Source organism: Nothobranchius furzeri, chromosome 3 (genome assembly GCF_043380555.1).
Source record: "Nothobranchius furzeri strain GRZ-AD chromosome 3, NfurGRZ-RIMD1, whole genome shotgun sequence".
In the NCBI taxonomy this organism is placed as follows: domain Eukaryota; kingdom Metazoa; phylum Chordata; class Actinopteri; order Cyprinodontiformes; family Nothobranchiidae; genus Nothobranchius; species Nothobranchius furzeri.
Window position 1 is genome coordinate 69,328,306 of NC_091743.1, and position 70,706 is coordinate 69,399,011.

The following is a 70,706-nucleotide window of genomic DNA, read 5'->3' on the forward strand; positions in this document are numbered from 1 at the left end:
AGGTGCTGCCCCACCAGTGTGGATTTGATGTTTTACGGCCTCTGTCCGCCCAAAGTCTTCATCATGCTTCGCAAAAACTTTTTCCCACTTCTGCAGCAAGGCACACAGCTCCTCCTGTTGAGCTTCAGACAAATCTGGCCGGTTAGTTAGATCTCTCACCTTTTGTGGAAGCTCACTTTGTTCTGTAGGCACTGCTGCATCCACCAATGCCACTTCAACCGCTCCGTCCTCCTCCAGGGACAGGCTCAGATCACGAGGTCCATGAACATCCGTCTCATCCATGTGGTACAGCTTTCCCAGCTTCTCGTACCGGCCAATAGACAGGCTGTAAGGGTGGGGGTTGCAAACACGCACCGGAATTCTGCCATTTCTTACAATGGCCAGTGTCCTGGCCACGCCCACCTTACTGGTCTCTGATGTCGGGTCTAACAGGGCACAGTAGTCTGCTCCTCGCGGGCCCCTCCGCACCCGGCCAAAAACCAACATCTCACTTCTCGGTGGGACCCTTATAGGGCCCCGACGGGCCAGCCGCACAAATCCAAGCAGCCCTTCCTCGGCCACAGTAGCTTCAATACGCCTGCAGGTTGCAAAGGCATCCTTCCAGGCCTTCTGATGCTTTATCGGTGATGGGCATGGGGCAGCCGCTGCAGAACTCTTAAACAGGGCCTTCCAGCAAGCAGTCACAATGTTCATGCCTATAATGAGCGGGTGTGTACAATGTTCATCCTTAACAATAATAACGCCCCGCCCAGGTATGCTAATGCCCTCCACTTCAAAGTCCAACACTGCATAGCCAGTATAGGGCATCTCTAATCTATTGGCTGCTCTCAATTGGAAGAATACAGGGGTCTTCTCAGGTTTAATTCCAGTAAAATATTTTTCTAGGAGACTCTGTTGCATTAAAGTTACTTGGGAACCCGTATCCAGCAACCCCTGGAGCTGGACTCCCTCAATGGTCACCCCTATGGTAGGACTTTGTCCAACAAACGTCTCAGTGGCCCCTTTTCCCTCTGGTGGTGAATCAGCCACCCCTGCCCCCCGGACCTCAGCAGCAGGGATGGTTAGTTTAAAGGAGGCGGTGAAGCATTTGGCTCCCTACAGAACCTGGCTATGTGGCCTGGACATCTACATATGTGGCAGATTGGTCGACCTTGTGCATCCCGGTTGTTGGCATAGGACGTGGACCGCCGCCTCTCCCTCTCAAACCTTGAGGGTTGTGGAGCAACTGCTGCGGGTTGGAGAAGTGATTTAACCTCCCTCACCAATTCCTGGGTAAGCTCTCCCATCTGCGCCTTCACGTCCTCCATAATCTCCCTCTTTAGGGCCTCCTTCCAGCCAGGTCCCTGTGTTGATTTGGGGGAAGCACATGGGTTACTCACAGCTGAACATGTCGCCTCAGTCGGCGTGTTTCCGTACTCTGCATCAAGTAATAGTGCCTCCTGACGGATAGCAGCAAAATCCCCCTCAGGGTTACGGCGAGCATAAACCTTTAAGGCCTGGGCCAGGGGACCCTCCTGTAACCCCAACAACAGCTGGTCCCGTAAGGCTACATCTGAGGGGGAGTCGTCGGGGTCATGTCGCCGCAACCTACAATGTAGCTCGCGCAACCTCAAAATAAAAGAAGATACAGTCTCACTTGGCTTCTGGGTGCAACCGAAAAACTGAGACCTTAACACCGCGGTTGGAGTGCGGTCTCCATACAAGGAATCTAAATAGTTAAGGATTTTACGGACTTGATCTTTTTCCTTCTCTTCCAAAACACTGACCTGACGTTTGGCTTCCCCAGCCAGCGCCCCCAATACAATATCAACCTTCCTGGGTTCTGCCAACTCCTGTGTCCCTAGCAACCCGGTTATCTGTTCCTTCCAGTCACAGTATTTTAAGTCCTCCCCATGTCCTTTAAATTTTGGAAGCCAAGGGGCCCCTGGGTAAACAGGCATCATCATGGCTAATTTATTTGGCTCCAACAGCCGCTCCCAAAGCCTGGATCCTGCCAACAACGCCAAATGTGGCACCTTCCTACCGGGTGGGTGGGCTATATTATATATCTACCAAATACAAAATCCCACCCAAGGATTACACCAGGTAAATTGAGAGCGTCTGCCAGAGATCAAAGGAATCAGCCATTAACCACCGCACCGGGGTTTATTGAAAATTCTAATTAAAACATCATTTAAGAAAACCAGGTTAGGACAGTCACTATAAACGGTTGTCAGAACTGGGCCGGAGAGTCTGCAGCCTTATCTGGACGCTGCGGGGCAGATTCCTCCTCCTTGGGGACGCTTGTCTGCCGCGCTGCCGGTTTCCTCTTCCCTCGATAGCTCGCCTCCTCCTTCAAGACGCGCGTCTGCCGCACCGCCGTTTCCCTCGATCGGCCGCTTCCTCTTGCAGATCAGTCACTGGCTCGGCCGCGTCACCGCGCCACGCTGTCGTCCTCCTCTGTCGCGGGTCCACCTGTCAGTGAATTTAACGGCAGTCACTGCTCGATCACACACCGCGGGTCACACCTTGTCACAGGGCCGCTACTCACATGCCAGGGCAGAGGAATACCCTGCCCACATCTCCATGAAGCCTCGTCACAGACGATCGGTGTCCTTTCACCCGGCGATTCTCTGCTTGCTGCCACCGTCTCCACCAAAAAACAGACGCTCCTTATCTGCCACCGGTGCAGATAATTGCTCCGGTCCGGATGTCATCTGTCCAAGCTCATCAAAGTAAAATCACACACCCTCCCAGTTTCCTGGGTTCCCCAAAATAAACGCATTCCATGCACTAAACTAAATAAAAAAGAATACACACTAAAAACACACCACACTAGAAGGAAAACCACAATAAAACAGACTTTGCCCGTATGACATGAACATCTGAGCTGGACACCGCTCAGCGCAGCTCACTGTCAGCGTGTACATAAGGTGCACTGCGAGCTGAATATGTGGAGAGGGGCTTGGAGCGCGTCGCAGAACCAGAGCGCATGCGGGAAGATTCCTTCCACTGAAGCGAGAGTTTTCCAAACCCGGTCTCTCAGAGAGACTTGTCACTTAGAAAATGTTCCCTGATGATGAAACTTTGGCTGAATTGTGCTTGTTCCTGTCTCCAATGTGGCATCTGAGGAGAGTCCCAGAATCTCACATCGTCTTCAGCTCAGAAAGCGCCTATGATTACGCACAAGCGTGATGCGTCAACCCGGTCACACAGTAGACCGGGTTGGACCTGTTAGGTTTACGCAGACAATCTTTACATTTAGAATTAGCTTACAGATGTAAAGTTTATGCAGTAAAATATAAAGCATTTTATTTAAATATCCATTCATTATTTTACAAGCACAGAGAGCCGCATCAGATGGATGGAAGAGCCGCGGATTGCCGACCCCTGAGCTAGGGCATGTGCGGAGGACACACACACACACACAAGCAAAATATACTTGTTTTCAATTACGTTTATTGGGCCCACTTATATTTTCTTAGGCCCACCCACACATGAGTTTCTGGCTACGCTAATGGTGTAACGTTATGAAGTTCATTATTTTCAGCTCCACACAGCTGCCCCTGTACACAGTAACACCCGTGTAGAAAACGCCAAGGTCGGGTGTTCCTCAGACTGTTTACATTCCAGGAGAAGAGCCAGAAGGAGAAGAAGAACGCTTTTCAATAATCAAAGTACTTAATTTGTGATTAAAGATAGTCGAAACAGATGTTGATCAATAATATTCAAGTGAATGATCTGTGGAATAAAGATGTCATGATTTATGTGTTTAATGAAAACAGGACTACTGCACAGACAGACTGACCCTCATCTCCATAGAAACGCATGACAAATTGTTCCACCCAATCCGAGCTTTCGGCTGCCGCAAGAGAATCTGGCTTGTTGACTTAAAGTGTCCAATCCGCTTTACTAAAACTTATCAACAATTCAGAGATATAAAACAAGGCAACGCCATTTTAAGCTCAGTTCCATTTTGACTTCAGTTCTATTCACCGTCATCCCAAAGAGAAGCACAGCCTGGCCAGATGTGTTTTCTTCTTTAAACTAAGAACTGTGAAGTTGGAGATTTTCGTCGTTTAACAACCAGACAACATCCTTTCAAAATAAGAGCACCTGCTGACGCTGCCGATTGTTACCTGGGTCGACCCTTCAGACAGGCTTTGAAACACTGTGACCGCGGTTTCGACCAGCTCCAGCGCACATCTGAGGTCTTCAGACCTGGCATTTCCTGATCTACCTGGGAGGCCCCCACTGGGTACGTACACGGCAAAATAGCAGCTCATGTCATCACTTTATAAGCCTCGTGATATCTAGTCATAACAATCAAAGACTACCAGATTCAAAGATGTCAGCCTAAGGAGTCTGAACCAACCACACACACACACACACACACACACACACACACACACACACACACACACACACACACACACACACACACACACACACACACACACACATCGAACATCACATTCATTTCCAAACAACACAGAGTTAGTCCTGATAGATTGTAGAATTTATAATAAAATTCTTAAACGATCCCAACTCTCTCTTTTCTTGTCTCAAGGTCAATACAGAGTGTTAAATGAACTCCCTGATGATAAAAACAACCTATTCTTCTGATTATAAAAACTAGATCTACTTACAGTATATTAAAATACAACTCTAGATCGTTACATCACTCTATTTCACAACAATGGTGACTTTTGACAGACTTCTCTGAGCTCCGCAGCCATTACACTTTTCATCTCGCGCACCCCCTGGCGGCAGCTCGCGCACCCCCATGGGTGCGCGCACCACACTTTGGGAATCCCTGGCATAGAGACAATTTGTAAGACAACTGTAGATCCTGCCCCACGACGTTGCCAGACTATATATGCACATATATAGGATGGCTTGCCAAGCTAAGAGGCCACTGTTAGATGTTACAGTCCCTACTTGAATACACAACAGACCTCTTGAATTATTAGTGAATCTGAGCTTTTATAAATATGGATCAAAAACTTGTTTTTATTATTACTGAAAGATGAGTGATGATGTTTGTTCCTGTCTGTGTGCTTTTGCTTAGCAAAAATATGTCAAGGGCCTTAGGACTTCAACCAATGAAATTCAAGATGGCTGTCACTGCTAACTAGGGGTGGGCCGGTACGCCCCTGTGTATTCGAATGTGTCGGTACGCCCCTGTCGGTCCAGTACGCACTTTCGTACCGAGTTTCTACTCTAATTGCGTTGCACATTAACCTACAGCATGCTAACTAAACACATGGTGGAGCGCCGCAGAAGTTATGGCATGCGACTCGGGAGAGGAAGAGCTCGAATATCCACTGTTGTCATTAAAGTCTCCTGTTTGGGAAGACTACGGCTTCCCGGTGAGATATGTAGCAATGAACACATGTATCCCCACATTGCCAAGCTAGCAAAATGCTGCCTTGCCATACCAGCGTCCTCTGTCCCCAGCGAGAGGGTTTTTTCTACTGCTGGAGATATCGTAACAGCCAACAGATCTGCCCTTTCTGCAGACAATGTGGACTAATTTCTGGCGAAAAACATGAAGGTTGAGTGAACCTAAAAAGGCAACAAGCTGGAACTCCTAATGTTGCAGAATGTTTTTGTTAACCTATTTCAATCTGAATAATTCCGTTTGTTCCTTCATTTACACTTTAAGTTCTTCAAAAAAAAAAAAACAGCACAATAATCATATTGCAGATTCCTAAATAAATATTAAAACTTGCATATATTTATTTTTTTTATCTTATTTATATGTTAAAGAGTTTACAAGAGATTATAAGAATAGTTGCACTTTAAAAATTCTTAAAGTTTTGCTTGTGTGCACAAAATAATTCTTTATTGCAGCAGTTAAGCCAGCTCTTTCAGTTGCACTTTGTTTATTTGTAAAGAGCAAGTCAAATGTTGATTCTGCATTTTTCCAATAATAAAATATTGAAATCAGTATATATTTTTATGTTAAACATTATATACGTTAATTTTCATTTACTGGGAATATCTCGCAGAATGTAATGCAAGTAAATGTTCAACTTAAATGTAAATAAAGAATTTACTGTTTACACAAAAGAAAAGCGTTTTTAATTTTTTTACTGTACCGAAAACGTACCGAACCGTAATATTAAGCCAAGGTATGTACCGAACTGTAATATTAAGCCAACGTACGTACCGAACCGGGATGTCAGGCACACCGGCACACCCCTACTGCTAACTAAAACATAAACACAAAACTTGGTCTGTTTCACAGATATTGAGTTAGACATGGTGTTGCATGAGTCGTTTGTTTGAAAACAACCCAGAAACAACGAGACAGGTTTCAGTCACACATCTAATTAGTAAAGTCAAGGTTACTCAAGATGGCTGCCACAACACAAAACTGATGATTTTACAGACATGAACATAAGTGGGTGATCCCAAAGCATCATTTGCATCACTGAGTCCTAAGACATCATGCATTTTAAAAAAATTGAGGGGAAAGTTGAACTCTGAAGCCCTCAGGTGGCGTTTTTCCCTCCGTTGGTGGAGTCGGTGAGTTTCTGCCTCTTTTCTTTTGCCGCTGTTTGGTTTGAGATAACGGCCGGGCTGAGCACACAGCGTTTGGGTCGGTGTTTGCTGTCACCTATGCGATCATCACTGTGTTTGCTCACTCGAGTGTGTTATAGAGGAATTGCAGTCAGACAGTTCAGGAGAAAGACATTTCTACACGTCTTTGTTTATCTAATCTTGTAGTCATAACGGAAATTATTCAGGAAGTTTGAGTCTTTGATGTGAGATCAGACAGGTGGTATCAGCCTTCATAAATCAGCTGCTCTGGAAAAGCGCTGCAAAAATTAAATTAAATATTTTTAAAAGATCTGCTGTTCTGCATCCTATGAAATGTCAGGAAATGTTCAGCTCCAGGATATGAATGGGAAAATTTGCCATAACTGATCCAACTCAACCAAACAAAAGCAGTTTGTTCAGTTTCCAGAGATAAAAGGAATCCTTAAACATGTCCAGCCTGGTCTGAATGGCATCCACTTCTGATCAAACTAATGACTGAAAACAAACAATGGGTCTCTCTGTCCTTTAAGCAGCTATAAATAGAACATTTCTAATCATTTCACAATGATTCATAAACATAAGGACTAAACATCATGAATAAACCTTTTAACTTGGAAAAAAGCAAGAAAAATGTCGTTATTGCTGTTCTTGTTAATTTGGAGCAATATGTGATTTAATTTAATGTGTACTAACACTATTATAAAACCAGCTATATTAATAAAACATCATTAACCTGATAATCACAATAAATACACACAGGAACACAGGCCTCACACAGAAAAAAGAAAATTCATCAGTGTTTATTTTTGATCAGGTTTTGCTGTTTCGGTGTCTTAAACATTATTAATCCAAAATATTTTAGACTGTTTATAATTTGGTAGATGGTTTTTCTCATTTAGGGCATTTCCCCCTCAAATATGCAAATATGCCAGTCTAGAACCAACCCTGCATCTGACCCATCCCCTGGGGGAGTGGCGAGCTGCAGACACGGCCACACTCAGGAACCATTTGGTGGTTTAACCCATAGATATGAATATGTAGAAGCCTCATTGGGCACTGGAGAGCCTAACAGCATTGCCGCCATATTGAATGGGTCTCCTCACTCTCCAAGTCAACGCTGAGTCAGCAACTATGCCTGTTTTTATGCAGCCTACCGTTGCAAGAAGCAGCATGCTATTGAAAAAAGACCACTAAAGATTACTATTGACTTTTCTAGCCTACCTGTTGGGATTTGATATTTTTATATATTTTAATTTATTATATATATATATTTTAATTATCATGCCCACCCCCATTGAACCTTATAATGGCGAGTGTCAAGCTGGGAGGAATTGTGTCCCTTCATAAAAGTCTTTAGTATGACCCAACCATGGATTTGAATCCATGATCTCCCAGTCCCAAGGTCTGAGCTAATGTCGGGAAGACACACCCTGTTAACTCTCAGCTGCTAATATGGCTAATTTGAGCTCAGCTTTTTAAAACCAACTGAATTAGAAATAATTATGAAACAAAACTTAAGTCATTAAATCACTTCCTGAAGGCAGAACGGTTTCTGATACTTGCTCTGCTGCTGTTTAACAATTCTTAAACTAAGTTTCACCAAATCTGCACCAAAACCTCTGTCATCCAACTGGGAGGAAGATGTGTGCTTCTGCAAAAGGGCTGGCCAACTTTCTACATGTTTACAGGTGATTTCATGGTGTTGTGTCATGTTTGTTCACCTGCCTGATGAATTAATCAGAATCGGAGAGTAACATGATCCCAGGCCGATTATCCAGCCAGGCCGGATGAAGTTTGATCTGTTCCCTGTTTTCACTTTGACTGAGTCATGGTGTAGGTGCTGATATCACCTCCATCCACTGTGAGCATGACTCATCAGTAAACAACAACATCAATAACCTGATGATCACAATAAACACACAGGCCTCAAACAAAAAAAGGGAAATGCTCATCAGTGTTTATTTTTCTATCAGGTTTTATTGTTTTGGTGTCTTGAACATGGAAACTTAAAATGTTAGTTTTTTCTGTCAGCTGTTTAACAAAAGCTGAATGTGTTCCATCTGAGGAGAGTGTCTGCTCTGGACTTTTCTGTCCTCCAGTGGTGCAGAGTGGAACTGCAGCTGGTGCAACACTGGTGCAACATACACACACGCGCGCGCGCGCGCACGCACGCACACACACACAGATTTGTGCAGTCACTGTGATGTGGCAGCCGAGTCACATAGTTTGTCTCCTTCTTTATGTGGGTCAGTCTGACTCACCCAAGTGACAGCTGCAGTTTTTACCTCAGCATGACTCACCCAAGGACCAGCTTAAATACTATCACAGTCATGGGTCAGGAAAAATAAATGTAATTTCTTCACTGAATTGTCATGGAAAGAAAAATAAAACAAAATGTAAAAAACTGAATTGTCACAAAATCGAACATGGAAAAATATTAAAGGTCAAGTTTTTGTTTTATTATTTGATGTGCTTGGAATGAAATGAGTAAAAAAGTAGTGTTTGATTCTGAATCAACTTTACTGGTTTAACAGCTAAAGGAAAACACCAAACGGCAGTCAGGAGACATAATGGTCCATCTGAGACTGAAGAGTCCGATTTCTATGGAACAGCCGTTTTTTTATTTTAATTTTTTTTGGTCATTTATGTGTTCTCTTTGTACCTTGTGGCCTCAGAGCATCAGACGACTCAAATAACAAGAAAAAAGGAGGAAAGAAAAAGTGTAAAATAATCTAAAAATGAGTCACCGTTCTTGTTGATCAAAGGAGAAACTCAGATGACTCGCGCTTTAATCTGAAGATTCTAGGAAACTTTTTCCAGAGATCTAATGATCTCACACCAGGGCGATGCTTTACCCGATCTTTGCTGCTCGGACTGGTCCGAGAACATTTTCCAGGTTCTGCTGAGAATTAGGAACGCTGCTTTTATTTTCAGAAATTACAAAAAGGGAAGAGAACTGAAATAAAACAGTTAAAGCTGGTGTATTAAACATTTATTCTGTTACCTCAAATTTGTGGGTGAACATCTAGAAAAAAAATACATCTCTCTCTCTCTCACACACACACACACGCACGCACACACACGAGACTCTTTAAAGTGCAACAACAGACGGACTTCAGAGACTTTAGGGCCAAGGCAGGATCATTGTAATACTGGAATGGTTGTTGGAACTTTTCTCTCTCAGATGGACAAAAAAAATCAAGTTTTCTTTTTTATTCATCAAGATAGAAAACAAAGAGCAGGAAAGGTGAGAAACTATCTGGTCTGGTTCTGGGAGTTTTCACCTGATGGAAAAACAAACCACTGAACAGACGAAACGTTCGGATTTCCATCAATTCCTGAACAATCAAAAAAAATTTAAATACAACCATGATCAATGTTAAACAGCAGTTTGAAACTAAAACCAGCTAATATTTGATCTTTTCAGTACTCATACAAACCATCTAGACACCAGACTCCATATGTTGTTAAAAATAAAACCATTTTAATCCAACATCTGAGCAAAGCTGAAGAAAATAAACTAAAATCTTCTCAGATAAACATTTTGTGGCCTCGTGGTTTAGAGCTTTCTGGCCTTCTATTAAAACAATTTTAAAAATGACCAATCTAACCAATCAAAACACCCCAAAACAGACAGCCTCATCAAATACTAAATATTCCCATGATTTTCAAATTTGTGATAGAAAATGAACTTAAATTATGAACTTCAAGTGGTTAAACATCTCCGTAAAAAAAAAAGAGTAAATAATCAGGTTTAATGAACACAGGAAGCTACAACAAAGATTTTCCTGGTAAATCTGAGATTTTCTGACTTCTGGTAGCATCACAGTCATTCTGCTGTTTAACCCACTTAACAATTGGATTTCTTTAACAATCTGGAGGTTTTCAGAAGAGTTCCTGATCCAGGAAATGCGTTATTTATTTATTTATTTTTTTAATTAAAAGCTGAACCAATCAGAGATTAGCACCTGAACCTTGGCACTGAGATGAGTCAGAGCTGGGTTCAGGTCAGAGAGGAGGATGGATAAGATGAAGAGTCACTAAAACAAATGCGACACAAGAGGAGGTGAAACAGCTCAATTCGAGCTTCTTTAACCATAAAACCACAACAGCTTTTTATTCTAAATTACCAAAACATCAAGCCTCAACGACTCACAGCATCACAGACTCATCAGTGGTGGAGCAGCTTCAATTCGTTAAAATACTGAGGTCCCCTCTTTTCAGAATTCACTTATCGTCACAGCCGAAAGACCAGAAATCAGTCAAATTCAAACAGTTTTGCTCTTAATTTGTTACAAAACAAACAAAAAAATGTGCCAAGAACTTTTAGAACACGTAGTTTGGTGTTTATGTCATCAACAAATCCCACAAAAAGACAGACATCAGGTGGATGCTTCTACAGCTGCAAGAAGGTCGAAGTTCACCTGTGTTTCAAATAAATGAATAAAGACCTCAACAAGGCTGTAAGGTGTGTTAATGTTTCTGAGCTGAAGGAAAATGTCAGCGTGGAAATAATCGGTGTTGCCGTTTCCTGGGAATTTAACAATAAAACCATCAGTGTTCAGCCAAAGCGATGATCTCACTGCGACTCATCAGTGGCTCCAAACTGTGGCTGAATGAGGTAAATGAAGGTCCTGACGCCTGCGGTTCCTCACGTCTTCTAACAAACATTCAGCGATTTGGCAGCCGACCAGAGCCGAAGCTGGCAGAAGTCAGAGTCTTCCTGTGATAAGAAGTCTGATTGAGTCTTGTTTCCTCCTGTTGGCAACAGCAGAGAAAAAAAACCCAAAAAGCTGCAGCTGCAGAGCTTTTCCAGAGGAACTCCAACATTGGCTTCTCTCTGGATTTCCATCTTAAGACAGAGCGATGGAGAGAAAGCAAAGTGCTTTCAACATCCCCCCCTCACTGTCCGTCCGTCCCTCTGTCCTCCTGTCTTGGTCAGCATCTTAGTCTGTGTTGCCAGTGGGGGGTGCTGTTAAGACGTCTTTCCCAGCTCTATCTTCTTCTGGATGGCCCTCGCTGAGTGGTAGATGAGTGAGTCGATCAGACCACCCACTGAGCAAGTCAGAGCAGCCAGTTAGCTTCATTTATTAGCCACATTCAAATAAATTCTTCTCAGGTCTAAAACATGATCACACAGAGGGACTGACCTGTAAAAATGCCTCCGATGATGGCACAAACTCCTGTTAGAAAATGTGTGAAGGATCTGAACAAACACAGAGGAGATTTAATCAACAGGGTTGGGTATCTTGTACCCTGAACTAAATCGATTAATAACACTTTTATTTATAAAACAACAAATATCTGTCTTTATCAAAAACAGAATCACCTACCTTTGCTTTTCTGTGAATTTAACCATCATAGGTGACAGCTCGTATAAAACAAACATGCCCGGCAGCCCCTGGTCTCCTATTAAGCCATTAGCAACTTTTTCATGCCTGGTGACCGAGAACTGGTTTGTTTTTACCACCTGGGGGAAAGAAAAAATACATAAAACATTAAACAGTTACTAATCCAAGTAATCTGTGCTGTAAAAAATGTACTTATTCTAATTTATGATACATAATCTGTTTATAAAATAAAACAGAAAAAAAATTCAACAGTTTAATAAATAGAATAAAAACAAGGTTATAAAAAATGAAATTACTCACCTCTCCATCAGTTTTTACATATATGGTTGGCACAATTTTCACAAAATACTGGTACATCATTGATGCTGTGAAAGGAAAAGTTTTACAATTTAAACTATTTTTGTAATATAATGTATTGTTGTACTCTAATGTAAAATATTTCAGAGAAAGCAAATACCTTTAGTCATGAATAGTTATAATTGAGCTTTTTATTGGCAGATCGAGTGTTTGGCAGTATGATGTTTTCACTATAACAAGTCATAAAAGCTGGATTTGCATTTAGATTTTTATGAACTCAATTTCCAGTGAGAACTAATAAAGTACACCACATGGTGGCGCTGTTAATTTATAGTCTGTCTATTTTCTTCTTCTACCCGGAATTAGGGGTCTGCAAAACCATCGACAACACGCTCTAAAGAAGCTGTGGCCGGAACACGTAAACTTTTAAGTCCACAGACAAATCATCGTCATCGTTATAGTCAAATAATTCAAGGTAAGTTCGGTTTTAATGCAAATTATTTTAAATTTGATGAGAAATCTGAAAACGTGAGACTTCTCAGTCAAGGCCACAGAGGACTTTAGCATGCTAAGCTAGCACAACAAAGTGCGTGGCTTAAAAGAACTGGAATGTTTTGCTCTTTGAGGTCAAACCAGACACGCAAACATGCGACTGTTCGGGTCTTAAGGCCATTAAGATGGTGCTTATCAGCTGTAAACTTTAATTGTAATCCTGCTAAAGACGTAGCTATGGTTAGCTCCTACATGATCAAGCAGTCTTCTCAAAAACAAGCCATCAGCTTTTGTACAAAACGAGGCTTTGGCTCAAATTGATTTAAATAACTTCTGATTGTCTAGTTTATCTTGTTTAAGAAATTCTAATCATTTTAATACAAACTGGCTAATCGAACATAAGATCTTCATCCAAATAATATTGAATGTTTGTGTAACACACAGAGAGACTGTTTAAAGGGTTTCTATAGAAAAACACTGGGATTCTTAATCTTAAAGCAGCAATTGGGGCTGGAAGTGTTTCATAAGTTTTACTTCATTTTGTTTTATACAGGCAGTAAGTGCTGCAGATAATCTGGCAAAAAAAAACCCAAAACAAATGGTCAACATACCAATCTTAATTTCATCAGCGTTGCATTGTGTGTGTGTGTGTGTGTGTGTGTGTGTGTGTGTGTGTGTGTGTGTGTGTGTGTGTGTGTGTGTGTGTGTGTTTCAGTGCTCTTTGAACTGTACGACCAACTTGGCTGGTCTAACTTGTTTAGCTATGTGAGGCAAACAGAACATTCCCGGAATTATAAGTTATACGCCTTTCAAAGCTTCTTTTTATAAACTGTGCCACACAACACCACACATGCAGACCCCATCAGACACCGTAGAAACCGATCTTAATGACCATGATAATTAAGGCACAATGAAAAGGCTTATTAGGTATAGTTTTACACGTTAAAACTATTTAAGCACAAACTGGACAAGTGGAAATCAAATTATGTTTTTACATGAATCACTTTGTGTTAAAGTCCTATAGGACCTGACTGGATTCAAACCCTGATCCACTGCTGTGGAGGAAGTTTGCTACACAATGATGTTAGTTGAAGACTTGGACATTTGGTTTCTAAGAATACATTTAGAGTTTGGTCTTTTTTTCTGATATTAGATAAAGTTGAAGCTTCTGAACACTTGATTGAAAACTGTAAAGTTACAGGACTTCTCCTTGATGATTTATCTCAACACAAAGCTCAGTTAATTTTAATTTGCCAGTCAAAACAGAGTCTGTTTCAGTGACTTTTTTTATTTGAATTAATTGACCAGGAGGTAATCACTTTCAGTGCAAATAGCTTCAAAAGTTGCTTTCTTTTCTCCTCAGATGCCAGTCGCTGTAGGTCCGTACGGCCAGACACAGCCAAGCTGCTTTGATCGGGTCAAGATGGGTTTCATGATGGGTTTTGCAGTAGGAATGGCAGCTGGGGCCATGTTTGGCACCTTTTCCTGCCTCAGGTAAAAAGGAAACTATATTGATCACTGTACTGCCAATCACCCACATTCAGAACCTAAAAACACCATCTGATATTTAACAGCCGGTGCTCGTCTTAAAGGAAGATCAAGTTTTCAGAACAATAGGTCACTTTTCAGCTCTGACCGTTAATCATATCCGAGTTGTTCATCTCTACGCCCGATGGGTTAAAGTTAGGAGAGGGATCAACTTTATTGTCCCCTAAGGGCGAAACATCCGATCACCCCTTATCTGTTGCTTTTGATTGATTTTGATGAATGATTTGCTGATTGACGAGTTTCCTGAAGACTAATTTTTCGACTTAATATTTGAACAAGTGAGATGAGAATGTTTTATTATGAGATGTGGAGAAATCAGGACCTGAAGTTAAATGTTATGTTTCCATTCCATCTTAAAGCAGAAGAGACCTTAGATTGACCTTTTTTTTCCTGCAGGGTGGGCATGCGAGGCAGGGAGCTGATGGGAGGAGTCGGGAAGACCATGATGCAGAGTGGAGGAACGTTTGGGACCTTCATGGCCATCGGAATGGGCATCCGCTGCTGAGGCTGGTGGAGAACAGCCGTCTCCACCCTCTGATATTGTACAGCCATGGGACTTTCCTAACTACAGCTTTGTCATCTTCCCAGATTTTCTCTAGTGCTTTTTTTTTTCTTATAAAATTTTTAATTCATCCAATTATTTTCAGAGGAGCTCAACTCTGCTGATTCAACTGGAGCAAAAATCTAACCAGCTTCAGTCCCCCCCATAAACCTGAGAATGTTGGTTTGAACATCATTTAAATTATATTAGACTAAAAAAAGAACACAAATGTATCAAAAAGATGTTTTTCCCCCAAATTACAATAAAATTTATTACATAGTAGCTCATTAAAGTTCTGGTCCCTTATTGTGGGGATTATCTCTTTAAAGGGTTTGACACCAAAAGATTTAATTCCTACAGACTTCTTTTTAAAAGGTTTGTGACTAAAGTTTTCTTTTAAGACGAGCGATCGTAGAAAACACGAGACGGACTCTACTGACCTTGTGGAGCCATGACGTTGGTTCCATCCAGAGGATTAACGATGCCGGGGTAATCTTTACCAAACGACAGGTGTTTGATCAGATGGGTCATGTTTATCTGCAGCACAACAGGAGGAGGTTAAAATGCAGCAGAGCCGTTTTATTTATGTCAGCAGGTTTTAAAATGTCCTACAGAGTTTGGTTTTAATTGTCAGAAGCCCGATTTTACAAATGGACAATTATTGTGTTAATTTATTAATATTAAAAATAAACACGAGTAACCATTCCTGATTGTTTTTTAAAACTTGATTAATGAAATTTGGCTGTTTTCTTTATCTAAATGGTTTCTATTTATTATAAAAAGTTTTGAAACAAGCTTGCTTCTGTTACTTACGTTGTCTAGGCCAAAACTCTGCAGATCGTGGACTGAAAAAACAAATATGTTTAACATTTTTATAGGGAAAATGTACATAAGTGAAGAAAATACAAAGCATAAATCCAGGAGCAGTAAATAAGTCTTCAGCAAAGAGTGAAAACTCTCTGCTCCTCCAGGATCTGGACAACAAGACGACATTTAAGCTTTAATCAGGCATTAGGCACCACGTCTTTAATCATTACAGAAAAATCTTATTCCTGCTGAGTGAAATCAAAATGCTGTTGAGTTCATAGACACTACAAAACACATTTCACCAGTAAAATCTGTATTTATCATAAAATGTCACACTTTAGGTCAGGAACAATGCACGTAAGCTCATTAAGTAACTATTTTTATCGTGGAACAAAAACTGGTCTTGAAAATAAAGATGGACTTACTTTCCACAGCGTGGACTGCAGAAGGAAGAGAGAAGAGTCACAAGAATAGTGCAGTAGACATCAAAACGTGTGATTTGTGTTAAAGAAGGCTAACAAAAGGGTTCCTGTTTTAGCAACAATCAGCTGAGTTCACCAATGTTTACGTAAAGATGTTGAAAAGGTGATTTTTGGGGTTTTTAAAGGATCAGAAGCTTAATTCTAGTTGGACTATAAAATATTTTACATCATATCAAATTCTCATCAAGTAGGATTAGATAAATCCATTTTCTGTGCCGAGAACACTGAGAACGTAGAAGCAGAAGAGAGCCTGCAGCCCCGCAGACGAGACACCGACGCGAGTCCAGGACCTGGTCCGAGTGATTCTTATCTCTTGTTTCTGCTGCTGAGCGTTAAATCTTTCACCACGTCTGGGATAGGTTCAGAGACGACCACGTTTTCAGAGCAGGAAACTAAAATCGGCTCAGGTCAGTCAGAGATTTATGCAAAAGCCTGTTTTTTTTTTTTTTGGAATTTTTAATCCTGAAGTTTCCTGAGCTTTTAACTTCCTGCTCTGATTTGATGTTACATGCTGAGTAAACATAATAGGGAGCCCAAGTCACACCCATCTACTTGCAGACCATGGGTCCCCAGAAGTCAATGGGGACATAAACGCTGTTCTCTAATTCCGTTTTTGTGCCGTGGATTTCACATCTGTGTCAGAATTTTAGAGATGCATTTTGATGCCAAGAAAGTTATTTTAGGTTTTGTGTGAAAACACGTCCAGGACTACAAATGTGCATCACTAAATTGACATCATCAAACCAGACACGAAGAAGGACAGAGGAAAAATGGCTGTAAGTTTAGTGAGCTTTGAATCCTTCATCCATGAGGAAACCATGAATCTGGCCATGTGGTAAGTGAGACATTCTGTGGTGACGTCCCCACATCTGATTTATAGTCATAAGAACTACTAATTTTTACAAGCTGATAAATGTCAAAGCATGTGACTGTTGTGGTCAAAATACCAATCATTACTCATTATTTAAGTTGAAGTACAACGTATGTGATCCAGGGCGTAAGGCAAAGCAGATTAGAAAATAGCTTTTAGTCTCATTGACTTGCATTCGTTTTTTCATTCTTCCAGGGACCCATGGGCCAACTGGAAAGGGGAGGAGGCTCGCTATAGAGAAAAACAAACAATGATGTGACAAAAAAGGCAAAAACCGGGTCCTAATTAAATCTCACCGACTCCTCCTGCAGTCGCTCTGTAAATTAGAACCCCGTTTAAAGCGATTCAGGTCAGATTCTTCCATCTTTGTACAGCAGGGGCCACACCCCTCACCGCTGAGCTGGGGCCAAACTGTTGTTTTATTTATCACACTTGTAGTGATTTTTGATTCGAAATTGAAATAAAATTTAAAAAAAGCATTAAAAGAAGTTAATTTTGCATGAAACTTAGAAAAGTTCTAGTTCAAAGATGAGGATTGGGTGCATGACAAGCACTGCTGGTCAAACTGGCTTGTGAGCCCTGCTGTACAGTATAATCTCAGGATGTGGGTGAGTGGAAACAAAACAAATGAAGATGGACACAAACACCATCCAAAAGGTTTGGAACACCCTTTATTCTCATGCCAGTAGAGAAAAAATTAACCAGGAAAAAGTCTGGAGAAGAAAAATCTGTCACTTCTCAGAGATGCTTTAGACGGCTAACGCTACTCTAAAGCAGACAGACAACCATCCAAAATGCTTTTTTTATTATTATTTATACACATTCATTTTCAGGTTTGTGAGTTAAAGCTGATTTTTCCTCAGACAAACTGACAAAAGGGTAGGGATGTCCCGATACAATGTTTTCATATCCAGTACGATACCAATATTACAGCCTTCAGTGTTGACCGATACCGATATCAATCCCATACGATATCAGCAATAATCAGGCATACTTTTACCTATTTCACTGTGTGGAATGTATGAAAGGCATGATCAAGTGCTATTCCTCAATCGGAGAACAAGAGGGGGGTGATGTGTATTTGTTTAGTCATGTGACAGTGGTTGTAATCATCTCAGAAGCATATGTGTGTGGTGTGTGTGTGTACATAATAATGTAAATTCTACTTTAATAAAAATTTTCCTTCTACACAAAATCTGCTTTTAGAAGGATTAATGTCAGTATATCGGAATCGGCTAATATCGGTTATCGGCCATAACAGTGATATTAATATCGGATATTGGCCCAAAAATGTCATATCAGTACATCACAAATGTTTTTTAGCCATTGGTTGCAAAAATGTGAACCTTAACTCATTCACTGCCAGCCGTTTCCTGATCGCTAATGGCCTTCGCTGCCAGCGTTTCTCATGGTTTTTACTGTTTTTTTAAGAGTTGCAGAACGTTGCGCGCTAGGATGATGTCGATGCCAAAACAACCAAAACAAAGAGGAGATTCACCTCTTACATCAGGAAGAATCCGCGTGATTCGAGCGTTATCCGTTCTTTCATAATCCGTTGTTGAATTGTGATCGGCAGACGCTTTTCCGGTTCGCGCCTCACTTTTTTTACAGGAACGGCCCAAAACGATCTCCTAACACATGGACGGTCTGCTTCCTGATCATGTGACGTGTGACGTATGCGGATGAAGATCGGCTTCAGGGCTGAGATGTTTGTTCTCTCAGCGCGGGGGCTCGTTCCGATGCTCAACCAGTAAAAAAATGCCAATGACGACTTTAGTCGTCATTGGCAGTGAACGGTTGGATCTAAAATGACGACTTTAGCCGTCAATGGCAGTGAATGAGTTAACGGAGTGCTTACATCTGAGATTTTGATGCAGTCCCACATAACCTGATGGTGTTTTTAGGCCGATATCAATATCTGAACAGGACACCCCTACTAAAAGGCGTTTAAATGTTTGGTTAAGCAGGACTGAAAGGCGGAGACGAGGAAGCAGCTGCTCTTACCGTGAACGTGAGACTGCTGGAAACTTTTTCCAGGTGCAAAGTGGAAATTTCCTGCCACCTAACAAGAGAAGAAGGTTTCACATTTGAGTATGAGTTTAAAAAAGGGCAAAGAGACTATAGATATAACGTATTTTCTAAAGAATAACAAGGTGAAAGATAAATTCTACTTTTCCATCTTTCACCTGCAGGAACAACATTTTATTCTCACAGAGCTCATTTTCAGTGGAAGCAAAAAAAAAAACAACAAAAAAAAACAATGTGGTGGATTCTGTTTTTTACTTAAAGACCAAGTTCACTCATTTTTTCCAACACATCTGCAGTGGTCTCTAGTATGAATGAATGTCCTTGTTCGAGTTGAGCAGCGCCTTGCCTGGAAAACAGACGACAGCAGGGAGAGCAGCTGAAAGCCGGCGTTTAAGTCGGACAGATTTCCCCACATGAGTAGCTCGCGAGTGACGATGGAGGAAGAAGATATCGCGTTAGCGTTCATACTTGTTTAATTATTTATTTTAATTCTGGTGCCTGTTATCAACCGAAACACATCGTCACGTGCTTGTGGATATTATATATTGTACATGGAGATATGACTGTAATAATAAGTAAAGGTTTTCAGCTGTGGGTTTAGTGTGCTCATAGGAAACGTGACAAAACAACACAAATCACATTTCTCTTTATGGCCTATATAGTTATCATCAATGTCACATGATTTACAGAATACATGTGACCAACTAACATTTCACATTCTACCAGCGGATGTTTGGATCAGAATGTTAACCAATCAGATCTTAGATTAGGTGAGTGCCAGGCGTTTCCCGTCATGCCCTAGGTTTTGCAGCCGGTGGAGAGCACCTGCCCTCTCCGTGGGCTGCCACCTTACCGTGGTGGAGGGGTTTGAGTGTCTCAATGATCCTAGGAGCTAAGATGTCTGAGGCTTTCTGCGTCTGGTAGGGTCACCCATGGCAAACAGGTCCTAGGTGAGGGATCAGACAAAGAGCAGCACGAAGACCTCTTATGATGAATTATATAAATGGAAACCATGTTCCCTCGCCCGGACGTGGGTCACGGGGGCCCCCCTCAGGAGCCAGGCCTGGAGGTGGGGCATGTTGGCGAGAGCCTGGTGGCCGGGCTTTCACCCATGGAGCCCGGCCGGGCACAGCCCGAAGAGGAAATGTGGATCCTCCTTCCCATGGGCTCACCACTCGTGGGAGGGGCCAAAGGGGTCGGGTGCAGTGTGTGACGGGTGGTAGTCGAGGGCGGGGACTTTGGCAGTCTGATCCTCGGCTACAGAAGCTGGCTCTTGGCACATGGAATGTCACCTCTCTGGTGGGGAAGGAGCCTGAGTTGGTGTGTGAGGTTGAGAGGTTCCAACTAGATATAGTCGGACTCACCTCTAACAAATGGCTCTGGAACCAGTTTCCTTGAGAGGGGTTGGACTTTCTACCGCTCTGGAGTTGCTCCTACTGAGAGGTGCTGAGCAGGGGTGGGCATACTAGTTTCTGAGACCATGGTCTTGGTTCAGAAAAGGGTAGAATGCCTTCTCCGGGTCAGGGATGAGGTCCTGCCCCAAGAGGAGGAGTTTAAGTATCTTGGGGTCTTGTTCACGAGTGAGGGAAAACTGGAGCGTGAGATCGATAGGCGGATTGGTGCTGTATCTGCAGTGATGCGGGCGTTGTACCGGTCTGTCGTGGTGAAGAGAGAGTTGAGTCAGAAGGCGAAGCTCTCGATTTACCGGTCGATCTACGTTCCTACCCTCACCTATGGTCATGAGCTTTGGGTTTGACAGAAAGAACGAGATCACGGATACAAGCGGCTGAAATGAGCTTTGTCCGAAGAGTGGCTGGGCTCTCCCTTAGAGATAGGGTGAGAAGCTCGGTCATCCGGGAGGGGCTCTGAGTAGATCCGCTGCTCCTCCACATCGAGAGAAGCCAGTTGAGGTGGCTCGGGCATCTGGTCAGGATGCCTCCCTGATGAGGTTTTCCGGGCACGTCCAACCGGGAGGAGACCTAAAGGTAGACCCAGGACACGGTGGAGGGACTATGTCTCTCATCTGGCCGGGGAATACCTTGGGATTCCCCTGGAGGAGCTGGCCAAAGTGGCTGGGGAGAGGGAAGTCTGGGCCTCTCGCCTTAGGTTACTGCCCCTGCGACCCAACTCCGGATAAGCAGATGAAAATGGATGGATGGATGGATGGATGGATGGATGGATGGATGGAGAGCAACTGCAGTGCCTTGCTCCAAAATCTGCAGCCACCTTGATCTCATTAGGTTATCGTTGCCTACGTATGCATGACGTCGGAGCAAGTTGGCGTAAAGCCGGACACAAATCTAACCGGCATGCACTGCGTGCTGATCTAATCTGCGCAGAACTGGCTCATCTCGAACAAGGCCAATGCTTTGAGTCGATCACTGTAGAAAAAAAAAAGCTGTGGCGCTCCTGTTTCAGGAACTAGAGGTTAGCCTGAGCAGAACACAACAGTATTTGGAGTCTTTTTTCCTGATATTTGATTGGCTAACAGCAACGTGACTCTACCACTGACTGTTTGCTCTGCAGCGTTGATTCTTTATTTTCACAAATAACACAAGCCTGGAGGAGTTCTGCTGTGTGGTGGAGATGCTAATGCTAATAGTTAGCTTCTACTAGCTGAGACATGCGCTGCGGTTTCCTGCACGTTAAACCAACAAAAACCTTCCCGTCGTGAGCCAAGATGGGCGAGTCCATGGATGTTAAGTGACAGTGTGACATAGATCTGTCAGGATAGTTTCATCGTCTATTATCTATAAGAAGCTAACGCAGGAGATAGGTGTAGGAGACTATTTCATGTTCAGCCTGCATGAAACACTTAAGCCGGGTGGACACTGTGCGACATTTTCACTTTTTTTCCCCTTGTGCGAGAATCTACAAGATTGGGGCGAGTTTTGCACTGAGCGTTGTGTAGTATACAGGGCAAGAGGCGATTAACCCAGGGTATCTGCAGGTTTAAGGGAGCCAAATTTAAGACTTTTTAAGACCTTTTTTTAAGGCCACTTTGACCAAATTTAAGCTATTTTTAAAATTAAATTTAAGCTATAATTTGGGGATTAGTTAGCATTAAACTTGCACTTCCCCATGGCACAAGCTCCCACTAGCTTAACCAGCTAATGTGCTCATCTAAAAATAGCCCCCTTTCACAACCAACTGAATGTGTAAGGTTTCGCTTACGCCAACATTGTACACAAAAAATGCTGAACACTAACTAGAAATTCACGAAAATTTTTATAGAAATAAAATAATCTTGTTTATTGGGTCTTTGGTAATTTAAGACGTTTGGAAACTGGATTTAAGGATTATTTGTCATTTTTAAGGATTTTCAAGGCCTTAAATTTGGAAAAGCAAATTTAAGACTTTTTAAGGACCCGCGGATACCCTGTAACCAGAACCGCGCACAGCGCATGCGCAAAGTTGCGTGAACACGGCTCATAGCCATTTCCCTATTAACACACTTTGTTTGTTTCTATTTCTACACTTTTTTACTCACACAATGACAAGGAATGTCAAGAAAGAGTGTTTGCTGTGTTTGTCAAATTAAACAGACAAAATATTGATCAACTTTCTTTCGTTTTCCTCCTCCAACCCCCATAATTCCCTGTTCTCCTACAGCATTCCCGAAGGACAACTGACATCACCAAAAAAGTCTGAAGTGTTGTGTACAAACAGCTATTTTTAGGTTTGACACGTTGCTACCAGACGTACAGTGTGAGCAGGTTTCATCTGAGAACTGGGTCGTACAGTGTGAGCACATGACGCGTGAGATTTGCTCTAAGAGGAAGTCGTACAGTTTGAGCTGAAGCTGGCTGCTATGAGTGAAAAAGTCGCACAATGTCCGCCTGGCTTAAGAGTGACTGACCATCTTTCAAAAATAACAAAATCCTGATGAGGCATGGCAGAGAGGAGCAGGATCACCTTGTTGACCTCCAGGAAACCGTAAACCTGACAGCCTTCGTTCTTCTGCTCCATCATCTTCTGCGTGAAACCTTCTCTCTTGCACTGCACAATGGTGTCGGCGTTTTTGAATGCCCAGCCTCGCCGCCGGTACGCTTCCCGTACGTCATCGCAGGTGTTACAACACCTGGACACGCCGAAGGGGGATGGGTTAAATGGGTTAAGCAGCAGAGCCTGAGTGTGTTTTTGAGTGTGTCGGAGTTTACCGGAGGTCCTCGGTCTCTGCACCGTAGCAGCTCTCACATCTGTTCGGGTCCAGAGTGCTGGGATCAAAAGCTTCACCGTCCTCAGCTTGACCAAGTTCTGCAACACAAAAAATCATCAAAATCGTATCTGAAAGTAAAAAAATACACAACAGAATCAAAGTTTACCGTGCTTTTCTGCTTCATGGGTGACAGGTTTGAGGTCCTTATCCAGCCGCTGTTTGAAGAGATTGTGTTCGACGTCCAGCTGCTGCTCACCAGCCACGTCCATCGCATCGATACTGAGATCTGAGAAACAGAATCAGTACCAATTAGCCAGTTAGCTTCACCAGCAGTGGGTCTACTCTAGCAGCAGCAGCACTTACAGGCACAGGGCATGTGAGGGAAAACCACGTCGATGTTGATCTTAAGTTTGTCTCCTCGCGACGTGTCCACGTAAAGCTCAGGGTGGACCTGTGGGAATAACCAAAACTGTAATCAACACACAGAAATGTCAAAACGGATACAAGAATCGTAGAAATAATCCCTGATGTGAAAAAAAAATCTCCCATTTGAATATATCTCTACTTTTAAAAGCACTGCAGAAACCTGAAGTTTTCATTGCATCATATAAGGTGGAACCTGAATTCTATCGGACAACTTTTAATTTAAAACAAATAGTTTGCTGGAAAAGATGCCAGCTTCTAATGTTCATTTATTTATTTCACCAATAAATGAATTTTATAAAGCTTCCAAATGATGTTCTAGTACTAATAACCTGTCTGCTGCTGGTTTCCTCCAGCCAGCCAGGGCCCATATCCCAGATATGGACCTAAAAGCAGATTTATACAGAAAGAAATGAGAAAGCGTTTTCTACCATTTCAGACCAGTCTGACAAGAAGGAAACATGAAAACACAAAAGGTTGCATCGGTGACCTAAAACATCTGAGTTTATTTGTCTGAAACGGAAAATTACTCCAAAAATATCTGAATTTTAAATAATTGACCAAATTTGTCCAATCAGACATTAAGATTTCAAATGTTTAGACATGTTTGTGCTGACAGACTTAAAACAGGAGTTTAGGAGTAAAACCTGTCTGAATGCTGCTGCCGACGGAGGACAATCTGAGAGTGATGGAAGATGCTCCAACTATATGGATGAGCTCACCTCTTTGGTAAGGTAATACTGCAGCTCTGAGACAAACAGGATTAACATGATGACACCACTGATGATGGTCACTATGGAAACAGAGAGGAAGTACAGATGTTAGAAATCCCAGCACCCTTTAAAGCCTGCCTCAGATTATTATTTTAGACAGAAACGTTTGCTTTTAGGTCACTTTTATGACCTTTTGTGTTTTGTAGATAAGACTAAATAACTATTTCATTAAAATATTAATAATAAACAATCTACATTAGTCACCAACAGTATAGAGGATTACACAAGTTTCGGGCTACATTTGTCAGGTTGTCTAGTCTACTTTACATGTTGTCTAGTAACAGAAAGGATGCAGATGCGATCCCGGCTTTGGACAGAGAATTCTGCTGTTGTGTTCTTGGGCAAGGCACTTAACCCACATTGCCTGCTGGTGATTGTCGGAGGGACCAGTGGCGCCAGTGTATGACAACCTTGCCTCTGTCAGTGCGCCCTAGGGCAGCTGTGGCTACATCGTAGCTCATCACCATCAGTGTGTGTGAATGGGTGATTGGTGCATTGTAGTGTAAAGTGCTTTGGAGTCCTCTGACTCTGAAAGGTGCTATACAAGTGCGGGTCATCATCATTTTGAAGGAGCAAACCAAAAAGACTCAGTTTGGATGCAGATTGTTTGGTCAATTTTTCTGGGAAAATGAGGAGTTCAGTGTAGATGGAGCTGGTGGGCCCTCGTTTACTCTAATATGTCACAGAGACAATCTGAGACTCATGCGGACAATAAATGGTCACATTTCAAACAGAGAGTTGCCTTTATTGTGCATTTTGATTTGTAGGATTAAATCAAATGATTAAGAGAAAGAAGAATTAAAGTATCACCAAATTGAATGAAGGCTAGAATAGCTTTAATTCAGTTTGCTCTTAAATTTAAAAAAATGTATTAAAAACACAATCCTGTTTATAGAAATTATATTTGTTTCCAACATCTGGTTAGTGAAAAAAATCTAAATATTCCGAAAAGACTAACGTATTTATTTTAATCTTTAACATCTAAAACAAGCAATTCTCAATTTATTCTGAAAATGAGCTATTAATCCCCACAGTGTTCTTTTTAATCTATCAACTCGGTTCTTCAACCCCATTCAACAAAATCAAAATCATATTTTAACCCAATAAATAAAAGTTCAGAACAATAATCAAATAAAAAAAAACAGCCCAAAGAAAATAAAACCTAACAGGACAAGTTTCTCCTTGTGTCCAGATTAAAATGTAAATCTTCCGCACACAATCAAACTAAGAAAACATTCTGTGAATGAAAAACAATCATTTTTAATCATCAAAAAGTTTCATCTATATTAACTGAAGATTTGTGTGTTAAATGTACATTAGCTAAGTTATGACTAGGCTAGCAGTAAATCTGCTTCACAGCAGCATTATAGGTGTTAAACAAGACGACCTAATTCTATTTCACTGTTTGGTCATCGCCTTAAGAGATATGTCGCTAATTTATTCAGATAATTATCAAAAGTTTGTAATCGTTTAAAATAAAAAAGAATGATTTAGCCATGCTAGCAGATTGCTTTCTGATGAATTAAAGCCGTTTTACCAGCCGCTCCGCCCCACGTCTTCACACGAAAATCCTCCAAAGTTTTGGGATAAGCGTCGAACTGCTTCAGTTTGTTAAACGTGTCCATTTTTCTATAAAAAGTCACCGATATACAGAAATATTAGCGGCATATGCCTGCACTACAGATACACATCGGTCCTTCGCGTTCGCTTCCGGGTCAGGTGGGACACAGATGCACCAATCAGTGTCGGCCGCGTCATTTTCAGCTCTCCTTTTCTTCTTTAGTCAAAAAACAAGAATGGTGGACTCAATTTTTTTTATTTTAATATTTTAAACAACACATTCAAAATTAATTGGATTAAACATTATTTAAAAGACCCAATGTCTATGTGGAATATCATTTCCCATCAAATCTTCTCTAAGCTGGGTGGACTAAAATTTCTCTTAATGTGCAACTACAATATTGAACGTATACCTGTCTCTCTCTCAAATTTTCATAAACAAATGTTATTGGCTTGGTCTCTAATTTATAAGCATAACTTTTCTCCTAATAATTACCTTATATGGAACAATAAAGACGTCTGTTACAAAAGGAAATCCTTATTCTTTGACAATTGGTTTAGGAATGGCATTATAAAGATCAATCAGCTCTTTAATAAGGAAGGAAATTTATTTACTTATCAAGAATTTCTTTCTCATTATAAAACTCCTGTAACCCCTAAAGAATTTGCTATTGTTTTCGACGCTATTCCATCTGGTGTTATCATGCTTTTCAAAAGTTATACCACCCCACCATCTAACATGACCCCTTTGCCTGATCCAAGTGACACATTTATAGGGAAACTTTGTTTTCTATCGAGATTACGGCCAAATAAGCAGATTCGCTCCCTTTTTCTAGCTGATTGTGTTTCTGTACCACATGTTCTCCCTAAATGGAATTCACTTGTTCAATATGTGTCGTGGGAAAAAGTATGGACTCTTCCTAACAGATACTTGCTTACAAACAAAGTCAAAGAAGTCACATTCAAACTCCTTCATCGCTATTATCCTGTTAAAACATTCCTGAGGAGATTCATTAAAGACTTTGATGTATCCTGTACTTTCTGCAAGGAGCACCCAGAAACTATCGACCACTTGTTCTGGACTTGTGAACACACTCGGAAACTATGGCAAGGCGTCTGTAGATTTATATTGGACCATATCCATGAGACCTTTGTATTACATTTTCATAATGTTCTGTTTGGATTTCTAGACTATCAGAGGGATTTGGAAAATGAACTGTTCATATCTAATCTCATCATATTGCTGACCAAGTTTTACATCCATAAATGTAAAGTGTTAAAGATAAGACCTTCCTTTTGTGTCTTGAAAAAAGAGCTTAAGCTTTATTTGAAAACAATCTCCACCTCGAACAATAACAAAGCCATTAAGACACTAAGTCTCTGCTCGAAATTTCAAATCTTTCCATAATTCATACTCTGTTGCATGTCTCGTATTGTTTCCTGTTTCGATCATCATTCTCATGTTTCATAATTTGTATGCAGTAACCCCTGGCGTTGAATCTGTTGGTATGTTTTTGTTATGTTTATACTGTTTCCATGTACTTCATAGTGGATATTGAGTCACTTATGTATATTGACTGTATTGTTAACGAACCAATATCCTAAATAAAGAATTCAAAAAAAAAAAAGTCAAAAAACAAGAGCCCAAAGGTCAACAAGTGTCATAGTGGACTGTCTACAGTAACTGAGAGGCTGTTGAGATGAAAATATACTTAAAAATGTTCTGGTTTCAGCAGAAAAATGAAACAAAATCCTTGAAATTAAAGTAAATACAATTTTTTGGCAAGTCCAAAGAAAGAAATAGGAACATATACTTCCTTTATTCAACTGATGTGTTTTTATTATCTGTATTTTTAAAAGAGCTTAAAACTATGGGAGCCCATTGCTATGGAAGCCCATTCCCGCCACTCAGATAAAAAAAAATTATTATCTCATAATTATGACTTAGCTATCTCATAATAATGAGATACTAAGTCATAATAATGAGATACTATCTCATTATTATGAGATAGCTAAGTCATAATTATGAGATAATAATTTTTTTTATCTGAGTGGCGGGAATGGGCTTCCATATAAAACTTTTGCAAAGAGATTATGTTATTTATTCTGATGCCTGTGGATTTCTATACAATCCCTGCAGAAATTTTTTATGATCACTAATACAAAAATGAAATGAAGATTATATCAGAATTCTAATGCTAAGTGTGTGCATATGTAATATATTGATGCAGTACCATTTCTGCAAGCTATATTTTAAGAAAACATAAAAAAAATACAAACTCACCTTCATCAATACATATTTGATAATTGCATTCATCATTTGATGAACTTTGAAAATGTCTAAGCTTTAAACAAGTGAAGTGACATTTTATGAATGAAGACACACAAAAGCAGACCCAAGCTGTAATAACCTAAATAGTTTTATTCAAATCTGAAACAGCTCAAAATATAAAAATCTACTCACACACAGAGATTTGAAATGACACATAAAGTCTAGGTGGCTCATTAGAACACTTTGCCTTTATTTAACATTCGTTTTCCACCTTGATTTGTTTTGAAATCAGACCTTCATCTACATCACTCCTCCTCTTCCTCCACTTTAATCTGGTGATGAGAGGCATGCTCATGGGTGAGCTCATCATCTCCACCTTTCTGCTTAAAGGTCCTCAGGTGACCTATGACCTCTGGCTGCACCCACAGGTCAGTCACAGCAGTCTGAACCAGCTGCAGTCGGGTCTCTCGGAGAGAACGTCTCAGTTTAGCCCGACGGTTCTGAAACCAGATCTGAGAACGACAGAGAGAGAGAGAGAGAGAGAGAGAGATGCTTTAACATAGTCACATCTGCTGAAGTGCAACTTCAGAAACTAAAATCAAGATCTAATCTGTTTAATTCATTTGTTTCTTTGCTGAAATTGAATTTCTTTAAAATAATTTCCAAGCATCCATGATCTCTTTGACTCCATCACAACCTTCTGTATAATATTTAGATATTTTATGAATCTTGAACCTGGACTCTGTCCTCATCCAGGTCCAGTTTTTCTGCCAGCTGCTCCCTCAGCTCGATTCCTGGGTAGCAGTTCACCTGGAACACCGTCTCCAGAGCGTTCACCTGGAGCAGAGGGAGGGTCACTTAGATCCTCTTTAGGCTGACACACTGGTTTGCTGACTGTCTACCTGGCTGTTGCTGAAGGCCGTGCGAGGACGCCGTCCCATGTACCAGCTTGATGTGGTTCTGGGTGGGTTCTGTTGTTCATCTTGATGCTGTTTAAAGCAAAAACTGTTTCCTCTCTTCCTCCCTACTCCACCATCTGAACAAATTAAACAAAAGCAAAATATCACAGCTTATGGACTCACTCTCCCAAAAAGTAGATTGTTTTAGATTTAGAATGAAGCCTTCAGAGTTAATCATCTACAACAGAGTACAACATCAGTCTGTGTGTGTGTGTGTGTGTGTGTGTGTGTGTGTGTGTGTGTGTGTGTGTGTGTGTGTGTGTGTGTGTGTGTGTGTGTGTGTGTGTGTGTGTGTGTGTGTGTGTGTGTGTGTGTGCGTGTGTGTGTGTGTGTGTTTGAGAGAATAAATTAGTTCATTTTAAAGGTGGGGAACGCTGATAAAGTCTTTTTTAATGAATATTCCTGATTCTAATCAGCCACTCTGAGGGTTTCATGTGGGTTGAACAAGAAAATAGTCTCCTACAACTATCTCCTGCATTAGCTTCTGATAAAACAGATGGTGAAACTCTAGGATTAGAAAAGCCTGCATGCATGTGTGTGAGTGTGTTTGCGTGTGTATTTCCTAACCTGCCCAAGGTCGATGAAGTTTCAGGCTCCTTTCAGGTTTTTCCAGATCCAAACTCAGAATCCGATCGATGTAAAATGCTGGCTGGCTTAGTTTCCCAGGAGGCACGGAGGATTCCATAACTGTTGATCAGGTCCACGATCATCCAACAGGAAGTAAAAGTTACTCTGATGCGGTGAGACAGAACTAGTTTGGCTTCATGGTGAGAAAACCAGATCTAAATCTGCCTCCGTTGATAATGGGACCTATGAACTCTCCACGCTGACGACAACTGAGGAAATCTGGAAGAGGTTCAGGCATATGAACCAGTAGGATGACAAACTAGTGTCTGCTGGTTTTCATGGGCGTAGAGAATTTACACCAGCCACCAATTAGAACCAAGAAGTCTTTTTCCCATTTGAATGAGATTCCCTGATGCTCCATACAACAGCTAATCTCTGCTAATTGGGTGTTCTGCTGAAAGACAGCTTATTTTAAGTTCTGCTTTCACAAACCCAACTTTTCAGAATTAATACAAGCAGAGCAGAAAAAACAGCCCATCTTAAATTGTCATAAATGCATCTGTGCGTTTTCCCACATGGCACATCCTGCAGGTGTGTGTTTGACACAAACACAAAGCAGAAACTTCCTTTTCTTCTGAATTACTAAAGTAGAAAATCTAGTTTAGTTTCCACTCTAAAAATACACCCGCCCTCCGGTTACTGCAGAATTTAAACTAATAACGATGATAATGAAGGCAATAATAAGGGCCCATGAGATCTACTAATGCTATTAGCCTAATCTGTATGTGTTGTGATGCAGATGAAGCTCATAGCACCTGGATGCAGTTTAAAGCAGCAGGGAGGAAAAGCTTTTCAGGACCAGATTAGTTCCTAATAAAAGTCTACGGCAGCTTTAAATCAACAGCACACTTGCTAATTTATCTCTCTGTGGATGGAGCTGACGACGCCACGAAGAGGAGTCCTTTTAAACTCTGACTCCAGGATCCAGCTGGAGGAAGTCATTAGAGAAAAGAAGGCTGAAGGGAGAAAAAATGCTGGTAAATCATCATGTTGTTTTACCATTTGGTATTTTAAATAAATAAATGATCAATTTTCTGTCAGTTTGATTGCTGAGCTTCAGTGTTTACCTGCTAGGCATCCATTTTATTTATGTAGAGTTAAGAAATGTGTCATTAAACCATTTTGAGAAAACAAGACACCTATTTTTGAACTCATCATCGAAAAGCAATAATAGTGTTGACTTTTGCATTTGTTTTTTTTAGTTTTTTTTAGTTTAGTTTAGTTTATTTCAAACAAAGAAAACATACATAATTTTTTAAAAAGTACCACAAACAGAAAAAATACATATCATCCCTTCTGTGTTTGAAAAGGAGTAGGCTGAAGTGGAAACTTATATATCCCTACCCCTTTATACAAGTAATTTTTACTTGTTTACTTAAATCTAACACAAAACCTACATTAAAACAAACAAAATGGTACAAGTCACCAAAAAAACCACCAAATTATATGGAAAAAAAAACAAAAAAAGAAAAAAACCCATCTTTTTACAATTGATACAATTTACTTTTCCTTGGAATAAAGGACAACCACATAAATCATTTATTTTCCACTATATACTTGTTCAGAATATGTTTTTTATAATTCATTTTAAACACATTTATATTTGTACTTACTTTGATTTCTTCTTCTAAATTGTTCCATAATTTAACCCCTATTATTGTGATACACATCTGTTTTAATGTTGTTCTAAACTTATGTATCTTTAAGTTTAGTGTCCCTCTCAGGTTATATCCTCCTTCTCTCTCTGTGAACAGTTTCTGTATTTTATCAGGCATTAATTTATTTCTTACTTTATACATTATTTGTGCTGTTTTGTATTTAACCAAGTCCTGGAACTTCATTGTCCGTGTTTTAATAAAAAGTTCATTTGTGTGATCCAAATATCCTGCATTTGTCATACAGATGGGGAAATTAATGTTAGAATATAATGTAAATAATAATAATAATAATATTATTATTATTATAATAATATAATAATAATAATAATCTTTATGTTTATTTTTATTCATTTGGCAGACACTTTTATCCAAAGCGACTTACAATTTATAACCTATAGGGCATGTTGTGATAATAATAATAATAATTATTATTATTATCAGCTGACCTCATTTTTGGAGCACTTGCTGAACTTAGACCTGACCAACTGCAGCAAGCCCAATCATAGCACTGCCCCCACAGGCTTGTACAGTAGGCACTAGGCATGATGGGTGCATCACTTCATCTCCCTCTCTTCATACCCTGATGCTCCATCAGTCTGGAACAGGGTCCAGCTGGACTCATCAGACCAGTTTTTAATAATACATTGGAAAGTTCTGAACCCAGTTTTAGTCGTTTCTGAAATCTTCTTAGATGTTTTCTTTGCTTGATGCACCTGATCCGACCCTTCTCACACATATTTTCGACTATCACCAGATGTGTCTTTCCACATGGTTGTTTAAGAAATGAGAAGCAACTCATTGCACCAGTTTGGGTTAAATACCTTTTTGCAGCTGAAAGATAATCACCCATGCAGTCATTATCCAATAGGATGCTCCTACTTGTGTGTTTATTTAAATCCAGGGTGTGCTTTTTTGGCCAGGCAGTGTAGTTTCTAAATATAATAAATGTTGAGGTTGTATTAACATCTTTGCTCATTAACACCCGTTAAATCGGAGCTCACCTAGGGTTCAGCTAGCTAAAACGTGTTAATGTCAGCTAGCTCATAAACCTGTAAATGGCTATGTTGCTATGAAAAAAAGCATGAGGCTTGTGGTTCTGCTTTGGTCTATGCTCATTTCTTTAAAGGTTTGTATAAAATCAAACCATAGAAAATAAAAAAAAATTAATCTTTTTTTCACAATAGGAAAATGTTGTCTGTATTACTCAAAGTCACTAAAACATTTTTTCTCATGCCATCTTTGTGCTCTTGGGGGCCCCCTGGTGGTATGGGCCCCCCTACTCGTGTACACTGTGGAGCAGCTCTGAGAAGAACATAAAAATTGGGTGCCTGAAAAGATCAGAGCAATGAAAAATCAATCAACTGTCCTTTTTTACTTTTATTGGATTCAACATCTGCTTAAATTTTAAGCCAAAATTAAAATATTAAAATACAAGTTTACATACTTTTAACAAGAACTCATATTTATGAAGTTGTTGCTGTTTAAATAATTTTATGAATGTGGTGGAAGCTTCTGTTTTGGGTCATCCTGAAAATAAAACATGTATACATGTTTGAATAAGAAGATGATGCCCAAACAGAGAAATTTGACATTACTGTCTTTACCTAAGAGACATGAGAGTAATAAAGATGCTGACGAAGGAATGGGAAAAATTTTTACTTCATAACTGGGACACATCATCCACACATTTTGGTGGCTCAGTTTCTAGGACACAGCAACAGTTGTGAGTTTAAACCTAAAATAAACTTCTGTAACTGCTTACAAGCAAAATGATGTTCAAAAATATGAGAATGATCTAAATAACATGAAACAACAAAACAGTACAAAAGAGGTATGAGGTCCACTGGACGGAGAACAACGTTTCATCTTTTTTTGCCTCTTTTACATGAATCTAATTTAGTGCAATGATAGAGGAAAACTCTTGAGTCTCTTTCATGTATCAATAAGGCATATGTGTGAAATTCAACAAACCTAACAGCGAGACATGGAATAGGTGCCTCCTCCTCTGCGTGCAAAAAACCAAAAAGATGTTAAACTAAAATATAAATGTTATAATTTCTTTAATGTTCAACCCACCAGTCTCTGAGCTGGGAAAAAAAGCACATTCGGTTATAACACAAAAAAGAGGATGTGCAACAATCTTCAGGTGCATCAGGTGCCGTTTTTTCATTCATCATCAACAGAAATACTGTAAACAGACCAAACATCTCCTGTGTGGGTTCAGCGCCACTAATCCATTCATCTCCTTTCTTCTGGTGATTCTTCCTTTTACTTTTCCATCCCAGCAGCAGCGTTTCTTTGGTTTCCTCACATTTTCTGTAGAAATCCCATTTTCTATGTATGATTTTGAAACTTTTGGAGGCTTTTTTTTCTTTCTGTAGAAATAGGGTCACAACATCAGCAAAACATCATAATGAATAGGTTTTTTGTGGGTAATAACAACCCAGCTTTGAACATGAACATGAAATAATATATTACAAGGATTATCTGCAGATTTGTGAGAGAAAACAAATTCACTGACTGAGTTTTTTTAAACAAAACCAGATGTGATGGGAGACTGATCCTGGGTCGAGCTATAATGAAGGAAGTGGGTCTGAAAAAGATAATTAAGGTGCTGCTTAGACCCAAATCGTCACCCCCCAAAACAAAAGACGCCTTTCTGCCTCACCGCCTCATCCTTTCAGGGTTTGGGGAGCTTGGAGTGACCTTGAGAGGGACCCTATAACATTAGTCCTGTCATAGCCATTGCTACAACAGAACCCATCAAGTCTCTGACTCGAGCCCTGCCAGGGGAACCACAAACACAGTGATGTCATCGCCAGAGCCCAGTTTATCGTTGGGGAGCCGCCAGCCACGCTCTTTCAGCACACCTCGTGACCTCATCAGAAGGTCCTGTGCCGCCAGGGTGTATCTGTGCAACACACACACACACACACACACACACACACACACACAATCACGCGCGCGCGCACACACACACACACACACACACACACACACACACACACACACACACACACACACACACACACACACACACACACACACACACACACACACACACACACACACACACACACACACACACACACACACACACACACACACACACACACACACACACACACACACACACACACACACACAATGCAAACATATTTAAGATAGATAGATAGATAGATAGATAGATAATCTTTATTGACAGACTCTTAGGTCCAGATAAAATACATATAAAACAACAGATCAATGAAACAAAATAGATAAATAGAATAAAAAGATAACAGCATAAAATTGAATAAAAATCTAAATGTAATTAAAAGCTTTACTATAAACTGTTCCACACAAGGTTAACCACACAAACACTTCAACCAGTATTTCCTTATACTGGAGAAATAGCGACAACTGCTTTAAGTCTGTGCATCATGTAGTAATGGAATACCAAATACTCTATAATAGTGTTTCATAATAAATATTGTATTTAAGATGGACAAAATTCAGGTAAATAATGTTTATTCATTTACTTCACGTTTTGTTATAAACCAATCTTTTCAGTCTCAATCTTAAACCGATCAGTAAATGTCGCCATCTAGTGGACAGAGCTGGTACTGATGTTTCAGTACATCTCATGAGCAAAAACAGCTGCAGCAAAGGCAAAAGTGACAAAGATTTTTTGGGTAAGTACACACCTCATGGGGTCAGAAGGGTCACAGCTCGCCAAGTAAGCCGACACAGCGTCTGCCACGTCCCCGTCCGTTGTTACGTCCCACAGTCCATCTGTGCCCATGACCAAGACGTCATCTGGTCCATGTTTATTTTCACCCAGGTTATAAACCTTTACCTACAAAGGACAAATAAATATGGTGACTTAGTAGTCAATTTTCTAGATCCATCAGTAACTTTGTCCAAGTGAAAATAACAAAACACACAGAAAAAGTAAAAAGCTGCAGAAACCAAAAACAATCCTGTTATGTTTTACAGAAAAGAGAAAGTGAGACAAGAAAAGGTGGACCCGCAACCACACACAATGGGCAGAATAGGTATTTGACACATCCATGGTTTTATCACCTTGGTAGGCCGTTGACACTAAATTTGCACCAGATGTTTCCATCAAGCCAACTACTGAATTCATACAAAGAAATCAGAACATTTAAGTCCACAAGCTGAGTTATAATAAATACATTTTAAATGAGACAGGGAATAAGTAATGAACACACTTTATTTAATAGTTTGAAGAAAATCCTTTGGGGGTGATTACAGCTTCTAGACACCTCATGTATGGTGAGAACAGTTGTCTACGTTGCTCGGGAGTGATTCTGGTCCATTCTTCCACACAAATGCTCTTTAATCTCGAAGATATCCCGGGCCTCTTTTATGAACTTTGATCTTCAGTTCTCTCTGTAGATTTTCTGTGGAGTTTAGGACAGGTGATTGATTCAAGCAACTTGATTTTCTTTCTTTGAAAGCAGTTGATTGTTTCCTTGTCCTTGTGTCTGGGATCATCTTTCTGCTGAAATGACCATCCTCTTTTCACTTTCAGCTGATGGCAGCAGGTTTTTGTCCAGAATGCCCCTTCTCTATTTATCCTGCCGTCAATGATATGAAGTCAGCCAGTACGCCTTGCTGAAAAGCAGCCCCACACCATAATGCTTCCACCCCCAAACTTAACTGTTATGGTGTTCTTGGGGTGGACAATGCCACTTCTTCTCCAAACATGGTGACCAAAGTACAGTCTCCCAGTAATCCACAGGCTTCTCCAAAAGCTGTTTCACAAAATTTAACCGAGCCTCAACATACTTTTTGTTCAGCGATGGAGTCTTGGTGGGCGTGCATGGTTGCCATGGCAGATCAGTGCATTGCTTATGGTTTTCTTTGAAACAACAGTACATGCTGATGCAAGGTCTTTCTAAAGTTCTGTGTGAGTGGGTCTTGGCTCTTGGAGAACTCTCCCTATTATTCTTTGGACTCCTCAGACATGGATCTTATGTGGAGCAAGAGTAATGAAGTTCAAGGTGTTGAAAGATGCTAAACAACATTGAAAACAATGGGAAAGTTTAGAAAATGCAAAAAAAAAAATATTTTTGCCACCGTTTTCTTTCTTCTATTTTTTTACTACCCAGACAGAAAGCTGCTGATAACTGTGGCTCGTGTAGCCTGGAGCATTGACCTCATGTTGGGAGGAGGAACTAGTCCCACAAGCAAGTTTGTTTCCTTCTAGCGGCGTGTGACTTTCACCGCTGTGGGATGACCACTAAGTCCTCATGCTCGAGACTTGTCATGACTAGAAGGAGTGAAACTGTTGAATAAAGGAGAGCCAATTATGAATTTGTGTTTTTATCAGCAGCAACAGAGAAACTGCTGTTATTTAACGAAAACATACTTTGATTAAACAGTTATGATAATCTGACATTTTCTTTCTTTATTTAAAAAAATCCAGACTATAAGCCATATTTAGGTTTTTCAGTGCAAACCAAAAGGCTAGATTTATGGATGAGTAAGATGGTGACAGATTCAGTAAAGTGAAAAAAAATCCCTTGAAAAAGGATTGATTACCTAATGGCTTTACTATCCAGTGGTAAAAGGGACACATTATGACTTTTTTAAAAAACAAATTATGATAGTTCTATGGTCAATAAAAAACATGTTCTTTACACCAAATCCCTCCCACATAAAGCTGTTTCAGTAGGTCTATTCTTAATATTTTTAAGTACCTTCCAGAATGTGTCATTTTAAGGCTGACCACGCCCACCCATCACTGCTCAAGCTACTTTACGCTGAGAAGCTCATATCTGGGAAGGGCTCAGTGTAGAGCTGCTGCTCCTCCAGAAGCAGATCTCTCTTGCACGTGAGAGATGTTTCCCATTTCCCCATTGATGATGTCACAAACAGGGACTTTTTGAAACAGCTCGTTTTAGACATATAATTCCTAAAACTAATAAGCACTGGTAGAAAGCAGATGGATGGTAATTTTCATGTTTGTAGTATTTATAGAGACCCTGATAACAGCACAAAGACATGCAAAAGACAAGTTTTTCATATTTCCTTTTTTAATTTGAGTAATTAGTTTGTGAGGATATAGCTCTTTTTGTCCTTTTAAGGTTCTTGACCCTCATTGATCAAACAATCATAGAAATATTCCTATATCCCAGCCTACAAATTAAGGTTGTAACGTTCTTACGAACAGCCAAAATCCAGATATATCAAATGTGCAATGACTACTCGTATGCATGTCGTACAGCAATTGACTCTTGATAAATCCCACGCGTGCGTACCCAGGCGATCGTGTCCGTTCAATCAATTACATTCAGAAATGCCCGTAATTAACCATGTCTGGTCCCACTCCATCCTCAGCTCATGAGGGAAATCCCTGCGTTCTTCCGGAGAAAAAAACCCAAACTTTATTGTCAGCGCGATCGAGGCACTGGCTGCCAAAGTAGAAGAGAACCAAACAAGTTGCAGAGGGTGTAAACGTGGATGGGACATGAGAGTTTCTTGTCAGGAATAAGGAAAAATGGTTCAACATTAAATTGCATATGATAAATCGTAGAGTAACTGGTTGTCATTTACAGTTTACATTTACGGAGTAGTATGCATTTTCTGTTTGGGGTTAGTTTTGTGATTTGGAAATGTTTGTTGCCTACACCTACACATGGAAGCTGCTTTCTCATGTCATAATCTTCACTCCAGTGTGTCAAAAGGCAACAGCCTAGAGGCCAGACCGCTTTCACTCTGTGTGACATTAAACAGAGAAGCTGAAAGCATGACAGCTATTCCACTGCATTCCAAATGCACCGAAGTATCTAAAACAGCGACCTGGAGTCCCCCCCCCCCCCGCGGTTCCCACAGTACAGACTCACCTCAGGGACACACGACAGGAAGGGCTTGATGTAAATGTTGGAGTTGTACACCTTCAGGTCGTGATCTCCAAGCCCTCGGGTCACTCCGATTGTTGCCATTACACGTGCCTATGCACATCATCACACACAGTTAGAACACACACACTCAAACAAAACACACTGCAAATTTCAGTTCCAGCATGACTTTTCTTTCCTGGTAAATCCACTTTTGAAGGATTATAAAGCAAAGACCAAGTTTTATCAGACAGTAATAAAAATAGGCATAAAAGGCAGATGTGGCTTTCATCAAATGACCTCCAGAAATCAGAATGCAATAAATGAGTAAAATCTATAGCTAAAGCTATTAAAGCTGATTACATTTCCAAAATCCTGCGAATTTGGAACTATTGTATCACTAAATCCGTTCAGGTTCTAGCTTTACATCAGCAAACGTAATAACTAGACAGGATGGGACGCTGAAAGGAGCTGAAGTCAGACAGGGTCTCAGTCAATATTCAGTTTGTAGTCATAATGTTGTGGCTGTAATGTTTGTCTTAGCCATTTCTTACCTTTTTCCCCTCTCCGTATATCAGTGGGAATTTTAGATCATCTTCTACGATTGTCTTATAGGCCCTACGGCGACACAAACAGACAATATAGTTCAGAAAATGAAAACTTTTAATTTAAACGTTTTGAGTAAACATAGCAGACATCAGAAAAAATAACTCTAATCCTAAACCCTGAACCAGGAATTGGATATTTAAAAGGTGTGGCTCACTGAACAACAACTTACCTACCCGCAGCCATAGATCACTGCTTTGGATCTAAAAGACCTTTTAGAAATCAGCCGATAGCTACAATTAGTGGACTTACATTTAAACTGGAAATTTGCCCCTGAAGTAGCTGCTGGCTACACTGCATCCTTCGTAAAACACAGTATTCTGGGAAATTTTTGACCAAGGGCAGGCTAGAAGACGCATCCCGTGTATCCTTGCTCAGCTAGCTAAATGGCTAACAACCCGAGAACAGAACCTCCTCAGTAGCACATGAACATTGGAACACGCCTTGGAGGTTGCTGATGACATATTTCCTAGGCAACTGGGGTGGGACCAAGGCTGTTGTTGGTTTAGCGTCCAGGAAACAGCAGAGAACGTCTCAGCTAGTAGAAGCTAACCATTAGCATTAGTGCCTCCGCTCCACAGCAGAACTCCTCCAGGCTTGTGTTATTTGTGGAGATAAAACATCAACGTTTCAGAGCAAACAGAGTCAGTGGTAGAGTTGTGTTGCTGTTAGCCAATCAAAGGTGAGATGTTCAAATATCTGGAAATAAGACTCCAAGTCCTGCCGTCTGAAGCTACTTTCTCCTCCAGCTGACTTGTACTTCCTGAAAAAGGCTCATATGAGATATTTTTCCACAGTACGATTTACACGGTATTTATTCTTACTAGAGACATATTTTTTAAACGAGCGATCCACACCTTTAAGATGGAAAACATTCAGTTCACCAAATTCACTTCGCAAATAACATTCTGCACTCGTTTTTTAAATAACTGCCAATTATAACAGAATTGTTTTACTTCTTCTGAACCAAAAGTAAACCATTCAACAGATGTGCAAGAGGCTTTTGTAAGAGTTGAAATGATCCTCAACTGTCAGGAATGTGATGAAGTCGGAGTTTACCAGCCAGTCATGGTGTGGTCTCTGTAGAGCATCTTCTTGCCTAATTCGCTGTGCTGGATCCTACGAGGAAACTCAATGTGAGTGAACTCATTTCCCAGGAGTTCTGGCCTCAGGAAGCCCTGAAACGTCAGACAGAATCGGAAAATTTGGATTAAACTAGAAAACACAATTCTCTAAAAAGTGAATCGTGGGCCAGCAGTGTAATAATAAACAGCTCCCTGTTATAGCAGCAGTCACAGCCAACCCACATGATGACTCAGAAACACATACAGCTGCTAAAACAGGCAGCCAGTGAGGATTAGTTTATTTTAGTATGAAAAAGGTTTATCTGGCTAATAAGGAGGATAAAAAATACCAGATATTGTAACCGCTGCCTTTCTGACTCAGGTGTGAATTCATTAGTCATTGGAATGGCTTCGTTATTTCGTATGATTATGGCCCTGCAGAGAGGAACAGGGAGAAAAGAGAGAACCAAAAGGACATGACATGTTCGTTAGCTAGAGAGATCCATGGGATAAAAAGGTTTTTTGATGCAAAGTGGAAGAAGAAGCATCCATCAGATTTGTCTAACCTGCTATCTCCAGCATTGGCTACGTAGAGTTTCCCCATTAAATGAATGACAGCTAAGGCACAGCAGCCACCGGAAATGGCATAGGAAGTCTTCTCCTTCTCAATGAGGTCATCCTGAGAAGACAGCAAGCGAGAGAGAGAGCAAGAGAGTGAGAGAGAGCGAGAGAGTGAGAGAGAGAGAGACAGAGAGAGAGAGAGAGAGAGAGAGAGAGAGAGAGAGAGAGAGAGAGACAGAGAGAGAGAGACAGAGAGAGACTTCATCCCAAAGCATTGGCTCATCATTACAACTGAAAGCTAATGAACAGGAACAAAGAGGCTTTGAAGAGCTTTTGGCTATGGGCTGATTATAAACACCAACGACTAAAGAAAGAGGTTTGCTCCCCAGACAGAGGAAAGACTGGGTAGCAGAGTGATCGGATTCAGCCAACTTGTCAAGAAGACATCTAGACTTAGAGCGACAAATGCGGTCCTATGAGAAGGCAGAGCAGCATGTTGAGATACAGGCTACAGTGTTTGTTTACTAACAGAGCTGTTATTGACCAGCCTAGAAATCTAGACAGACTGTATCAGAAGCAAGGATTTTGTTCTGCAAGTCAGTCTCTGTGGAAAAGTTGATTTGAACAATCGGATTATAGAGAAACAAAGATAATCTCTGTCTGGAATGAGGAGTTAAGGGCTATTTCTGTGATTTGAAAGTACAAACAGCAGCTAGTTGTAGCATTTTCATGGAGTCTTGTGTACCTCCATGAGGAATATCATGTTACTGGGGAACGAGAAGTGATGTAAAGTTTTTAAAATTGGATCCACATCAATTAAAGTTTTGAGACTGGAGAGCTTGTAAATCCACAGTAATCCACTTTGCTCACAGCCCCAACCATATTAGCCATTAGCTTATTGATCCGGTCATAATTAATCTCTGTTTCTCCAAAGTGAGCCTGTTCCCAGGTCTATCAACAACAGGTCAGATGCTAGTATGATAAATAGGAACAAACCCATTAACCATGCTTAAAACTTTTCATTTGTTAGAACAAAAAACTTTAAACTTATTTTGAAACCTGCAGAAACTAAATAATGGCAAAAAAGAACAAGAAGATGTGAGATCTTTCTGGTGTTTTTCTTTTATGTCCCTGTACAACCTGTGTGTTTTATCAAAAGTAGGTTCTGCTACTTCCCAATCATTCCAAGTGTCCGGTAAAATTCCTCACCATCTGTTTGAAGGCGGTCTCGATGACCCCCATGATCAGGCTCTCCAAACTAACAACTTTCTCCATGTGGAAGCGTACTGAGGAGTCGCAGACAGCATCTGGGTCTTCGGATTCCTGCGTGGCTCCCTTCTTCGCCTCCGCTTGGTATGGGCTCCCATTTTTGGCCAAGCAAATAGGAGGTGGACTGCTGGGATTCTCCAGGAGGTGGCAGATCTCCCCAAGTCCATCTCTGATGAGACGGTGCAGCAGCTTGGAGGCCATGATGGCGGCGCCGGAGCCTGCATGTCCATCAAACACCCCCCAGAATTGGAGAGGGATTCCTGTGCCGTCCTGAAATGGAAACAAAGAGATAAAACGTCAGAAATAACAACTTTGTTCCCGTTTGTGAATAACATTCCTCTTGGGTATTTTTCAAAGCATGCACTCTGATATTTAGATCCTGAGTGACGTAAAGAGCAAAGGGAAAATCTCAGTGTCTCTGTTGCATCCATATGAAGCAACAGTGGGAAGATTTTCCCACCTGTGTGTTTGGAGCCTGACTGGCTGATAAATAAACAGGCTCAAGATTTCTGATGCTGAAATAACGGAGGAAGGGCAATTTGAGAGACGGCAGGAAAATAATTTCTAAAACCAGTCACAAAACAGATAAACGGGATTTAATTCCAGTTTGGAGAGTTTATAGAAGCAGTAGAGACCAGCACGGCTGCACAAAGTGATGCCAACAGTGACAACAGTAACAGTAAATGTTCTCTTTGACTAAACGTTTCTGAAGTCCGCTCACCCCGCTGTCGTCTACCATTGTGGAGTTTCTGTGTTTGCCGCTCGGCTTCCTCACAAATAGTTTCTCACACGAGGCCTGGTCCTCATTCAGCATGCTCTTTCCCGCATTGATCACCCTGATGGAGAAGAACAAAAGGAGTGAAAATAAGCCTGCAGTTTGGCGACTTATTAAGTTTGCTCCGGCTTCTCCGACTGCACGGAAGCAACAGCAGCAGCTAGAACACTGGAGGTGAGAAAGAAAGCGAGGCAAAATAAAAAGTAGGGCAGGATGCAACAGAGTCCCAGAGGGAAGTGCAGAAAGAATGAAGTGTTTTTATTATGAGATGATGACCGTGGAGGGATAACGGCTTTAGAGTGTGGTTTCACACTCAAGCAGCTTCATCTTTACTGGTTTGCATTACAGCATCCACTGTTGCTGTTTTGTGTCCGGGCTGCAGAAGAAAGAGCCGCAGATACGCATCACATGTAAACCTACTGTTGCTTAATTACACACCCAGCAGACATCATGCATATATGGAATGATTTAGACTCAGGTTTCTAGTCTCCTGATGAATGTGGGCCCAATAATCTCCCATCTCAAATTCCCCGTTTCCACCGGATCCTGAGGGAAATTTCCAGGTCTTTAACTGAAATGAGCTGAAAGTTATTTAATTTAAGCATCATTATACGCTGTTATTTCTGATTCTGCCCACATATAAAAAACATGATATAATTCAGTGAAACGTTAAGTAACAAGACAGAAGCCACATCCCATAATACTGATTATCTAAACACGGTCAGCTGTATGTTGTACTGGCAGCGGAATAAAAATATCCATTAGCGTGGTAAAGCTGCCACATGAGACTGACTTGGAAAGGTTGCAGTTTGGACATCACGCTGGTCTGTTATGCAACATTTTCAGTTTCTATTTTAGATAAATGCCACATTAGCTGAAAAACACAGCACAAAAGGCACAACTCAAACCATTTAAGTAATGTCTTAAAAGAAAATCTCTGCAGCCTGGAAACTTATCAGCTCTGGCCAGAAACCCCTCCATGGGGAGTGAGAGCAGAAACAAAAAGCTGATTTTAGAAACAAATAAATAAATAAAGATAATCTGATGCTTGCTAGTCAGTGACTTTAATATCAGACTGGAAACTACTGTATGATGTCAAATAAATGAGTGCAGCATTGTCCAAATCCTGATTATAAAACGCTCCTTGATGTTCTGATCATTTGAAAGCAGAGGACAGACACCACAGTGTCCTGCACTCGACCAATGATGGGGAGGAACTTCAAACAGCCAGATTGTCAACATCTGCACTTTCTGCCAAGACTAAAACACTTTCGCATTTTTGTCCGCAGGACCGGGATAGAAAGAAAAAACAACTCCTCATCTGTTCTGCAGTATGATCACAGCAGTTCCAAGCATTTTTACTCATTTATTTTCAGCTCTGCATTGCAGACTGCTTGCTTTTCTATAGCTTCAGTCTAGCTTAGAAAAGCAGTTTGGACTTTTTTTTTTGCTTTGGTCAAGGTCATGAGCTGTGTGGAGTGGTCGGCTGCAGTCAAGCGGAAAATTATCCTGAAGCTTAGAGCTTTGAAGAAAGCCCAGAACAAATACAGAACACACACCTTTTTACAGGCTGAGATCTCATTCATCTGTTCTGTGAAACAGTTTATTAATGCTCTGAGAATCGATGGCTGTTAGATTTCCATATTCACCATAAGAGAGTGAGTGGTAACCAGTCGCAAGAGCTCACTGAGCTATAAGTGAACATCATCTGCTGAATGTGAGACTTTTTTTTTTTTTTGCTAAAGTAGGAGCTGAGGTCATCCTTTATTGTGACTTAAACTCCTCATTTCTGTCATATGTTTGCAAAACGCGTGAAATAAAAATAAGTCCGCTCATATTTGGTGAATCAGTATCTTTCAGGCCTGAAACCTGCTTCTGAAAAATTACACAAGAGGAAGTGGAGATTTCCTGTGAATGTTCTTTGTACGGTGCATTTTACCATCAAATGTGTGGTGAAATGATCCCTGTGAGGTCATCATCTGTGAGACAACACTCAGTGTGAGATGTGGATGTGAAACCTGTAACACACCCCTACTAGTCTGAAGAGAGAAAAATGAAGGTCCGCTTAAAAGCTGCTATCTGGAGATTCCTCCCATTCAGTAATTATGTATGATTTTTCAGAAATACATGAATGTCTTTTACGTCCTGCGATATAATGTAGAAAATCCATTTTTTTCTGCTAAGCCTGCACCCGTCCCATAGAGCTCCATGCAATATGAATGGAGCGCCTGTCAGCACTAACCAATAACATTAGACCATCCCTTACGTACAGACGTCAATAACGGAGTGCACTCGAGCGTTTAATAATAATAATAATAATGCATTGAACTTATATAGTGCTTTTCAAGACCCCCAAAGACGCTTTCACACACTCTCACATTCACACACTGCTAGTGATGGTAAGCTACTTGTAGCCACAGCCGCCCTGGGGCGGTCTGACAGAGGCGAGGCTGCCATTTGGCGCCGTCGGCCCCTCTGACCACCACTAAGGTGGTACCTCGGTTCCTCGGTTCAGGCAGAGTTGGCGAACTTTCTCGTGGACTAGCAAGTCTTTAAAATACAAATATATGAATACACAACATAATGTGAGCATAATAATGAAGAATAGCTATTTTAAGAATTTTGTCATTTCTAAAGGTCCATGAAGTAAGAATGACACCCTGTGGACAAATGTGTGTACTGCAGTCCATGTTTCAAAACAAACTATTCTCTCAGTCCGTAGCTTGAGATATTTCTAGAGCAGATTATTCTTTTCTAATTCATCGTTAGTAGGGATGAGCGAGTACACCACCACTATCTGTATCTGTATCTGTTCAACCATCTAAATTATCTGTATTGGAAGTGGGTGTGGTTTTCATCAATACATTATTTTAAATCAGAAAGTGATATGGATTGATCAGAAGTTGCTATGTGTGTTGTTTATTTGAAAACTATTTACAGAGCAGCCTCAGAATTGAGATTAAATATTTTTGATCACAATAGTAAAGGAACTATTACAGAACAAGTTTTTCAATGAAATCAGAACATTATTATTTAAGTAGATGAATTAATACATCTGAACTCATGCAGTAGGATCTAGGAAATATGAAATACTAGAACCAGACACAACTTCATATATATATTTTTATTTTAATTTGATTAAATTTATTTTTTCTTAACGTTCTTGGCATTTTCCCCACACAAAGTTAAACAAAACAATGTTGATTAAGGTGTGTATGAGAGATAGAGAGGGAGAGAGAGAGAGAGTTAAAAAAAGAAAAAAAAACCCGACCGGAGCGGAGGCAGTGACTGACGCAGCACGTCAGCTCTGTCTTGTCAAATGCACCACGCAAGTTACGAAAAAAGTAACTTTAAATATTCAACCGAAAAATAGGCGAGCTGAGGAAAACCTAGGGAGTACTGAAGAAAAGTGAGCAACAGTGAAGCAAGAACAGAGAGATCCGTTAACTGTCTGTGTGTGTGCGTGGATGGGCCGGACTGACGGCTGCAGTTTTGTGTGCAGGGAGGGGCGGGCGCTCTATGTGATTGGCCAATCACAGAGCGTGAAGACAGTCAGTTACCCAATGAGGATTTTCCTTCAGCACGATTACAGATTTTTACGAGTTTTACTCGTTTCATGCTCGTATTCGTCAAAAATGGGTTATCCGTACCGGATACTCGGCTCATCCCTAATCGTTAGCGTTGTTAGCTCATTGTTAGCCAAGCAGAATGTGTCTCAGCAACGTTAGGCTCCCCTACTGTTGGATGATTTTCAACCTCAAGGTGATGACCCCAGTCATTTGATCTCTGGCTTTCTATCAGATTTTGCGAGACAATCTGTCCCACCTAAGCAGGCTGACATTGCTTGTTCTTTCCCACAGTCAGTTCCAGGCCCAAACACCCAATGATTTCATATCTCTCTTATAGAATTGAGCATAACACAGCCACATCTTCACACAGAGTTTCCACGTTTACATCAAATAGGGAGCCTAAGTCTCCTCCCTTTCCGATCGGCTTATGGGTCCCCGGAAGAACAAAAGAATGAATGCAAGTCAACGAGGCTACAAGAGCTGCTTTCTAATCTGGATCTGGATCTCTTGAGACTTGGAGCTCCTTCCATCTCCTACACATCTTTTGGGGGCAGATCTGTGGTCCCTCACACTCTCTATTGGAAGCTCCTATAGAAAAACCTTACATAAACAAGCACGGGTATGCACACAGGTGCTCACATGGTGCTCTCATAAGTATGGACTTGGGCACGTTCAACACATCTTAAAGCTGTGGTTGGCACTAAATGCACTGTGATTTATTATCGTGATTGTTCAGTAAAACAATGTTGATTTTATATTTCCTCATCAGGTTGAAGCAGTGATTGTTTGCTCCTGTTGTATTGCTGTGTCCCTTTTTTTTCTCTCCTTCTGTGGGTCTAGAAGCAGACTCTTGTTCATCATTGATTGTTTATTTTTCTTACTGCACCTTTGAGCATATTTTTCTCTTGCTGAGCTTCAGCTGAATCTATTCTCATCATTCTGCCAAGTGAAGCTTCCTCAGATGGAAGCTGACAGACAATTAAAGACAAGAAAAATCTTGATTAGGAATATTAACAAATTTAATTTCTCATAGTTTTTATTCCTTTTAAGGGAGAAGAAGCTTTTAACACATGAAGAAATGATAGTGGACAGAACGACACAGTAAACACTAAAACAGGCATTATAAGAGCTGTTCTGCAGCTGCAATGATTAGAACAGGTTGGTTGTACTTTAAGGGTGTGGACACAAAACAGCATCAGGAAAGAAACTAGGTTGGATTATGACAACAGGTAAATAGCATGTTATCTGCACCGATTCTGGCTTTCAGGGTTAAAACAAAATGTCTGATTCTGTTACAGAAATAATTCTGACAGAAAACATTTTTCCTGCTCTCTGATTATTTAAAAATTCTGATCCTGGAAGTAAAATCATTCACATTAGATCAGCAACTGATAGAGTGGATGGTGGGCTCGCAGATTAAAAACATTTTTTTAAATAACCAATTGGAAATGATCCTTTCATCAACTAAAACAAATCTGAATTTAAGAATAGAAGACTTTATTTGTATCTATAAATCATGTAGAGTTCTGGTTTCATCGATTAAACTAAGGGTGTTGATTACTGGATGATTCCAATAAATAAAAAAGGACATAAGACATTTGAAAAGGGTCAAAATTATTTATCCATTAGTCTGCTCTGGAGGTAAACCGATTAGATGTGCTGATATTTGCTAATTTTAATATAATCAGCTGGACTCGTGCATACGGTTACCGAGCAGAAAGCAGGCACTGCAACAGGCAGCTCGTGTCAGCTCCCTAATGAAATCTCTTCAGCAAGAAAACTCTTCTGTGATTCTTCTTTTTTTCTTGAGCTTCTCAGCTCTTCTCGTATCCAAGTTCAACTTCTCTGCTTGATATAAAACATTTTTACCACCAAAACAAAAACATTTTTTCCTGCTTTTGGTCATGATCTCAGTGTTTCGACCTGGAAGCACATTTCCATAATAAGCAGCATTAGCTAGTCACTTGGGGAAAGCGGTCCGAGTGGTTTTAAGGGCACTCTCGTTTTTTGGCCCCACTGGTCATCTTTGTGCTGAAACAACATATTAGACCACATATATTTTACAGCAGTTAGAGGCCAGCAGACGTACAGGTTTCCAGTTAAGTAGAAAGAGGAAAAGTCACGTTGTAGCTTTTCCTCTGTATCCTACAACATCTCAGTAGGTTCAGCTCTGCGTTGGTTTGTCTTGGATTATCTGCATAGATGTTTGTGTAAAGGAAACATACACTGCCTGGCAATATAAAGTCGCCACCTGGAATTAACTAAGCAGACACGTAAGAGCCTCCTATTGGATAATGACTGCATGGGTGATTATCTTTCAGCTGCAACAAGTTATTGAACCCCAATTGGTGCAATGCGCTTCTTCTCATTCCTGAAACAACTATGTGGAAAGGCACATCTGGTGGTGGTGGAAAAGATGTTGGTCTGTGTGAGAAGGGTCAGATCATCGGCATGCATCAAGTAGAGAAAACATCTAAGGAGATAGAAACGACTAAAACTGGATTCAGAACTGTCCAACGCTTTATTAAAAACTAGTCTGAGTCCAGATGGACCCTGTTCCAGAGTGATGGTGCATCAGGGTAAGAAGAGAGGGAGATGAAGTGATGCACCCATCATGTCTAGTGCCTACTGTACAAGTCTGAGGGGGCAGTGTTATGATCTGGGCTTGCTGCAGGCGGACAGGTCCAAGTTCAGCAACAGGATGTGCTCCAAGATTGAGGACAGCTGACTACCTGATTATCCTGAATGACCAGGTTATTCAATTTTCTCTGATGGCGCGGCCATATTCCAAGATGACAATGCCAGGATTCATCAGGCTCAGATAGTGAAAGAGTTGTTCAGGGAGCATGAGAAATCATTTTCACCTATGGGTTGGCCATTAAACCCATTGAGAATCTTTGGGATGTGCTGGAGAAGGCTTTGTGCAGTGGTCAGACTCTACCATCATCAATGCAAGATCTTGGTGACACATTAATGCAAGACTGGATGGAAATAAATCTGGTGATGTTGCAGAAGCTTATCGATACACTGGCACAGCGAATGTGTGTCGTAATCAAAGCTGAAGGTGGTCCAGCAAAATATTAGAGTGTGACCTTTCATTTGGTGGTGACTTTTTCTTGGGTAGTGTATCTATACAAGCTACAAAGAAATGTGTTTTGCTTTTGAAAGCAAAGATGCTTCTAAGGGATCCCAAACTTTTTGTGAGCAGTGTTGTTCCCTAACATCTGCAGTCATGATGACACAGAGCTATGAAAGATGTAGGCCAACAGGAAGGTCTAAGGAGACAGCAATCATCTGCTTGGACATCACTGTCCTCACTCATTACAGGTGAGGCAAACAGTGCTGGTGCACTCATCCATTACATCAGTCTAACTGGTTCTGATGTTGACCAGTTAAAACAAACCAGTAGATATCTAACAAACACAGCTCTACACCTGTGCAGCAGCGTAAAGGCCACGGCGTCAGATGCTCACCTTAATGTAACAAAATTAGGCTTCATCTGCTTTAAGTGACAGTTTAACTCTGACGGGTGCAACTTTTAACAGTCGATTACACCGTGCTGCAAACAGCACAGCTACATCTGTGTTTACAGTTTCAGTGAATTACATCAGCTCGCTGCAGAACCTAGACAGAAACGGTGCAGGTTCCCACAGAAAGCAACACCACATCCTCAGTCCTCTGATACATCACCCACCTCACTCTCTCTGCCCCCTGGAGACTTTCTGCATGACTCAGCCATTTTTAAAGTTGCACTCTTGGATCTAGGGGGGTTTAGCACCAAACACATACAGAGAAATGAATGAGAGGTTACAAATGATTCTGAGAGTATTTTTCCTCTCATGCTGGTCAACATCTTGAATTAAATTTCTGCTCTTCCAAAGCAGAAACCACTAGACAGCAAATGCATCACGGCTCAGACAGAAACAAACATTTCCTGCTTTCACTTCCGCATGGCTTGCATCTCCAGTAGTCTTCAAACTGGCAGCATTTAAAGATGTTGCATGCTTTCTGCTGCAGGAGGGCCAGCTGACCATCACCGTTGCTGCAGCAGCAACACCAAAACACCCACCAGGGCCCAGATTCTCACCAAGCGGACGGGTTATTGCTCTGCTGTGAAACGGCTTCATCCACTTACTCTGCGTATCCGGTCTGCCAGGGAAGCCTGCTGCCCCTCTTCAGCGCGAGCACTGGCCGTGACGCGTGCTCGGTGGAGTACTGCAAGAGCTCCGGGGTGAGGTCCAAGAAATCCGGCCGGCCGTAGGGGAAGCGAGGCGGGAGGCTTTCCTGGCCGCAGGTCTGTCCTCCACCTGGATGATGGTTGTGGTGGTGGTGTCCGTGCGGCATCATTCCCCCGACCAGGTTGGACATCGCGTTCTTAACTTTGCTGATCATCATCAGCGGGACCGAACCGAACCCCTCGAGCCCCCAAAATAAAACAAAAACAAAAGATCAGAAAGGAAATGAATAAAAATATCACACACGATGTTGTGATGTTACGGCTGAGATGAGAGGAGGAGGAGGTAAAAGCAGCGAGACATGCAGACAGCGACGACAATCATTTCAGGAAGCGATTGTTTCCTTCCTTGGACCCATGTGACAGCTTTCGGAACCGAGCCGAGCACATAAGTGGGCTGGGATCCTGCACGAGGCTGCCTACATCTCAGAAGGCAGGGCTTCGGGATGCACAGCAAACATTTCACTCCCTAAAATAAATACACGATGACTGCATGGGTCTCCGAACATTACCATCAGCCACGTTCAAGTCTTTAAATCCCGGTCATAATAAAATACATTAAAGGGAACGTTTAAGTCTTTTGAATTTACTTTCTATGAAATGTTGAGAACATTTATGATTTTATCTGATTGATAGATCTTTGATCAGCCTTTGTTTGAAAAAATACAGATGAACCAGAGAGGCTATGGCAGCCTGCAGGGCCGCTCCTTGCCAAAGAGCGGCCCTAGTCTGAATTGTATTGACCCCCCCCCCCAACATTCCAGACAGTAAACACCAATCATCTAAAAATGATCTTCACCTGTGTGTGCGTCAGTGACGTGTCACGTGATCAGGAAGAAGCGATCCATGAAATACGAGCTGGTTTTGGGAAGCCACTATGCCTAATTAGTAACTATAACTAATTACTTTGTTAAAGTAACTTTCCCAACACTGGACATTGATGTAAATACTAATCTAACAGTAAGTCGAGCTTGTTTCTGGTGAGAGTTGGACTCCACCCTTTGTTACCGATACTGTTCTTAACTTTTATGGACAGGATTTCTAGGCGCAGCCTCGGTACTGAGGTCATCTGTTTTGGTGGCCTGAGGATTGGGTCTCTGCTTCTTGCAGATAATGTGGTCTTGTTGGCTTCATCAGAATGTGATCTCAGTTTTCGCTGGAGTGGTTTGCAGTTGAGTGTAAAGTGGCTGGGATGAGAATCAGCCCTTCTAAATCCAAGACAATGGTCTTAAATTGGAAAATGGTAGAATGCCTTCTCCAGGTCATGGATGAAGTCCCTCCCAAAGTGTCATGTTGCAGGTGTGGAGATGATGGACCATGGAGATGTGTGGTGGAGAGTCCAGGAGGCAGGAGAGCAGGCACGGATGAAAAATAAAAATGGTTTTAATGGTGGAATGGGAACGACAGGAACAAAACAACGATGACTACAAACAATGATCTGACAAAGGACATAACGAGACGGGAGGTATAAATACACTGGGGAAAATAAGGAGCACATGGGCAGGTTAACAAGGGGCAGGTGAAATCAATAGGGACTAATCAGGCAGGAGAGGGACACAGTCAGTACTACCCCCCCCCCCCCCCCCCAGCAAATGATCTGTCACCTTTGGTCTTTAGCCTGGTGCGTTGCACAACCAGTAGGCTTTGATCACTGGACCTCAGGGACCTGCTGGGGGTGTAGGGACTAAGAAGATCACCAATGTAAGAGGGTGCTTGTCCATGTAAGGCCCTATAGACCAGAACCAGGATCTTGAAATGAACCCTGACATTGACTGGCAGCCAGTGAAGCTGGAGGAGAAGCGGGGCGATGTGGGTGTGTTTGGAGGACTTGGTCAGAAGCCGAGCACAGGCATTCTGAACCACCTGTAGACGGCTCAGGGAGGTTCTGCTCAGACACGTGAAAAGAGAGTTACAGTAGTCTAAGCGTGAGGAGATGAAGGAGTGGATAACTGTCCCAAGTTCAGAGTGGGACAGAATGGGACTCAGCTTAGCAACGTTCCTTAGATGGAAGAAGGAAGAGCGAACAAGAGAACTGAGATGAGAATCCAGGGTGAGAGCTGGGTCAAAGGTCACGCCAAGATTCCTGACGGAAGGTTTGGTGTGAGAAGCAAGCTGACCAAGACAGTCTCTGACTTTGGGAACCAGCTTGTCTGGGGCACAGATGAGGATCTCAGTCTTATCTTCATTCAGCTGAAGAAAGCTCCCAGCCATCCAGGTTTTGATAGAGTCTAAGCAGGTGTGTAACAGCTGCAGCTTAGACATCTCATGGGGCTTGAAGGAGATGTGATGTCATCTGCATAAAGATGGTAGGAGATTCCTTTGAAGGAGCTCAGGATGTGCTGAAGAGGAAGCAGATAGAGGAGGAAGAGCAGAGGCCCCAGCACAGAACCTTGTGGGACACCATGGGTAAGAGAGGTGGTGGAGGACCAAAACTTGGAGAAGGCCACAGAAAAGGAGTGCTCAGAAAGATAAGAGGAGAACCACTCCAGAGCAGATCCTGATAGGCCTACCCAGTCTCTCAGCCTCTCCAGTAGCAGGTGATGGTCAACAGTGTCAAAGGCTGCAGTCAGGTCCAGCAGGACCAGAACAGAACAGTCCCCTGCATCACTGTGAGTCAGAAGGTCATTAGAGACCCTAAGAAGAGCTGTTTCAGTAGAATGAGCTCTACGAAAACCTGACTGAAGCTATCATAGATGTTCTGTTCATCAAGAGCAGCTGCGAGTTGTTTAACCACAACATTTTCCAAGATCTTGGAGATGAACGGAAGTTTAGAGATGGGTCTGAAGCTGCTAGGAGAGAGGGGTCAAGACTCGGTTTTTTAAGAAGCGGGTGGATTACAGCGTTCTTAAAGTAAGCAGGGACCTGACCAGAAACCAGAGAAGCATTAATAATGGAGAGCACGCTGGGACCGATGGACAGAAAAGCACTTTTAAACAAAGATGAGGGTAAGATGTCGAGGGGGCATGCAGAGGTCTTCATAGAGTTAACTAGTTTGGTTAACTCAGGCAAAGAAACAGGAGCAAAGCTATCCAGGATGATGGGCCTGGTTGGAGTCGGGAGAGGCAGCGATAACGCTGAAGGAGAGATGCTAGATCTAACCTTATTGACTTTGTCCACAAAGAAAGACAGAAAGTTCTCACAGTCTGCAACAGAGTGGATGGAGGCTGTAGGAGAGGCAGGAGAGACAATACGGCTGATGGTGTTAAATAGCACCTTGGGGTTCCCTTTGCTCTGGGACACCAGGTTGGAGAAATAGGAAACCCTTGCATCTTTGACTGCAGAGTTAAAGGATGTCAGTAGATCCTTTAGGTGCAGCAGATGGACGTGGAGATGGGTTTTCTTCCACAAATGCTCAATTTTTCTGTATTGGCGCTTCAGGCTGCGAAGGCTGTCATTAAACCAGGGAGTAGGGTTCACTGCTGAACTGATCTGGTTCTGACAGGACAGATGTTGTCCAGAATGGAGATGCAGTGCTCATTAAACCGAGAAGTTAAGGAATCTGGGTTGTTATCAGAAGAACAGGGTGGATTAAAAGCAGCAGAAAAATTGCTAGCTGTGTTCTCATTAAGAAAATGAGAACTAACCATACGGAGAGCAGGAGGTGGGGATGCAGAAACTGACAAGTTAAAGAAAATGCAATGGTGATCTGAAATATAAATGTCCTCAGGACAAACACTGTCAGCATTTAGACTCAGGGTAAAAACAAGGTCTAGAGTGTGCCCCCTGGTGTGTGTGGGGCCAGAAACATGCTGGGTAAAGCTGAAGGAGTCCATAAGGCTGGAGAAATTCATGGCAAAGTGATCAGAGGGATCATCAACGTGGATGTTAAAATCACCAACAATCACCAGTCTGGACAGCTTCACAGTGGAGGATAGAAAGTCACTAAACTCCTGAAGGAAAGAACTGTTTGGACCAGGTGGACGATAGACCACAGCACAGTAGAACGGGTCCTTACGCCCGACTTTAATCAGCTGCAGTTCAAAGGAAGCAAAGTGACCAGAGGTTGTAGAGCTACAAGGAAGATGGTCTCTGAAAACAACAGCTAGGCCTCCACCACGACCAGAACCCGGGACTGGCTAAGAAAAGAATAACCATTTGGGCAGAGTTCAATCAGACCAGAATAATCAGATGTTTGTTGCCAAACTTCAGTCAGAAACAGAAAATCCAGGTTTTAGAGAGAATTAGATCATTGAGCAGGAAGGTCTTATTGTTAACAGAGCGGGTATTTAATAGAGCCATGCTGAGTGAGGAGGAGGAATCAGAAACTACAGAAACAGCTGGAGTTAGTGGACGTAAATTAGCAGGGTTAGATCCATGGTGTTTATAAAAACCACTTATGGAGGGAACAGGAGGAGAAACCACTGAGGAATGAGGATAAACTGACCTTAAAAAACTGGGACGGATGAACCGCGCTGCAACGCGACCTGGCGGGAATGCGGAAGTGGCGCTCAGGTCACCAAACAAAGGAAAAGAAGCTAGAAGATCGCGCCGATGTTTACTAGATAAACCACGCTTTAAGAGAAGTCTTATTCTCACCTGGATTCCTGCTCGTTTACATCCTTTTCTCCGACGTTTTCCCGGGACCGGACAAACATAGCTGGAGATGCGTAGCTCGTGATCGTCATTCGGCTCCGGGCCAGTGAGCCGCTCAGATAAACAAACAGGATGGTACGTCCTCGGTGCATCTTGGGCGATCGTGAACGAACGGACGGTCAAAAGAGTCTGGCGATCATAGGAGATGGTAGCAGGGGCACTACTGAAGAGGATCGCAGACAGGAGCAAGGTGGAAAAGAGGAGCTTAGTGGAGAAAAGTTTGAAAAAGTGGCTGGTGACTGCGGCTAAGCCAAGCACAGGCGCCATCTTGTTGCCGACCGGAAGCGGAAGCTGATTAAGTATCTCGGGGTCTTGTTCATGAGTGAGGGAAAGATGGAGCATGAGATCGATAGGTGGATTGGTGCTGCATCTGCAGTGATGAGGTTGTTGTACCGATCTGTCGTGATGAAGAGAGAGCTGAGCCAGAAGGCAAAGCTCTTGATTTACTGGTCGATCTATGTTTCAACCCTCATCTATGGTCACAAGCTTTGGGTAGTGACCAAAAGACCGAGATTGCATATACAAATGGCCAAAATGAAGTTTCTCTGCAGGGTGGCTGGGCTCTCCCTTAGATATAGGGTGAGAAGTTTGGTCATCTGGGAGGGGCTCGAAGTAGATCTGCTGATCCTCCACGTCGAGAGGAGCCAATTGACGTGGCTCGGGCATTTGGTCAGGATTCCTCCTGGACGCTTCCCTGGTGAGGTTTTCTGGGCACGTCCAACCAGAAGAACCCAAGGGACGACCCAGGACACGCTGGAGGGACTATGTCTCTCAGCTGGCCAGGTAACATCTTGGGATTCCCTCGGAGGAGCTGGCCCAAGTGGCTGGGGAGAGGGAAGTCTGGGCCTCTCGACTTAGGCTGCTGCCCCCTGCTACCGGACTCTGGATAAGCGGCTGAAAATGGATGGATGTTAAAAATTAAATCCACAAAGACGTGGTGACACTTTACCACCTTAAAAATAGCCCCAAATTTGTTTTGTTAGGATAGGTTGAACAATAGAGCGATCACCATCTGATCAATAAACCAATAATTTTATCACAAATGTGAATGTCACGTGATCGGTTCAGACTAATGCAGCAAGACACAGACAGCCTGTGATTGGTCAGAACGCCACTTCCTTTAACTTTGTCAACAGCACCTCATTTCACCTAAAAGAAACTGAACATATTTAACGACAGACATGGAGCAGATTGAAGAATGGCTAACCCTAACCCTCTGTAACTGGCAACATGAGTAAACAAACACTGTTAATTTTCAGAAAGGGATTTCTGAAAGTTCAGCTTGCAACTTTGGCAAGAGTAGTGTTGTTGAAAATGAGAAAAATTGAAGACATTTTTCTTCGTTTAGGTAAAATACTAGAAAATATAAGAGATTTAATAATACGTCAACATTTTTGTGCAAATTGAAACTAAATTTGCTCTTGCACTTGTGAAAAAATACCAGTAGATGGCGCCAAATATAAACAATAAGTGAATGGGTAAATAATTCTGCAGCAACTCTAACAGGAATGTTTTAGCCTTCACACTGGTTAGTTGGCCTCTTAGCTAAATAAGTTTTACAGAATCATGTTTGTCTACAAGCGTGTTGACAACATTTCTGTGATGTTGATTTGTAATAGCGGTTAGTATATCAAAGTACTCGAGCTGGAGGGAGATAATAAAAAAGAAGCAGTTTCTTTTGCCTCAAATCACACATTTTTTCTGCTTTGATTTTATTTCCTTTCTGAAAGATAAAGCACTCCCCACACTCAGTAGCAGTGGATAAAGATTTAATCTCCTTTCTGATGAATGACCTGCTCCTTCTCTGAGAGCAGGAGCTGAGGCAGAGTGCTCTATACAAGAAAACGGGGGAAATGATGGAAGAATTTGCTTGTGAGAGTCCTTTCGCTTCCCGTGTTTGTTTCTGCTAGAGGTGGCAGACATCCGTCCCAGTTTAGAACAGCTCTGTTGAGAGCTGACGTTTGATAACTGCTGCAGATATTCAGGAGGAAGATAAAGGAAAAATCACACATCTGAGGCTCATTTATTGTGTGTAACAGTTCAGCATGAATGTGTTATAGTGGGATGCTTTAAAAAAGGGTTTTGTCTCTTTTTATATTTGAATCAGAAGTGGAGCACTGTTCTTGTGAAGGTTTTCTTGCAATTCAGCATCAATGTAGGAAATGGGAGCTTTAAATAGTGAGAGGAGTAGAGTTGTGTTTGATTTTTGTGATGCATGACTGTAATCTTGTGTACTTTTCAGACAAATTTCCACCTGACATTCTCGCTTTACATTATTTCAGAAATGACTTTTACAACTCTGAGTCTTTATTTTGAAACATATCAGTCTAGTTATTTACATAAAACAGTAAAACACTTGAACCGACACCTTATCGTGGTGGAGGAGTTTGAGTGCCTTAATGATCCTAGGAGCTATGTTGTCTGGGGCACAGGTCGATGATAGACTTTGTAGTCATATCATCTGACCTGCGGCCGTATGTTTTGGACACCCGAGTGAAGAGAGGAGTGGAGCTGTCAACTGATCACCACCTGGTGATGAGTTGGACCAGATGGCAGGGGAAGATGCTGCATAGACCTGGCAGACCCAAATGCATTGTGAGGGTCTGCTGGGAACGCTTGGCAGAAGAACCTGTCAAGACGGTCTTCAACTCCCACCTCCGGCAGAGCTTTGACCGCGTCCCGAGAGCAGTGGGGAACATTGATTCCGAGTGGGCCTTGTTCCACTCTGCGATTGTTGAGGCGGCTGTTGCTAGCTGTGGTTACAAGGTGGCCAGTGCCAGTCGTGGTGGCAACCCCCATACCCGCTGGTGGACACCAGAGGTTCGGGGAGCAATCAGGCTGAAGAAGGAGGCCTACAGGGCGTGGCTGGTCTGTGGGTCTCCGGAGGCAGCAGACGGGTACCGGATAGCCAAGTGGGGTGCAGCAGTGGCAGTTGCCGAGGCAAAATCTCGGGCGTGGGAGGAGTTTGGTGAGGCCATGGGGAAAGGCTATTGATCGGCGCCAAAGAGGTTCTGGCAAACTGTCCGGCGCCTCAGGAGAGGGAGGCAGGAACTCACTCCCACTGTTTACAGTGGGGATGGGAAGCTGCTGACGTCAACTGGGGCTATAGTAGGACGGTGGAAGTAATACTTTGAGGAGCTCCTCAATCCCACCAATGCGCATTCCGAGGAGGAGCTAGAGCTGGGAGACCTGGGGATGGACTGTCCATTCTCAGGGGCGAAGTTGCTGAGGTAGTCAAACAACTACACAGCGGCGGAGCCCCGGGGGTGGATGAGATTCCTCCTGGGTGTCTCAAGGCTATTTATGTGGTAGGGCTGTCTTGGTTGACACGTCTCTTCAACATTGTGTGGTCATCGGGGGCAGTTCCTGTGGAGTGGCAGACCGGGGTGGTGGTCCCCATTTTTAAGAATGGTGACCAGAGGGTGTGTTCCAACTATAGGGGAATCACACTCCTCAGCCTCCCTGGAAAGGTCTACTCCAAGGTACTGGAGAGGAGGGTCCGATCGATAGTTGAATCTCAGATTGAGGAGGAGCATTGTGGTTTTCGTCCTGGCCGTGGAACTGTGGACCAGCTCTATACCCTTGCAAGGGTGATGGAGGGGGCATGGGAGTTTGCCCAACCAATCCACATGTGTTTTGTGGATTTGGAGAAGGCTTATGACCGTGTCCCAAGGGGCACCCTGTGGGGGACACTCCAGGAGTATGGGGTGGGTAGCCTTTTATTAAGGGCCATTCAGTCCCTTTACCACAGGAGCGTGAGTTTGGTCCGCATAGCCGGTTGTAAGTCGGACCTGTTCCCGGTGAGGGTTGGACTCTGCCAGGGCTGCCCTTTGTCACCAGTTCTGTTCATTACCTTTCTAGACAGAATTTCTAGGCGCAGCCATGGTGTGGAGTGTGTCGAGTTTGGTGGCTGGAGAATCTCGTCTCTGCTTTTTGCAAATGATGTGGTCCTCCTAGCTTCATCCAGCTCTGACCTTCAGCTCTTGCTGGGTAGGTTCGCGGCCGAGTGTGAAACGGATGGGATGAGGATCAGCACCTCCAAATCTGAGACCATGGTTCTCGACCGGGAAAGGGTGGCTTGCCAACTCCGGGTCGGGAGAGAGGTCCTACCTCAAGTGGAGGAGTTTAAGTATCTCAGGGTCTTGTTCACGAGTGAGGGTAGGAGGGATCGGGAGATCGACAGACGGATTGGTTCGGCGCCTGCAGTTGTTAGGTAATTTTATCAATCCAGGATTACCTTAGGGAAAGTTTAATTCACAGGGGGTTATAGTAATAATCAATCAACACCAATACCAATTATAAACAATCAATTTAGACTTTGCAAAGTGGAGGGAAAAATCAATACACACCAAGCATGAATTCAGATTGCTCTCGTCAGACAAACGTCCTCTGACAATATTTACTGAAGCAAACAAAGTTGAAAAAACACACACGTATCACAGTTTTACGTAGACCATCAGGTGGGAAGCTGCTCGGCTCCAGGTGCACACTGAATCAACAAAGCAGTTTCTAGACCTTTCTTATGGGAGTTTTACTGATAAAACCGACTCGCTTGGTCTGCCAGAAACAGCTTGAAGGTCACTTCCTCTCTGTAGAGGCTACAGGATGAAAAGGCTACAGGACGATTCCTGCGTTTATTTATTCTTAAGGAGCACCAGTTGTTTTAACAATCAAGAAATTAAGCTATGATATCAATTTTTACCTAACATTCCTCCCTGTAAACGCTAGGTTCATCCCTTATAATTGACAGTGTAATAAAACAACAGTAACAATACTATGATTAAGGTAAATATGTATGTAGTTGTAGAAATCAACCTCTAACACACAAAGAAAAGATCACAAAATAATTAGTGACCCCCAAATGGCTGCACTTCGACACTGAGGACTGTGGGTGCAAGTGGGGTAGTGTGGTGGCATCAGCTGGCATAAGCCAGACGATGCCCACACTGCCCGCTCACCACAGCCATGGAATACACCTCATCAACACGCACTAACACTATATTGGAGCAGGCGGAGGGAGACCAGGAGTCTTAGCTTACCTCTGTGGTCACTTGGCTTCCCGGGGCTGGAGGCTAGGAGGGAGATCTGGCCGTGTGGTTGGGGTCTGGGGTGGTGGGTTGCTTTGCTCAGCGTTGGGCAGGGGAGCACCCCAGCAGAAAAGGTCGAACTCTGGGAACCGGTAATGGTTGTACCCCATGTGCAGCAGTGACCAGAGTGAATAGGGTGTGTATGGGGAGCATGAGTGGGTGTCCAGCATGCATTTTTGTAAGTCTTTGGTTGTAAGTGTATGTGTGAGCATGAGGGAGGGAGTGTGTGACTGTGTCTGTGTATGACTGTATATATCAGCTGGGTCCTTTGACTCCTCCCTTCTCCTGGGACTTCTTTTGATGCTATACATCTTCGTCTCCCCTCCCCCTGCTACACCTGATGTGGAGTGCGGTGCCTTGGTCTGCCTGAGTGTTTGTGGCTCCCGGGTCAGGGTGTTTAAGATTTTTTGCTTCTGCTTGATCAATCCCGGTGGCTGCCTGGTGGGATCTGGGTCCCTGGGCTCTGCTGGGTCCCCGGCGGGGGTGGCTGCCCCTGGGCCCCGGGTTGCTGGATCCTGGATTGCTGGGTCCCGGGCTCGGCTGGCTGGGGGGATGGGAGGCTGTGGACGGGCCTGTGGGCTTGCCGCTGATATCTCCTGGGAATCTGCCGGCTGCTGGTTGTGGCCCCCCGGGGCAATCCTCTGCACCTCTTGATGGAGGAAGGGTTTTTTCTGGTCGCGGTTGGGGTCCCTGTTCTCTGGGGCAGCTTCTGGATCACTGGGACTTGGAGCTCCCTCCATCTCCTACACATCTTTGGTGGGCAGATCTGTGGCCCCTCACTCTCTCTATTGGACGCTCCTATAGAGAAACCTTACATAAACAAGTGCGTGTACACACACAGGTGCTCACATGGTGCTCTCCTAAGTATGGACTTGGTCACGTTCAACACATGTCTTAAGGCTGTGGTTGGCACTAATTGCACTGTGATTGTTCAATAAAACAATGTTTATTTTACATTTCTTTATCAAGTTGACACAGTGATAGCTTGCTCCTGTTGTATTGTTGTGTGTCCCTTTTCTGCAGGTCTAGAAGCAGACTCTTTGTTTATTTTTGTGGAAGCAGAGGAGCGCTGATGCCCCTGTCTGCTTTCTGTACCAACCCAGTAATTTCATTGAATCCAATGCTATTGTTTTTCCGTGCCTGTTCCAGAGATGTTTTTTCTTCATTTTTTTCAAAGTTGTACTCCCGTAGTACACACTAAATCGAGCTCATACATCCTGACTTTATGTGGACATTATTTCTTTCTTTATAGATGCAGCCCTCTGCTGGATCGACTGGGGATGTTGGTAAAGTTGGAAACTCCATTATCGGGAGCCCCTGATGAAAACCTATTAATGGCTCCGCTGTTGGGATTGAGGTCAAGAGAAAAACCTAGCCGTGCCACCACATACGCAGCCATAAAGGCTGATGTAGAGGCCTCTCATCCAGCAGCTGCAGCTGTGGAAGAATAAGTGTACGGATGTCTGCAGACCTGTTGAATTAAAGGGGGCATTAACTGCTGCTTCCTCTGCATTATTGATGGAGAGTTCCATTCCAGAGGCATTAATGTCTGTTATTTTTCCCCTTGCAATTTTCTACTAGACGTCTCGCTGTCCACAAACACACTTCTGTGGGAAGCGACTGGAGGCTTAGGCCGAGAGCTCGCCGCTCTCTCTGCAGGTTGATGATATTTTAAACTAAGCCACGCACCACAAAATCGATGTGGCACTGTGAAGCCTCCATGGTTTGCGTTGCCCGTGTGAAACGAGAGTAATCATGAGATGACAAGCATGGGGTGATGAGTGTTATGCAAAGTGCCACAACACCAAGAGAGGTAGTGAGGATTCCTCTCCCGGGTGGCAAATCACACGACGCCTGAAGGGCAATGAGCATGACTCCTCATGGGGTGTGACCTCAAAGAAACCAAATCAGATTTTTATTTGATGCCAATGCCAAACGCTTACAAACCGGGATTAACTGATGAGTCACCTCAGCTGCCTCCTACGCTACGGTACGTTGGCTGTGGAGCTCTCCATCAGAGACTGCTGGCTTTTATCTGCTGCTGCCCAGCTTGAGACCCTCTCACCACGCAGCTGACCTTATCCTGTCATATGATTTAATGAGCGGAGCGGTGTCACAAACCACGGCATGCGGGGAAATGACAGGGTGGGCCTACATAATGCTCCAAAAGATTGATGAGGTCGTCTCCTTGCTCAGTATATATGAGAGAGGAAGAAAGAAACTTGATGACTTTAGGAGCCATTTAATTTCAATGACGCAAAGAGAATCAAATATAATAGCGTCTGTATTCATGGGTGGTCAGGAGGCGAAGTGGAGCCGGCCTCATGGTCGACTTATCTGCTCTAAATTTTATAGCCCAGCCTGGTCAATGACGATGAGCTTACATTCGGTCTGCCCTTTGATTCTGTTTGCATCTGTGTAAGTCTGATTGTGAGTGTGTGTGTGTGTGTGTGTGTGTGTGTGTGTTTATGGAACTTTAAAGGAGGTGCTTTGGTTTTAAGGGCAGTCACACTTAAATCAACTCAAAATGAAATTCTTAATGTTGGTCCTTATGCTGATTCAAAGGTTGATTACTTTACCCATCCGCTGGTTTCAAAGGGTCAAACCCAACTGAAGACATAGAGATGATCCTGCAGTAAGAGAGAGAATTTTAATAGAACACGCATGTCAGAGGTGATTAGACATGTCCTTTTAGATTTCCTCTTTTTGAGAACAGATCTCCAAGTGTCTATTTCCCTATCTTTACATTAATTATATAGCCTAGAAATCTAGACAGAGTAGGAGAAGTAAGATGATTTTGCTCTGCATGTCGGCCTAGCCACGCTCCATAGGAACCTCAGCAGGCCCGACCAGTCTTGTAACTTGCCAATCACAGCGCTCTATCCATTTGATGGGCAAATAACAGCGCTCTATGGGTTTGATGGGCCAATCAGAGTGCTCTATCCCTTTGATGGGCCAATCACAGCGCTCTCTCAGTTTGATGGGCCAAGCACAGCGCTCTATTAGTTTGATGGGCCAATCACAGTGCTCTTTCGGTTTGATGGGCCAATCGCAGTGCTCTATCGGTTTGATGGGCCAATCAGAGCACTCTATTGGTTTCATGGGCCAATCACAGCACTCTATCGGTTTCATGGGCCAATCACAGCGCTCTCTCAGTGTGATGGACCAATCACAGTGCTCTATCGGTTTGATGGGCCAATCACAGTGCTATTTTGGTTTGATGGGCCAATCACAGTGCTCTCTCAGTTTGATGGAGCAATCACAGCGCTCTTTCGGTTGATGGGCCAATCACAGTGCTCTATTGGTTTGATGGGCCAATCACAGCGCTCTATTGGTTTCATGGGCCAATCACAGCGCTCTATCGGTTCGATGGGCCAATCACAGTGCTCTCTCTGTTTGATGGGCCAATCACAGTGCTCTCTCAGTGTGATGGGCCAGTCACAGTGCTCTATCCCTTTGATGGGCCAATCACAGCACTCTCTCAGTGTGCCAGGCCAATCACAGTGCTCTATTGGTTTGATGGGCCAATCACAGTCCTCTTTCGGCTTGATGGGCCAATCACAGTGCTCTCTTAGTTTGAGGGGCCAATCATAGCTCTCTATTGGTTTGATGGGCGGGGTGATGTGATGGAGTGGAACAAGTACCATGGTGATTGCTCGTTTGAAACAGCGTTGGCATCAACTTTGAGGTATTTAAACTTGGGCTTTTCTTTAAGTCAAGAGCAGATAGAAGTACTTAAAATAATTTAGAAAAGGAAGCATTTGTGTCTTCTTTGACTGTGTATGATGGACTGCCCCAGTGGCTGACATTCACAGCAGTCACTATGTCACATTGTTTGTTATCCAATAGCATGTGGAGACAGTTTAAAGGACAACCATAGATTCCGCCCCACGACTGAGCTCTGTCTATGGGTCATGCCCAGACTATATATTCACATATAGGGAGCCTAAGTCTCTTCCCTCGTGGCTCATGTGTCCCCGGAACATAGAAAAATGAAGACAGTGATTTATTAGCTGGGGAAAATTTGTAGATAAAATGGCTACAAATCTGTCACATAACCGTCACTGCAGAATATCTTCACCCCCAGTGTAGCTACTTACCACATGGCCAGAGTGCTTTGGTTTTCCCACGTTTAATGCTCCTGTTGTCCTGGAAGAAAGATTCGTAGCTCACTAAGCTGATCTTCTCTTCTCCATGTTTGGTTTGACCACGTCAATTCGATGAGATGAATTTTTGTAGTTCTATGCATATTTTCTCACAAAACCTAAAATAAATTTTGCCCCTGTTCAAAAACTTTTGACACCACTTTCTTGGTATCAAAAACATCCCAATTAGGATTAGAAAATAATGTTTACAGCCCCGTTGACTAGCATAGATTTTTTTCTTATTTCTGGGGACCCGTGGTCCGGAAGTAGATGGGTGTGACTTAGGCTCCTTATATAGGATGGTTTGACACAAATTCTTTGAAATAATTACTTACCAACTTTTATTTCCTTATCTTAGAGTACTGGCATTTGAGAAACTAACCTGTATACACTCTGATTTTCATTCACAATGATAATACAGGTGCTGGCCAGTAAATTAGAATATCATCAAAAGGTTGAAAATATTTCAGTAATTCCATTCAAAACGTGAAACTTGTACATTATATTCATGCAATGCACACAGACCAATCTATTTCCGATGTTTATTACGTTTAATTTTGATATTTATAGGTGACAACCAATGAAAACATCAAATCTGGTATCTCAGAAAATTAGAATATTCTAAAGGCCAATGAAAAAATGTTTGTTTCTCTAATGTTGGCCAACTGAAAAGAATGAACATGAAAAGAATGTGCATGTATAGCACTCAATACTTAGTCGGGGCTCCTTTTGCCTCAATAACTGCAGTAATGCGGCGTGGCATGGACTCGATCAGTCTGTGGCACTGCTCAGGTGTTATGAGAGCCCAGGTTGCTCTGATAGTCGTCTTCAGCTCCTCTGCATTGTTGGGTCTAGCGTATTGCATCCTCCGCTTCACAATACCCCATAGATTTTCTATGGGGTTAAGGTCAGGCGAGTTTGCTGGCCAATCAAGGACAGGGATACCATGGTCCTTGAACCAGGTGCTGGTGGTTTTGGCACTGTGTGCAGGTGCCAAGTCCTGTTGAAAGGTGAAGTCTGCATCCCCATAAAGTTGGTCAGCAGCAGGAAGCATGAAGTGCTCTAAAACTTCCTGGTAGACGGCTGCATTGACCCTGGACCTCAGGAAACAGAGTGGGCCAACACCGGCAGATGACATGGCACCCCACACCATCACTGACAGTGGAAACTTTACACTGGACCTCATGCAACGTGGATTCTGTGCTTCTCCGCTCTTCCTCCAGACTCTGGGTCCTTGATTTCCAAAGGAAATGCAGAACTTGCTTTCATCAGAAAACATAACTTTGGACCACTCAGCATCAGTCCAGTCCTTTTTGTCCTTGGCCCAGGCGAGACGCTTCTTGCGCTGTTTCTTGTTCAAGAGTGGCTTGACACACGGAATGCAACACCTGAATCCCATGTCTTTCATGAGTCTCCTCGTGGTGGTTCTTGAAGCGCTGACTCCAGCTGCAGTCCACTCTTTGTGGATCTCCCCCACATTTTTGAATGGGTTTGTCGTCACAATTCTCTGCAGGGTGCGGTTATCCCTAGAGCTTGTACACTTTTTTCTACCACATTTTTTCCGTCCCTTCGCCTGTCTGTTAATGTGCTTGGACACAGAGCTCTGCGAACAGCCAGCTTCTTTAGCAATCACCTTTTGTGTCTTGCCCTCCTTGTGCAAGGTGTCAATGATTGTCTTTTGGACAGCTGTTAAGTCAGAAGTCTTCCCCATGATTGTGGTGCCTTCAAAACAAGACTGAGGGACCTTTTAAAGGCCTTTGCAGGTGTTTTGAGTAAATCAGCTGATTAGAGTGGCAGCAGGTGTCTTCTATATTCAGCCTTTTCAGAATATTCTAATTTTTTGAGATACCAAATTTGGAGTTTTCATTAGTTGTCACTTATGAATATCAAATTTAAATGTAATGAACATTGGAAATACATTGGTCTGTGTGCATTGCATGAATATAATGTACAAGTTTCACGTTTTGAATGGAATTACTGAAATATTTTCAACCTTTTGATGATATTCTAATTTACTGGCCAGCACCTGTATAACTTGAAGTGCAAATATTAAAGATGTAAAGTGACAGTGTGTAGTTTCCCTCCATAGCATTAGGGGGCAGTACACCTAAATCACTTTTTGTGTTCAAATGAGCCTTTACCAACAGATGACCATTAGGGTAAAAAATCCTTGGGAGTGCAACTTCCAGCAAAATAACAAGAACATCAGATTCCCTTTCATTACTGGCAATGAGTGAAGAGGTAAATGTGTAAAGCAAGAATGCTTTTAATGGTGAAAGCTTTGTCACCATTTGTTACAAATTGGTGAATGCATTTTGTCCTCACAGACTTCCGTAGATGGAACATGGCATCCAATATGGCAGGGATTCCCAAAGTGTGGTGCGCGCACCCCCGGGGGTGCGCGAGCTGCCGCTAGGGGGTGCGCGAGGTGAAAAGTGTAATGGCTGCGGAGCTCAGAGAAGTCTGTCATATGTCACCATTAGCGTAGCCAGAAACTCATCTGTGGGTGGGCCTAAGAAAAAGTAAGTGGGCACAATAAATTTAATTGAAAACAAGTATATTTTTGCGCGTGTCCTCCACATGTGCCCTAGTTTCATAATAACAATGCGCCGAGCTTCAGCACTCTGGCCTGCGCACGCCGATATGTTCCGTATTTGATCATTTTTAACGGATTTTGAGAAATCTGAAGGTGGTGAGTCATTCTGGCAGATTGTAATTAACACCCTGTCTCATGCAGGTGTTCTGACATTGTAAACCTCCCACACAGAACATTGTGGATGTAACAAAATAAATCAAGAAATGATTCCCATTCAGGCTATTAAAAGCGCGCTGAAGATCTGAAGTTCAGAGTGCGTCTGTCAGAGGTCAGACGCGTTCCAGCGGAACCACGGCTCACGGGTGCACAAGTGAGCACATCTGGGCTGGGCAGAAGTTTAAATAGCGCCAATAACGAGACGCGGTGGCTTAAACGCTGCAAGTTGTGAAGCGCGTTCCATCCGCGAGCCGCATCACCAAGCGGAAAGTGAATGCGTCAAGCATAAACCAAGCTTCATGGAGCTGTGCCGCGCGCGCGCACGCACGCACGCACGCACGCACACACACACACACACACATATATATATATATATATATATATATATATATATATATATATATATATATATATATATATATATATAGCCATGCCCTGATGTGGGGGCTGGGGGGTGCGTCGACATGGTCGGGACATAGAAGGGGGTGCACGGCTAAATAAGTTTGGGAACCACTGCAATATGGCGTCGCCCAGAGACTTAGACCCGCTCCCATGTATTTTAGAACAGATTTTCATGGTTACATGTTATGAAACTGCCAACAACTGGGTTATTTTACAACAACTGGGTATCTTTTAAGTAATTTACTACAACATTTCGATGGATATTTCCAGAGATTAATGGTAACAACTACACATTGTCCCTTTAAGGTCAGCATCGAACTGAAAATGAATGAAAAAAATTAACAAGAATGAACATTTGATTATTTTCTCAGTCATTTATTAGGCACGACACTTTAATAGTTTAAAGATGTTTTTTGGGATAAATATAACCAAATCCTCAGCATTCATCGTATAATACCATACAGTCTTTAAATCTTTTATATCACCTAAAAGATATTGAAGCCTGTCCTCCCAAAACACATTTTTATTAGAGACGATAAAATTTTGAAGACTGGACTAAATATAAAACAGAAATATGTTTATTTATTTATTTGTATTTAGTATTGAACACCAGCATCTTTATTGATCGGAGATGCGAGTCAGCTGTTTCCACTGATGACCGCTAGATGGCGGTAAAACACCGGCACCGCGCCGCGCTGCTCAGACGCTCCGTGATGAATCCGGGCTTCTTTCTCATCCTTTGGACTCCTCCGATTTCATTACTGAAACTGCACAATGCTGCCACCAAAGCCCAACTGTACTCTCAGTGTGAATGGAGGACTGTAAGCACCAGAAAAACCCACACTTCCACAACACAGAAACTATGCGAGGCGACTCCCCGGTGCGGTGTCCGGATACCGTGGCGCTCAGGAGGCGGATGGGAAGTTGCGAGTCAGACGCAGAGGGCGAGCAACTTTTATAGACTTTCGAGTCCGCTGTCTGCAAGTGAAGCCCAGTTCAGAGTCTCCGGACTCCGGGATTGCGCGCGTGGACAGGGTTGATGGTACACCTCCGTGTTATTTGGGGAGTCTTGAAGGAAATCCCTGAAGAACACGTTGCTGCTGCTTGTGATTGGCAATGGAGCTTAAATGAAAGGGACGTTTATCTGGATTAACTGAGAGAAAAACGACAGGTAGGTGATCAGTACAGCTCTTTTCTCATCAGACTTTCATGTGCATCTTAATCTGCAAAATGACTGAATTCTCATGTTTCTAAAAACCGCAAGCGTTTTCATGCTGGCTGATTGATAAATCTACTGATTTTAGCTGAGATACCATCAAAAAGCTACTGGTGGTTAGAGGTGGTGCAGGTGCAGCTGCAGCAGGATGCTCCAACTTTAGATGGTCTGGATGATTCATTTAGTGCAGCAACATTTTAAAAAAACCTGTTCATATGCAGTGGCGGAGCTAGAAAATGTGATGTTGGGGCACAATTAATTTCTCTCTCTTTCATCTGTATAAAACTGTTCATTGCTCATGGCAATTTACCTTTAAAATGGTTGGTTAAATAAGAACCAGCTTTCTACTGATAACTTGATAACAGGAAAATTGAAGAAGCAGCAGGATCATTTCCTCACCGGAAAATTTGTGAGTGAGTAATAAGTCTGTCAGACAGCAGCTGGACTGCAGGTCCAGAGTCTATCTGTCCTTTAAAAATGTGATTAAACCAATTTCTTTATTCACTTAAAACACACACATCTAATGTATATTCTTTCAATATAAATGCTATTTTATCCTCTTCAAAGTGGTGCTGAATGTTTTATTGTGTCCCCAAAACTAATTTATAGCTCAAAAATACAGAAGTAAAGTTGTCATAAAAGGATATTTCCAAATTTGACACTAGGAGTATTGAGTGCGCAGGGAGCCTAAGTCTCCTCTCTTTCCGGTCGGCTCATGGATCCCCGAAAAAGGAAAAAATGAATGCAAGTGAATGGAGCAAAAAGAGATGAATAACATATATGTTGTATTATGAAAAGTTTTATGTGTGTTTCGACCAAACCAGTCATGTTGAGATTCATCAGCTTGTAAAAATTTGTCTTTCGTTTGATTACAAATCAAATGTCAGTGCGTCGCATATATATGACATCACCACAGAATCTCCTCTCCCCTAACGTAGCTGCTACTTACTACATGGTTGACTTTATGATGGATTTTTCCCCCTGAAGGAAGGATTTGAAGTTGGCTAAACTTAAGCCATTTTTCGTCTGTTTTTCTACGTGTCGGGTTTGATGACATTAATTTGGTAATTCACATTTGTAGTCTTGGACATATCTTCACACAAAACCTAAAATAAGTTTTGCCCCTGTTCGAAAATAGGCATGTTCTTGGCATCAGGATATGTCAGGGAAATCTATGGCACTTAACAAATGGATTAGAAAAAAGCGTTTATAGCCCCGGTGACTTGCATTCAATTATTCGTTCTAGGCTCCTGATGGGCGTGGCTTAGGCTCCTAACATGACGTGAGAAACAATAACCCCTCCCAAAACCCTGAACGGGACAGAGCTGCTTTAAAGACTGGATGAAATTTAAAAAACGGTTGTGGTGAGAAAAAAGATTTAAAAAATGCAGAGTTGTGAAATAGAAATGCAATAATAAAATTGAATTTGATAGATCAGCAATATGTTATTTGATATATTTATTTATTTATAGATGGATGTGGTTTTTACCACCAACCACAGGGGCTTCAATAAAACTAAGCTGATCAAGTCTAAGTTTGTGGTGGTCTTCATTACTCCCAGCCACGTCTAAGCCTCTGTCCATTTGTTTTAAGTGAAGCTACAGGTTTGAGTTTTGGTGTATTTGGCTTTAAATTGGACGCCACCATCATGTAGCTTCATGTTTTTATTATTTCCAGTACTTCTGGAGGCATGCCCCCCCCCACACACAAACACAGCAGAGGATGGAGATTTCCTCCTAAAATCCAACTTAAGAAGAAAAGCAACTTGGACTAAAAGTGACGCCTTCATGTCTTTACGAACACACTTTGCTTTTATTTTGTGTTGAATCCCAGGTGTTTGGTGTCAGCTGCTTAGCCCACAGATGCGGGATGCTTTTGATTATTCATCACTGTGAATATGGCTCCCGTTCCTCCCATCGTTCTCCTCTCACCACCGACCCCCCCCAACCCTACCTCTAAGTATATTTCCTCGCTCACCCTGTGCTTTTATCTGCCCTTCATCTGCCTGACAAGTGTTGTGTGGTCAGCTGTTTTTTTCTTTTTCTCTCCCTCAATTAGTGCTATCATCGCATTTCATCCGGCGGAATACCGGGATAGTAATAACCTTACACTCCTGTTGCAGGGTGATACAATTCTGCTGTGATTAATTGAAGTCCCCTCAGAGAGTCCGAGGAGGCGCAGATCTTCCCTTTCACACTCGCTGACAGGC

At 42.3% G+C, this 70,706-nt stretch overlaps 6 protein-coding genes across 7 annotated transcripts in view; 2 read left to right on the top strand and 4 right to left on the bottom strand.

Annotated features, from left to right (window-relative positions):
- Positions 1–1,943, bottom strand: part of LOC139068953 (uncharacterized) — a 6,951-nt gene extending 5,008 nt beyond the window's left edge. Inside the window, exons 1-3 of the mRNA XM_070549799.1 lie at positions 1,669–1,943; positions 1,151–1,587; positions 1–1,031 (exon numbers count right to left, since the gene is read on the bottom strand). The exon at positions 1–1,031 is cut by the window's left edge and continues 585 nt beyond it. Of these exons, the coding sequence (XP_070405900.1) occupies positions 1–1,031; positions 1,151–1,587; positions 1,669–1,943 (1,743 nt within the window). The remainder of the gene's footprint in view (positions 1,032–1,150; positions 1,588–1,668) is intronic.
- A 9,349-nt stretch (positions 1,944–11,292) lies between these two features.
- Positions 11,293–26,022, bottom strand: ergic3 (ERGIC and golgi 3). 2 transcript variants are annotated; one of them, XM_015958658.3, is made up of 14 exons: positions 25,838–26,022; positions 24,250–24,320; positions 23,468–23,555; positions 23,271–23,390; positions 23,106–23,202; positions 22,861–23,026; positions 18,922–18,979; positions 15,990–16,004; positions 15,571–15,602; positions 15,198–15,294; positions 12,180–12,244; positions 11,862–11,998; positions 11,679–11,734; positions 11,293–11,583 (listed from the first exon to the last, which is right to left on the bottom strand). In XM_015958658.3, the coding sequence occupies exons 1-14, from the start codon at positions 25,923–25,925 to the stop codon at positions 11,504–11,506; spliced, it is 1,170 nt and encodes a 389-aa protein (XP_015814144.1). In that variant the 5' UTR covers positions 25,926–26,022; the 3' UTR covers positions 11,293–11,503. The 2 variants fall into 2 exon arrangements, with proteins under 2 accessions (XP_015814144.1, XP_015814145.1); XM_015958659.3 differs by lacking the exon at positions 15,990–16,004.
- romo1 (reactive oxygen species modulator 1) lies at positions 12,514–15,039 on the top strand. Its single transcript, XM_015958660.3, has 3 exons — positions 12,514–12,651; positions 14,032–14,162; positions 14,613–15,039. The coding sequence occupies exons 2-3, from the start codon at positions 14,032–14,034 to the stop codon at positions 14,719–14,721; spliced, it is 240 nt and encodes a 79-aa protein (XP_015814146.1). The 5' UTR covers positions 12,514–12,651; the 3' UTR covers positions 14,722–15,039.
- Positions 26,023–28,295: 2,273 nt separating the features above from the next.
- On the bottom strand, positions 28,296–29,932 carry LOC107385900 (homeobox expressed in ES cells 1-like). The gene is made up of 4 exons (XM_015960060.3): positions 29,659–29,932; positions 29,035–29,168; positions 28,868–28,969; positions 28,296–28,644 (listed from the first exon to the last, which is right to left on the bottom strand). The coding sequence occupies exons 1-4, from the start codon at positions 29,774–29,776 to the stop codon at positions 28,438–28,440; spliced, it is 561 nt and encodes a 186-aa protein (XP_015815546.1). The 5' UTR covers positions 29,777–29,932; the 3' UTR covers positions 28,296–28,437.
- A 3,542-nt stretch (positions 29,933–33,474) lies between these two features.
- ppm1j (protein phosphatase, Mg2+/Mn2+ dependent, 1J) lies at positions 33,475–50,643 on the bottom strand. Its single transcript, XM_015958657.3, has 10 exons — positions 50,204–50,643; positions 42,446–42,560; positions 41,665–41,994; positions 40,461–40,573; positions 40,245–40,329; positions 39,890–40,008; positions 38,779–38,842; positions 38,231–38,338; positions 35,063–35,214; positions 33,475–34,287 (listed from the first exon to the last, which is right to left on the bottom strand). The coding sequence occupies exons 1-10, from the start codon at positions 50,461–50,463 to the stop codon at positions 34,140–34,142; spliced, it is 1,494 nt and encodes a 497-aa protein (XP_015814143.1). The 5' UTR covers positions 50,464–50,643; the 3' UTR covers positions 33,475–34,139.
- A 17,236-nt stretch (positions 50,644–67,879) lies between these two features.
- The window catches only part of tafa3a (TAFA chemokine like family member 3a), a 146,160-nt gene continuing 143,333 nt past the window's right edge, over positions 67,880–70,706 (top strand). Inside the window, exon 1 of the mRNA XM_015958656.3 lies at positions 67,880–68,452. The gene's annotated coding sequence lies outside the window, so the exon portion shown is untranslated. The remainder of the gene's footprint in view (positions 68,453–70,706) is intronic.

Bases quoted from the DNA above. Each gene is read 5' to 3' on its own strand.
- romo1 (XM_015958660.3), top strand. From the start codon at position 14,032: ATGCCAGTCGCTGTAGGTCCGTACGGCCAGACACAGCCAAGCTGCTTT. The intron at 14,163-14,612 runs GTAAAAAGGAAA...TTTTTCCTGCAG, and splicing joins GGCACCTTTTCCTGCCTCAG to GGTGGGCATGCGAGGCAGGG.
- ppm1j (XM_015958657.3), bottom strand. From the start codon at position 50,463: ATGATGATCAGCAAAGTTAAGAACGCGATGTCCAACCTGGTCGGGGGA. The intron at 42,561-50,203 runs GTAAGTGGATGA...CTTCTCCATCAG, and splicing joins TGGCAGACCGGATACGCAGA to GGTGATCAATGCGGGAAAGA. The intron at 40,009-40,244 runs GTATTTTTTATC...CTGACGTTTCAG, and splicing joins GGCAGCGGTTACAATATCTG to GGCTTCCTGAGGCCAGAACT.
- LOC107385900 (XM_015960060.3), bottom strand. From the start codon at position 29,776: ATGGAATCCTCCGTGCCTCCTGGGAAACTAAGCCAGCCAGCATTTTAC. The intron at 29,169-29,658 runs GTTAGGAAATAC...TAATTTGTTCAG, and splicing joins ACTTCATCGACCTTGGGCAG to ATGGTGGAGTAGGGAGGAAG. The intron at 28,970-29,034 runs GTAGACAGTCAG...CCTCTGCTCCAG, and splicing joins CGGCCTTCAGCAACAGCCAG to GTGAACGCTCTGGAGACGGT.
- ergic3 (XM_015958658.3), bottom strand. From the start codon at position 25,925: ATGGACACGTTTAACAAACTGAAGCAGTTCGACGCTTATCCCAAAACT. The intron at 23,027-23,105 runs GTAAACTCCGAC...CGGCGTGTCCAG, and splicing joins GCAGAGACCGAGGACCTCCG to GTGTTGTAACACCTGCGATG. The intron at 11,735-11,861 runs GTAGGTGATTCT...GTGTTTGTTCAG, and splicing joins AAATTCACAGAAAAGCAAAG to ATCCTTCACACATTTTCTAA.